Source organism: Amblyraja radiata, chromosome 3 (genome assembly GCF_010909765.2).
Source record: "Amblyraja radiata isolate CabotCenter1 chromosome 3, sAmbRad1.1.pri, whole genome shotgun sequence".
In the NCBI taxonomy this organism is placed as follows: Eukaryota; Metazoa; Chordata; class Chondrichthyes; order Rajiformes; family Rajidae; genus Amblyraja; species Amblyraja radiata.
In genome coordinates, this window is record NC_045958.1 from 120783073 (window position 1) to 120842492 (window position 59420).

The 59420-nt window shown below is 50.7% G+C and overlaps 2 protein-coding genes across 2 annotated transcripts; both read left to right on the forward strand.

The window, feature by feature from the left end:
* The first annotated feature begins 11150 nt into the window (after window positions 1-11150).
* Window positions 11151-24793, forward strand: LOC116971604 (ciliogenesis and planar polarity effector 1-like). Its single transcript, XM_033018839.1, has 9 exons — window positions 11151-11174; window positions 12385-12520; window positions 15093-15212; window positions 17057-17289; window positions 17451-17557; window positions 20995-21151; window positions 21507-21610; window positions 23840-23974; window positions 24751-24793. The coding sequence occupies exons 1-9, from the start codon at window positions 11151-11153 to the stop codon at window positions 24791-24793; spliced, it is 1059 nt and encodes a 352-aa protein (XP_032874730.1).
* Window positions 24794-24931: 138 nt separating this feature from the next.
* Window positions 24932-50804, forward strand: LOC116971605 (ciliogenesis and planar polarity effector 1-like). The gene is made up of 8 exons (XM_033018840.1): window positions 24932-25118; window positions 25662-25902; window positions 27591-27728; window positions 32660-33387; window positions 36277-36488; window positions 43014-43094; window positions 48888-49069; window positions 50625-50804. Exons 1-8 carry the CDS (start codon window positions 24991-24993, stop codon window positions 50802-50804), a joined length of 1890 nt encoding a protein of 629 aa, XP_032874731.1. The 5' UTR covers window positions 24932-24990.
* The last annotated feature ends 8616 nt before the right edge of the window (window positions 50805-59420 follow it).

Below are 59420 nucleotides of genomic sequence, written 5' to 3' on the forward strand. Positions count from 1 at the left end.
GAGGGGGAGGTAGAGGTGGTGGTGGGGGGGGGGGGGGTAACCGGTGGATCGGGGGGGGGGTTGTAGAGGTGGTGGATGGGGGGTGGTTAGAGGTGGTGGGGGGGGGGGTAAGATGTTGGGGGGGTGTAGAGGTGGGGGGGTAGAGGGTGGTGGGGGGGGTTAAGGTGGTGGGGGGGATAGAGGTGGATGGGGGGGGGGTTAGATTTGGGGGGGTGTAACGGTGGGGTGGGTAAGTTGGTGTATGGGGGGGGGTTGGGTTAGATTTGGGGGTGTGTAGAGGTGGGGGGGGGGGTAGAGGGTGTATGGGGGAGGGTAGAGGTGGTGGGGGGGGGGGGTTAGATTTGGGGGGGTAGAGGTGGGGGAAGTAGAGGTGCATGGGGAGGGGGAGAGGAGAGGATGGAGTGAGGGGGTTTGTGTGCCACGGCCCACCCCAGCCTCGCTTTACCTCCCCCTGTGTCTCCCTCTCTCCACTCTTCTGCCCCTCCTTTACTTCTTCACCCCATCCCCACTGTCCGGCTACTCATTCCTTGCCTATTCCTTCCCTCGACCTGTGTCCATGTCCTTTCTCCCTGTCACACTCCCTACCTCCACCTCTATCCCACCAGCAGGGGCGCAGCTCCGCTCCATGATCTTGCCCCACCACCGGTCCTCCCAGCTCCGGTCCTCCCAGCCCCGGTCCTCCCAGCCCCGGTCCTCCCAGCCCCCGGTCCTCCCAGAGACCGGTCCTCCCCCTTCCGCCGCCGCCGCTCTTGCCGAGACGCTGCGGCTGCTCGTTGGCGGTTGCCAGGCCGCGCGGCGGCGACAGAGGCGGGAGAGGAGGTGAGAGTGGGGGGGGTGACACAGACACACACACACACACACACACAGGGACACACACACACACGCAGGGGCACACACACAGACACACACACACACAGGGACACACACACACGCAGGGGCACACACGGACAGAGTGACCCACACACCTGGACAGAGGGAGCCAAGGGACACACACACACTTGGACAGAGACACGCACGACACAGGGACACACAATGACAGACACACGGACGGTCAGTGCCGCTGCGCGCTAACCTGTGAGCTCCAGGACCCTGGGGTGAGGAAGCCAGGGCCCCGTCATCTCAGGACACACACAGCAAAGCAGCTCATTCAGCTCACACCATGCACACGGGAAGACGGCTGTGGTTAGTGGATTCAATCATCCCAACACACCGAACAACACAGGGACAGGCCTTTCGGCCCGCACTGTCTGTGCCCAACACGATGCCAAGATAAACTAATCTATGTGTAGGAAAGAACTGCAAATGCTGGTTTAAATCGAAGGTAGACACAAAATGCTGGAGTAACTCAGTGGGACAGGCAGCATCTCTGGAGAGAAGGAACAGGTGACGTTTCAGGTCGAGACCCGTATTCAGATTGAGAGTCAGAAGAGAGGGAGACACAGATATAAAACAAATATAAAGGGCATTGTTGGCTGTGGGCTAGGTGATAATGAGTTAACAAATACCAATCTAAAAGCCTCTTGAACAGCACTATTGTATCTGGCTCCACCACCACCCTAGCACTGCTTTGCAGGCACCCACTACCCTCTGTGTAAAATCTTGTCCTGCACGCCTCCTTTAAACGTTGCCCCTCTCATTTTAAAGCTATGCCCTTTGATATTTCCTGAGAAAAAGGCTCTGACTGTCCACCCTATGCCTCATAATTGTATCTACTGTCAGGTCTTCCCACATCCTCCGATGCTGCAGACTATCCAACCTCTCCCTGTAGCTCCTACCCCCAAACCAGACATCTCCTCTGCACCTTGTCCAAAGCCTCCACACCCTCCCTGTAATAGGGCGACCAGATCTGCGCACAATACTCCAAGTACGGCCTAACCCAATGCTTTATAAAGCTGCATCGTGAGGTTCCCAGGCAGTATCCTGGGCCCAGCCGTCTTCAGCTGCTCCACCACTGAGCCTCCCTCCATCGCAAGGTGGGATCTGGTTGCACAACGTTCCATTGGAGCTCATTGACAAATGCCTACACACAGCAGACCCTGGGCACACGCCTGCCTTCATCGGATGGGGCACTGATTACAAGGATTGGGCTGCCCTGCTGTAAATCACACAGCATTTGGAGTACTGTATGCAGTTGTCTTGAAAGATGGGTCCTTCAGCCCACCCAGTCTGCACTGATCATCAATCACCCTTTAGTATATTTTAGCAAGACAACGAGGAAACTCCACACAGACAGCAGTCGAGGTCAGGATTGAACCTGGGTCTCTGGCGCTGTGAGGCAGCAACTGTACCAGCAATGAGCATCAGAATTGGTGGTAGAGTGGATCTGCCACTGTGCCGCCCAGTTGTGGTTGGCACGCATAATTAAACTAGATTGGGTGCAGAAAACATGAACAAGGATGTTGCCGGGACTAGACTTGAGAATTACAAGGAGCATAAGGCTGCACCCTCTTTAGTTTGGATATTCGGTCTATTCAGAATAGGCTGGGGCTGTTTTCCCTGGAGCCTAGGAGGCTAAGGGGAGACCTAACGTAGGTTTATAAAAGCAGAAGGCCATGGATAAGGTGCAGACACAGAGACTGCAAAAGCTTGAATCTGGAGCAACATACCATCCTCTGGAGAAACTCAGTGGGCCGAGCAGAGGTTTGTGAAGGGGAAGGAATGGCTGGCGTTCTGGGTCGAGACCCCACATCAAGGAGTGAGAGCAGAGGGCGATGATAGTTGGTAATGTCCAGAGAGGTAGGAGTGCTTGGTGGACCAGGGACAAATATGTGGGTAGCACAGGGGAGCCGGGTGACCACAGTTTGTTCCCCAGGGTCCAGAATCAGAGGGCAGGGGTGTAAGGTGAGGGGAGCAAGATTTAATAGGTGCAACTTTTTTTTCACACAGAGGGTAGTGGGTATATGGAACGAGCTGCCAGGGGATGTAGTTGAATCAGGTACAATACAACAGATTTAATGGAAACTTGGACAGTTACATGGACAAGACATGTTTAGAGGGATATGAGCCATACAGGCAGGTGGGACTACTTCTGGAAGATGTCTTGGTCAGCTGTTGTTTCTGTGCTGTCCAATATTCGGAGTGTACGATTGCCTGGACAGGCAGCTCCGACCATGGTCAAGGAGTTGTCACCATGCCAGGAATCAGGAGCAGTGTGACTGGCAGCCCACCCCCACCACCACCTACTCCCTCAGCACCGGCTCACGGTGCCCACCACACCCCTTACACAGGGTGCCCAATACACCCCTGCACATAGTGCCAACCACACTCCCTAAACAGAGTGCCCACCACATCCCCTACACACAGTGCCCACCCTACACAAAGTGCCCACCACACCCCCTACACACAGTGCCCACCACACCCCTACACACAGTGCCCACCACACCCCCTACACACAGTGCCCACCACACCTCTACACATAGTGCCCACCACACCCCTACACACAGTGCCCACCACACCCCCTACACATAGTGCCCACCACACCCCCTACACACTGCCCGCCACACCCCTACACACATTGCCCACCATACCCCTACACACAATGCCCACCACACCCTTACAAAGTGCCCACCACACCCTTACACACAGTGCCCACCACACCCCCTACACACAATGCCCACCACACCCCTACACACAGTGCCCACCACACCCCCTACACACAGTGCCCACCACACCCCTACACACAGTGCCCACCACACCCTTACACAGTGCCCACCACACCCCCTACACACAGTGCCCACCACACCCCTACACACAGTGCCCACCACACCCCCTACACACAGTGCCCACCACACCCCCTACACACAGTGCCCACCACACCCCTACACACAGTGCCCACCACACCCCTACACACAGTGCCCACCACACCCCCTACACACAATGCCCACCACACCCTTACACAGTGCCCACCACACCTCCTACACACAATGCCCACCACACCCCTACACACAGTGCCCACCACACCCCCTACACACAGTGCCCACCACACCCCTACACACAGTGCCCACCACACCCCTACACACAGCACATTATCCCACTTTCTCATCCACTCCCTACGGACCAGGGGGCAATTTACAGAGGGCCAATTAACCTACAAACCCGCACATCCTTGGTATGTGGAAGGACACTTGGGAACATAGAAACATAGAAAATAGGTGCAGGTGTAGGCCATTCGGCCCTTCGAGCCTGCACCGCCATTCAATATGATCATGGCTGATCATCCAACTCAGAATCCTGTACCTGCCTTCTCTCCATACCCCCTGGTCCCTATAGCCACATGGGCCACATCTAACTCCTCTTAAATATAGCCAATTAACTGGCCTCAACTACATTCTGTGGCAGAGAATTCCAGAGATTCACCACTCTCTGTGTGAAGAATGTTTTTCTCGTCTTGGTCCTAAAAAATTTCCCCCTTATCCTTAAACTGTGCCCCTTGTTCTGGACTTCCCCAGCATCCAAATGCCCAATTCCAACTCCCCAAATTCTACGCAGACAGCCCCTGAGGTCGGTATGGAACCCGGGTCGCTGGCGCTGTGAGGCAGCAGCACTACCCGCTGCTGCTTCGTGCCGCCACTGGTCCCATCCAGGTTTCGAACCAGCCTGACTGGGAAATATACCACAGTCCATCATCATTGCTGGGTCTAAAGCCCCTTCCCTCACGATGACTGTGTCGGAGGTGCTGCTGATAACTACAGGAAAGTGATGACACAAGTAGATAGAGTGGTAAAGAAGGCAGATGGTATGCTTGATAGATCATTCATAGATCAGGGCGTTGAGTTCAAGTCCAGGAGTCATGATGCAGCTCCATAGGACTTGGGTTCAACCGCATTTGTACTGCGTGCAGTTCTGATCGCCCCGTTACAGGAAGGATGCTGAGGCTTTGGAGAGGGAGCAGAGTAGGTTTACCTTTGATCTGTCGTTTTTAACACATTACACATCTCATATCATTTCACACCTTACACCTACATATCTCTAGCCTCCCTCTCCCCTGACTCTCAGTCTGAAGAAGGGGCTCGACCCAAAACGTCACCCATTCCTTCTCTCCCGAGATGCCGCCGGTCCCGCTGAGTTACTCCAACATTTTGTCTCTACCTTCGGAGTAAACCAGTATCTGCAGTTCTCTACTGCACCTTTACCAGAATGCTACCTGATTATTGGCTACAGGGAGAGGCTGGACAAGTCTTGCATTGTTATCTCTGGAGCTTCGGGGGCTGAGGGAAGACCTGATAGAAGTATATAAAATAATGAGAGTTTACTTTAGGCTTTAGAAATACAGCATGGAAACAGGCCCATCGGCCCACCGAGCCCGCGCCTACCAGTGACCAGCCGACCAGTACACAAGCACTATCCTACACGTTAGCCAATTAGCGTGCAAACCTGTACATCTTGGGATTGTGGGAGGGAACTGGAGCATCCGGAGAAAAACCAGGTGGTGACGAGGAGAATATACAAACTCTGTACAGACAGCAGCCGAGGTCAGGATTGAACCCGGGCCTTTGTTGCTGTAAGGCAGCAACTCTACCGCTGTGTCACTGTGCTGCCTCCATGCCACTGCCGCCCAGATAGGCTAGACAGTCAAAACCTTTTTCCTCAGGATGGAAATATTAAATAGCCGAGGGCACAGCTTGAGGGTGAGAGGGGCAAGTTATTTTACACAGAGGGTGGTGGGGATCTGGAACGTGCTGCCAGGGGTGGTGGTGGAGGCAGATACAAAATTGATGTTGAAGACTTTTGGATAGGCACATGATATGCAGGGAATGGAGGAATCTGGATCATGTGAGTTGGTCTTGGCATCGTGTTCGGCACAGGTATTGTGGGCTGAAGGACCTGTTGCTGTGCTGGGTTGTTCTATGTGTAAGAAAGAACTGCAGATGCTGGTATACACCAAAGATAGACACAAAATGCTAGAGTAACTCAGCGGGTCAGAAAAGCCATGGGTGACATTTGGGGTTGAAACCGTTCTTCAGACTGAGAGCACCAGGCCACTATCTCTAGCACCATCACCGACTTCATCAATTCCGGCTCCCTGCCGCCCCAAGCCTCCAACCTCATTGTTCCCCAGCCCCGCACGCCCCAATTTTACCTTCTCCCCAAAATCTACAAACCTGACTGTCCTGGTAGACCCATTGTCTCTGCCTGTTGGTGCCCTACCGAACTTATTTCCACATACCTTGACTCCATCCTATCCCCCCTGGTTAAATCCCTCCCGACATAGGTTCAAGATACCTCAGACACTCTCTGTCGTCTATGGGCATTCCATTCTCTAGGCCCCCATCCCCTCATCTTCACCATGGACGTCCAGTCACTCTACAGCTCCATCCCCCACCAGGAGGGTCTCAAAGCCCTCCGGTTCTTCCTCGACCGGAGAACCATCCAATCCCCGTCTACAGATGCTCTCCTCCGCCTAGCGGAGTTGGTCCTTACCCTTAATAACTATCCGTTTGACTCCTCACATTTCCTCAAAATCGTTTCGCCGAACACCTCGGCTCGGTCCGCATTGACCAACCTGATCTCCCTGTGGTTCAGCACTTCAACTCCGCCTTCCATTCTGAATCCGACCTTTCGTTCCTGGGCCTCCTCCATGACCAGAGTGAGCATCACCGGAAACTGGAGGAGCAGCACCTCATATTTCCCTTGGGCATAAACATTGTATTCTCCAACTTCCGGTAGCCCTTGCTGTGTCATCCCCTTCTCAGCTTCTCAGCTTCTCAGCTCTCCCTCAGCCCTCTGGCTCTTCCTCTTCCTTTCTTTTTTCCCCGCCCCCCCCCCCCCCCCCCCCTTGCATCAGTCTGAAGAAGGGTTTCGGCTCGAAACGTTGCCTATTTCCTTTGCTACATAGATGCTGCCGCACCCGCTGAGTTTCTCCAGCACTTTTGTCTACCTTCAGACTGAGAGACTGTGTTGTTCTACATTCTCTGCTCAAGAAGGCAATTCTCTGCCACATTCTCAAAGTCAGTTAGGGCTGGGCAGTCAATGCTGATCTAGACACCGACTTCCAAAAAAAGAATGAATAGCGTGAATCAAGGACTCCTGCCCTGTGGTCAGCATTTAAAGCCAGCCGTCAGTCTGTGAGAGGACAGGATACCTCACAGCGCCAGAGACCTAGGGATCCATCCTGACTCGGCTGCTGTCCGTGTGGAGTTTGCACGTTCTCCCTGTGACGACATGGGTTTCCTCCGGGTGCTCCGGTTTCCTCCCACATCCTAAAGACGTGCAGGTTTGCAGTTTAACTGGCCCCTGTAAATGGTCCTTAGTGCATAGGGAGTAAATGAGAAAGTGGGATAACATCAGTGTCCAGATCATAGGGAGGCATTTAAAACTGAGGTGAGAAAAAACTTTTTCACCCAGAGAGTTGTGAATTTGTGGAATTCCCTGCCACAGAGGGCAGTGGAGGCCAAATCACTGGATGGATTTAAGAGAGAGTTAGATAGAGCTCTAGGGGCTAGTGGAATCAAGGGATATGGGGAGAAGGCAGGCACGGGTTATTGATCGGGGACGATCAGCCATGATCACAATGAATGGCGGTGCTGGCATGAAGGGCTGAATGGCCTCCTCCTGCACCTATTTTCTATGTGCAGAAGGAGGTACATTCCTTCATGGACACAGTGGGCCGAAAGGTCTGTTTCCATGCTGTATCTTTCATTCAGCAAACTTGTCAACCATGTGTAACATGTTACTGAACCTCACTGGCAGTTCCTTGGCCTTCATTGTCCATCACTTGTACTGACCTTCCCACCATCGAAGAGATCTACAGAGAGTGCTGGACACTGCTCAGTCCATCACGGGTGCTGACCTCCCCACCATTGAGGGGGTCTACAGGAGGTGCTGCTTCAAAAATATACTTACAACACCCTGACCACATACTCATCTCGCTGCTACCATCGGGAAGAAGGTACAGGAGTCTAAGAACCGTGACCACCAGGTTTAGGAGCAGCTTCTTCCCAACAACCATCGGGCTCCTGAACACTACACAACTCTAACTAAAACTGAAGAAGGGTCCTGAACTGAAACGTCACCTATCCATGTTATCCAGAGATGCTGCGTGACCCACTGAGTTACTCCAGCACTCTATCTGTTTTGGAAAACCAGCACCTGCAGTTCCTTGTGTCTACTAACCAGACTGTGGATGATGCTTGGTCTTTGCTTTCACTGGGGACATTGGGCTTTTTTGCACTAGGATTGGGGTTATTAATGGAATGTTTTTGTTAATTATATATTATGTATGAGTATTATGTTTCCAGGCCTCATACATGTGCTACAGCAGGTAAGAATGTCATTGTTCCGTTGTTGGTACATGCGACAGTGAAACACTCCTGAGAGGTGTGCAGACCATGGCAGTCAGCGGGGCAGTGTGATGTGTGCACTGAGCAGCCTCTCAATGTGGAGAGGTGTTGTGTGACTGGTCTGTGTTGTGTTGCAGAGCTTCTGACGGAGGGACCATCTCCTCCCTCACCATGAACCTGAGACTAGAGGTGCTTCTGTCCAGTAGCACCAAGCACAAACAGCCTTGGCCCCGACTGTACTGGATTGGCCAGGTAAGCAGTCCCAGCACCCTATTGCCACACACCACCCTAGTCCACACCCACCTCCCACTCTCCCAACACCTCCCATTCTCCCAATCCCCATTCCCATCCACCAAAAATCCCTCCCCCAACTTCACATTTCACTCCTCTCCTCATCTCATCCTTTTAGCTCCATTTATTTTATCTCCTTCCTCCACCCATTTCCCAATCACCCCCTCTCCTGTATCCTCTTGGCCAGCTTTTTGCCCCCTACTCCTAAAATGTCACCCAACCACCCCCTCCACAGAGGCTGTCCTGACCTGCTGAGTTCCTTCCAGCACTTTGTGTTTTGCCCTCAAGATCAGATCTGTCAGTTCCAAGTTTCTTTGTACCTTCTCCCCTCCAACACCATTCATTCACTCACCCTCCTGCCTCACTCCCCCCCCCACACCCCCCCGCCATCACCCCCCCCCATCCACCCGTCTCCCTCCATCACCGTCTCTCCTCTCACCCTCCTCCTCCTCACCCTCCCCTCTCACCCCCTCCATCACCCTCCATCATCCCCTCCATCACCCACCTCCTACCCCCATCCAACCCTCCTCCTCCCCAGCCATCACCTCCTCCTCCATACCGCCCCTCCATCACCGCCCCCCGTCCTCACCATCATCCCCTCCACCTCCATCACCCCCTCCATCACCCCTCCCTCCATCAATCCCTCTATCAACATCATCTCTCCTCCATCACCCTCCCCCCATCACCCTCATCTCTCCTCCATCATTCCCCCCCCCCCCCCACCATCACCCTCATCTCGATCAGACTAATGATGGGTCTCGACCTGTCTACCTGCGATGTTACCTGCAGGGGACTGTGTGTTTTACACTGAACCTGTATTTGTGTACCTGTGTGTGTTGTACACTGTACCTGTATTTGTGTACCTGTGTGTGTTGTACACTGCTGCCTGCATTTGTGTACCTGTGTGTGTTGTACACTGAACCTGTATTTGTGTACCCGTGTGTGTTGTACATTGCTGCCTGTATTTGTGTACCTGTGTGTGATGTACACTGAAGATGGACACAGAATGCTGGAGTACCTCAGCGGAAGAGAAGGAATGGGTGACGTTTCGGGTCGAGGGCCTTCTTGAGACTGAAAGTCACGAGAAATGGAAACGAGATATAGACGATGATGTGGAGAGATATAGAATAAATGAATAAAAGATAAGAAGAGTGGGTTGAAAGATGGCAGATGGAGTTTAATGCTGATAAGTGTGAGGTGCTACATCTTGGCAGGACAAATCAAAAAAGGACGTACATGGTAAATGGTAGCGAATTGAGGAATGCAGTTGAACAGAGGGATATAGGAATAACTGTGCATAGTTCCCTGAATGTGGCATCTCATGTAGATAGGGTGGTAAAGAAAGCTTTTGGTGTGCTGGCCTTTATAAATCAGAGCATTGAGTATAGAAGTTGGGATGTAATGTTAAAATTGTACAAGGCATTGGTGAGGCCAATTCTGGAGTATGGTGTACAATTCTGGTCACCAAATTATAGGAAAGATGTCAACAAAATAGAGAGAATATAGAGGAGATTTACTATAATGTTGCCTGGGTTTCAGCACCTAAGTTACAGAGAAAGGTTGAACAAGTTAGGTATTTATTCTTTGGAGCGCAGAAGGTTAAGGGGGGACTTGATAGAGGTCTTTAAAATTATGAGAGGGATAGACAGAGTTGACATGGATAAGCTTTTTCCATTGAGAGTAGGGAAGTTTCAAACAAGAGGACATGATTTGAGAATTAAGGGACAAAAGTTTAGGGGCAACATGAGGGGGAACTTCTTTACTCAGAGAATGGTAGCAGTGTGGAATGAGCTCCCAGTGGAAGTGGTGATGGCAGGTTTGTTTTTATAATTTAAAAATAAATTGGATAGGTATATGGATGGGAAAGGAATGGAGGGTTATGGTCTGAGTGCAGGTAGATGGGACTAGATGGGACTAGATGAGAGTAAGTGTTCGGCACGGACTAGAAGGGCCGAGATGGCCTGTTTCCGTGCTGTAATTGTTATATGGTTATATGCAAAAAAGTTACAATGATAAGGGAAACAAGCCACTGATAGCTGTTTGCTAGGTGAGAATGAAATGCTCTTGGAGAACGAAGTGACTTGAGTGGGGGAGGGATGGAGAGAGAGGGAATGCAGGGGTTACTTGAATTTAGAGAAATCAATATTCATACCACTGGGCTGTAAGCTGCCCAAGCGAAATATGAGATGCTGTTCCTCCAATTTATGTTTAACCTCACTCTGACAATGGAGATCTAGGAGAGAAAGGTCAGGTTGGGAATGGAAAAGGGAATTAAAGTGTTTAGCCACCGGGAGATCAGATAGGTCTAGGCGAAGGTGTTCAGCGAAACGATCGCCCAGTCTGCGTTTGGTCTCGCCGATGTATAGGAGTCCACATCTTGAACAACAGATACAGTAGATGGGGTTGAAGGAGGTGTAAGTGAACCTCTGCCTAACCTGAAAGGACTGTTGGGGTTCCTGGACAGTCGAGGGAGGAGGTATAGGGACAGGTGTTGCATCTTCTGCGGTTGCTGGGGAAGGTACTTGGGGCGGGGGTGGTTTGGGTGGGAAGGGTTGAGTTAACCAGGGAGTTGTGGAGGGGATGGTCTGTGGGTGGCAGAAAGGGGTGAGATGGGACGATGTGACTAGAGGTGGGATCCCGTTGGAGGTGGCAAAAATGTTGGAAGATTATGTGTTGTATGGGACGGCTGATGGGGTGGAAGATAAGAGCTAAGGGGGACTCTGTCTCTGTTGTGATTAGGGGGAGGGAGAGCAAGGCGGAACTGCGGGGTACCGAGGAGACACGAGTGAGAGCCTCATTTATGTTGGAAGAGGTTCCCATTCCCTAAAGAATGAGGACATCTCGGATGTCCTGGTCTCACAGTGTTGTACAGTGCTGCCTGTATATGTGGACTGTGGACCTTTGTGTGTTGTCCACCACTGCATGTACGTGTGTGTGTGTTGTGCACTACTGTCTGTATTTGTGTACCTGTGTGCCTTGTACACTGATGCCTGTATTTGTGCACCTGTGTGTGTTGTACACCACTGCACGTACCTGTGTGTGTGTGTGTGTGTTGTACACTGCTGCCTGTATTTATGTACCTGTTTGTGTGTGTGTTGTGACCTGCTGCCTGTATTTATGTACCTGTGTGTGTGTGTGTGTGTGTGTGTTGTACACTGCTGCCTGTATTTGTGTACCTGTTTGTGTACTGCTGCCTGTATTTGTGTACCTGTTTGTGTACTGCTGCCTGTATTTGTGTACCTGTGTGTGTTGTACACCACTGTATGTACTTGTGTGTGTGTGTGTGTGTGTGTGTGTTGTACACCACTGCATGAATTTGTGTACCTGTGTGTGTTGTCTACCACTGCATGCACTTATGTGTGTGTGTGTTGTACACTGCTGCCTGTATTTGTGTGCCTGTGTGTGTTGTACACCACTGCATGTACCTGTGTGTGTTGTAGACTGCTGCCTGTATTTGTGTACCAGTGTGTGTTGTACACCACTGCATGTACCTGTGTGTACTGTACACTGCTGCCTGTATTTGTGTATCTGTGTGTGTGTGTGTGTGTGTTGTACACTGCTGCCTGTATTTGTGTACCAGTGTGTGTGTGTGTTGTACACTGCTGCCTGTATTTTGGTACCTGTGTGTGTTGTACACCACTGCATGTACCTGTGTGTGCTGTACACTGCTGCCTGTATTTGTGTACCTGTGTGTGTGTGTGTGTGTGTGTTGTACACTGCTGCCTGTATTTGATACCTGTGTGTTGTACACTGCTGCCTGTATTTGTGTACCTGTGTGTGTTGTACACCACTGCATGTACCTGTCCCGCTACAGGAGAAGGAGGCAATTCTGCTATCGGACGTGCAGCGGCTGTGTGTGCTCAGCCTGTCGACGGGCCGGACCCAGCGGAAGATCGGCAAGCTGCAGCCCCTGCTGAAGAACGTGCTCAGTGTGACCACCTCTGCCAACGGTACTCCCTTCACTCACCCCCCCCCCCCCCCCCTCCCCCACCCCTCCCTCCATCTACTGACCTGCCCTGCACCTCACTGTGTCTGTAGGGAGCATCTGGTCTGTATGGACAGCACCATGCAGACCCTAACTTTCCACTGTACCTCACCACACGTGACAAGAATTAACCCTTAATGGTGGCGCAGCGGTGGACATGGTGCCTTACAGCGCCGGAGACCCAGGTTCCATCCTGACTACGGGTGCTGTCTGTATGGAGTTTGTAAGTTCTCCCCACGACCACATGGGTTTTCTCCAGGATCCCCCGTTTCCTCCCACACTCCAAAGACGTACAGGTTTGTAGGTTAATTGGCTTGGTAAATGTAAATTGTCACTAGTGCGTGTAGGATAAGTGTTAATGTGCTTGGATCGCTGGTGGACGCGGGCTCGGTGGGCTGAAGGGCCTGTTTCCGCAGTTTCTCTAAACTAAACCTACACCAGATTGGTCCCAAGAATGATGGAGTTACGATCGTCTTGTCTCCATGTTGACCATCCAGGAGTGGAAGCTGCTCAGTGATAGTCGTTCACTACTCCTGCGGCCCTGCACTGCTGCTGTCACCTGCACTGCTCCTTTCACCTCCTGCACTACTCCTGTCACATCCTGCGCTGGTCCTGCTCTGCTCCCACACTGCTCATGTGCTTTTCCAGCCACCTCCTGTAGCAGCAGGACAGGGTAGTTGGAACCTGCACTCCCACACTTTTCTCCAGTGCTTTTCAGGGCAATGACTGCAATAGTGACGGCGTGGGTGTTTCCTCCGGGTGCTCCGTTTTCCTCCCACATCCCAAACACGTGCAGGTTAATTGCCCCTCTGTAAAATGCCCCTAATGTGTAGGGAGTGGATGAGAAAGTGGGATAACATAGAACAAGTATGAATGGGTGATCGACGGTTGGTGTGGACTCAGTGGGGAGCAGGGCCTGTTTTTGTGCTGTATCTTTCAAAGTCTCTTGTGTTAATGCTAGAAGAAACTGCAGATGCTGGTTTAAAAAAAAGATAGACACAAAAAGCTGGAGTAACTCAGCGGGACAGGCAGCATCTCTGGAGAGAAGGAATGGGTGACGTTTCGGGTCGAGACTCTGATCTCAGGGCTGAAGAAGGGTCTCAACCCGAATCGTCACCCAATCCTTCTCTCCACAGATGCTGCCTGGCCCGCTGAGTTCCACCAGGACTTTGTGCTGAGCTCCAGATTGTAGCATCTGCAGTTCCTTGGGTCTCCTTCACTGCCCACTGTAGCACCAATGCTGGTGGCGTCTGTGTGGAACGTGTTGGTGATCCCGTGCACAGCCTGGCTGTACAGATACAGGAGTGAGCACAGAACTGTGTGTGTGCACACATGGATCTGCCCAGTGACCCTGCTCTCTCACAGTCGCTCCCTCTCTTGAGTGGCGCAGCGGTAAACCTGCTGCCTTACGGTGCCAGAGACCCGGGTTTGATCATGACTAAGGGTGCTGTCTGTTCGGAGTTTGTACGTTCCCCATGACCTGTGTGGGTTTTCTTCGGGAAGCTCTGGTTTTCTCCCACACTCCAAAGACATACAGATTTCTGGAGGCTGGAGAGTGGCAGCGCCTTACGGCAGCGGCTCGACTGCAGTCCGTCTGTCTTTTTTTAATTTTTGTCCCGTTAGATGTATGTTTTTGTTTTAATTTTTATTATTTTTTTAGCTGTGTATATGTTGGGGGGTGGGGGAATCCGTTTAATCTCTTCCCTGTACGGGGACCCGACTTTTTCCCTGCCGGGTCTCCGTTGTCGTTAGGCCTAACATCGTGGAGCCGGCAGCGGCCTCCAACCGGAACCAACCTGAGGGGTCCAGTCGCGGAGCCTGCGGACTCGCCATCGCGGAGCTGGCCGGCTTCGGAGCGGGGAGAGCTGTGGTGGCGCGCAGCTGTAACCCAACTTCAGAGCTTCGGAGGCTCCGGCCGCAGGCCCGGTGGACATGAACATCAGGAGCTCGCAGGTCCCTGGTGGGAGACCGCTTTTCGGAGCTCCCGCAACAGGAACTTCTCCCAGCCGGAATCACAGGGTTTAAATGACTCAGAGCTGGGTCTAACATTGCCGGGCGCGGCTTAAATGGCCACGGGACTTACCATCGCCCGCCGGGGGCTTTAACATCGTGAGCCCCTGTCACCTCGACGCTACAGTTGGACTGCTGGACCGCGGGAGAAGAGATAAGACTTTTGCCTTCCATCACAGTGAGGAGGTGTTGGGGAGATTCACTGTGATGGATGCTTGTGTAAATTGTGTTAAGTGTGTGTCTTGGTTTTCTTTTGTAATGTCAGGACTACAGGGCATTCTAATAAAAGGCATTCTATTCTATTCTCAATTTGTTGGTTAATTGGCTTGATATAAGTATAGAATTGTTCCCAGTTTGTGTAGGAGAGTGTTAGTGTGAGAGGCTCGGTGGGCTGAAGGGCCTGTTTCCGTGCTGTGTCTCTTAACTAAATCTACACCAGACTGGGCCTAAGAATGGTGGAGGTCGGGGCATGTTTGTCTCTTTGTCTCTAAACTAAACTCAACTCTCTCTGTCCCTGCACGGTGCAGGTTCGTGGCTGGCTGGAGTGCTCACCACAGGGGAACTCTTCCTATGGAGGAAGGATGCCGACTGTTTGAAGACGGTGGGGGCAGTGGAAGGAGTGAGCGCCTTGGCAGCGGCTGCCCAGAGTAAGTCCATAGCGGGGGCTTCGCCTGGGTGGGACAAAGACCCCGAAACATTGCCGGGTGATGTGTGGGGTGGAGGTGGGGGGTGACAGGATGGGGATAGGCAGAGATTGAGGGTCAGGATGGGGCAGGGGGGCAGGGGTAGGGGTGGGGGAGATGTTGGGGGGCAGGGATGGCACGTTGGTCTTCAGTCAGGGTTTTGAGTACAAAAGTTGGGATGTTATGTTACAGTTGTACAAGAAGTTGGTGAGGCCACTTTTGGAGTATTGTGTTCAGTTTTAGTCACCCTGCTAGAGGATGGATGTCATAGAGTCATTGACTGATACAGGCCCTTCGGCCCAACTTGCCCTCACCGACCAACATGTCCCAGCTACACTAGTCCCACCTGCCTACTCTTGGTCCAGATCCCTCCAATCCCTACACTAGTCCCACCTGCCTGCTCTTGGTCCATATCACTCCAAACGTGTGCTATCCATGTACCTGTCTAACTGTTTCTAAAATGTTTCTAAAAAGTCTCAGCTTCAACTACCTCCTCTGGCAGCTTGTCCCATACACCTACCACCCTTTGTGTCAAAAGGTTATCCCTCAGATTCCTATTAAATCTTTTCCCCTTCACCTTGAACATATATCCTCTGGTCCTCGATTCCCCTACTCTGGGCAAGAGGGTCTATGCATCCACCCGATCTATTCCTCTCATGATTTTGTACACCACTATACGATCACCCCTCATCCTCCTGCGCTCCAAGGAATAGAGACCCAGCCTAATCAACCTCTCCCTATAGCTCACACCCTCTAGTCCTGGCAACATCCTCGTAAATCTTCTCTGAACCCTTGCAAGCTTGACAATATCTTTCCTGTTGTTAAATTGAAGAGTGCAGAGAAGATTTGTGAGAATGTTGCCAGAACTCAAGGGCCTGAGCTACAGGGAGGACAAAGGACAAAGGACATTTATTTTCACATACACCAATTGGTGTAGTGGAATTTGACTTGCCATGCAGCACACAAATAAAGATAAGACTCAACATTAAAGAATTTAATGTTGAGTCTTATCTTTAACAACAGAATTTAACAGGGAGAGGTTGAGCAGGCTAGAACCTTATTCTTTGCAGCACAGGAGGTGATCTTATAGAGGTGTATAAAATCATGAGGGGAATAGATTGGGTGAATGCACAGAGTCTTTCACCCAGTCGGGGAATCAATAACCAGAGGACATAGGTTTAAGATGAGAGGGAAAGGTTTAATAGGAACCTGAGGGATAACGTTTTCATACAGAGGCTGGTGGGTGTATGGAACGAGCTGCTACAGGAGGTAGTTGAGGCAGAGGGAATCACTGCAACATGTTCAGCACAGATATTGTAGGCTGAGGACCTGTACCTGTTCTATGTTATATGTACAATACTAATATTTAACAGACACTTGGACACACATGGGAAAGGGTGAGTGGGATATAGGACAGGCACAGGCATATTGCTTAGATGAGTTCATGTTCATAAGTGATTGGAGCAGAATTGTGTCATTCGGCCCATCAACTCTACTCTGCCGTTCAATCGTGGCTGATCTATCTCTCCGAATCATATTCTCCATCCTTCTTCCCATAAACCCCGACACCCGTACTAAGCAAGAATCAGTCAATCTCTGCCTTATAATTATCCATTGACGGCCCCTATGGACGGCTGCGGCAATGAATTCCACAGATTCACCACCCTCCGACTGAAGAAATTCCTCCTCATCTCCTTCCTAAAGATGGGATGGGACATATTGACCAGCATGGATGAGCTGGGCTGAAGGGCTGTTTCCATGCTGTGTGACTCCACGCCTCTCTGACCCCTCCTCTCCCTCTCTGCCAGACTCCACTGTGAAGCTGTCCTTGTTTGTGTCCAACGATGGAAAGCGGGTTCTCCTGCTCGCTCAGGTGGGAGCGGCGTTCCTTTGGGAGAGCCTGGAGGAGCAGGATCTGCCGTCGGTCCCCGGAGCCCGGCTGGGTGGACGGTGGGCAGAGGTGCTGCCTGATGGCCAGGCCAGTCTTCCCCAGGGTGAAGACATGGAGAGTGCTGTCCATGCCGTCTTTGTCGCCGATGAGGTGAGTCCTGGATCACTGCTCTTATGGGTTATGGGGAGAAGGCAGGAGAATGGGGTTGAGAGGGAAAGATGAACTTGCCATAATTGAATGGCGGAGTAGACTTAATGGGCCGAGTGAACTAATTGTGCTGCTATCACATAAACTGATATATTTGTGTGCAGGTGCTGGGCGACTGCTGCCTGGCCTGTTTTGCCTTCATCTCTGGGGAAGCTCTGGTGCTGACCACTGTGAGGCTGCATTGGTTTGAACAGGTGGAACGCTGCATCAGGTACGGTGTTTGCTCGCTGTAGTGAACTTGTGTTGGTGAACACGAGTGTGTAAATGTATTACTAATATGCTGTTCACTGGCCCTTTGCCCACTGTAGTGTATGTGTGTTGGTGAACATGTGTGTGTGTGTACCAGTGACCATATACTGTGACATGTCAGGATGTCTGCTTGCTGATACATCCATGATGGTGTGGGTGAGTGAACTATATAACCCGGCCCTTCGGCCCAACCCATTCTTGCTGAGCTGGTTGCCTAACCGAACCAGTCCAGTGTGCCTAATTTTGCCCGTGTTGTTCTAAACCCTTCCTATCCATGTACCTGTCCAAATATTGTTTAACTATTATTGTACCCGCCTCCACTAGTGCCTCTAGTGGTGAACAATAGGTACAATAACATTCGGAGCCTCGGAGGCTTGGCCGCAGGCCCAGTGGACGACATCGTCAGGAGCCCGCAGGTCACAGGTTGGTGACCTGTTTTTCCGGAGCTCCCGCAACAACAGCTTCGTCCGCTGGGCTGGAGGGCGGCAGCTTCGGCAGCTTCGACCGCCCCGGGTCGCGGAGTTTGAACCGGCCCGCTCGCGGAGCTCGGATTCAGCCGCGGGACTTACTTACCATCACCCGGCGGGGTCACAACATCGGAAGCCTGGATCGCCTCAACGCAGAGGGAGAACGTGGAGGGAAGAGACAAGGACTTTTGCCTTCCATCACAGTGAGGAGGTGCCTGGTGGACGGACACACTGTGGTAGATGTTAAATTTGTGTTTATTGTGTGTTTTTGTTATTTTATTCTATGTATGACTGCAGGCACGAAATTTCATTCACACCATAAGATACTTATGCTTATACTTATAGGGTGGCACGCTGGCGCCACGGTAGAGTTGCTGCCGTAAGCGCTAGAGAACCGGGTTCCATCCTGACCACGGGTGCTGTCTACACGGAGTTTGCACATTCTCCCCGTGGGTTTTCTCCGGGTACTCCAATTTGCTCTCACATTGAAAAGACATGCAGTTGTATAGGTTAATTGGCTTCTGTAAAAGGGTGTGGGATCGAACGAGTGTACATGTGATGGATTGTCAGCATAGACAATACAACAACAATACAACAATACAATTCAATTTATTGTCATTTGGACCCCTTGAGGTCCAAACGAAATGTCGTTGCTGCAGCCATACATTACAAACAAATAGACCCAAGGCACAACATAATTTACATAAACATCCATCACATTGCTGTGATGGAAGGCCAAAAAAACTTATCTCTCCACTGCACTCTCCCCCCCGATGTCAGAGTCAAAGTCAAAGCCCCCGGCGGGCGATGGCGAATTGTCCCGTGGCCATTAAAGCCACGCCGGGTGATGCAAGGTCGCGCACCGGGTCTTGTTGTTAGAGACCCCGGCGTGCGCTCGCAGTCCCGCAGCCATTCCAAGCCGCGCGGGGCGGTGCTGTAAGGCCCCGCTCAGGAGCTCTTCAACCCCGCAACTCGGGCGGGAGAAGTCGCTGTTGCGGAAGCCCTGAAAAGCGGTCTCCCTCCAGGGACCCTAGGGCTCCCGGTGCCGCCCGCCAGACCCGCAGTTGCAGCCTCCGAATCTCCGGGGGTCGGGTCGCAGCAGCGTCCACCACAGCTCCACCCGCTCTGGACTCGGCCAGCTCCGCGACGGTGAGGTGAGTAGTCGGCACCACAGCCCCCGGTCTTCCTGTTGGAGGCCGCTCCTCGTTGCAGCCCCAACGACAACGGAGACCCGACAAGAAAAGGTCGGGTCTCCCGTGCAGGGAGAGATTTAAAAGTTACCCCCACCCCCCCCCCCCCACACCACCCCCACCCCCCACACACATACCCCAACAAAAATAACAAAAACTACATAAAAACATAAGATATAAAATAATAAAAACGCAGACGGACTGCAGAGGGGCCTGTTCCATTCTGTATCTCTAAACCTAAAATTAAAAACTAAATATCCTGGCAGCTCGTTCCGTATACCCACCACCCTCTGAGCTTGTTACATTTTGGCATGTTATTGAGGCATTTGATAAAGTCCCTCATGACAGGCTGATCCAGAAGAGTTACATGCATGGGGTTAACAGTGACTTGGTCATATGGATTCTGAACTGGCTTACTGATAGAAGACAGGATTGTGGTGGAAGGATAATATTCAGGCTTGAGGTCTGTGACCAGTGGAGTTCCGCAGGGATCTGTACTGGGTCCTCTGCTGTTTGTGATTATATATAAACGTAGATGGGTTGCTTAGTAAGTGTGCAGATGACACTAAGATTGCTGGGGTCGCAGGCTGAGGAAGGCTGTCAACTCATTTTTAATCGACGGAAAAAATCCTCCGCACTCATATGGCGGAGGTGGGCTCGGAGCGAGGTGGCCAAAAATGACGGCCGTAGGTGGCGGCTTTCTCTCGGAAATCGCAGCACAGTTGGCCAAAAGCGGTCAAGATCAGAGATTTAGTAATATAGATATGGAGATTTTGGAGAGGGTGCAGAGGAGGTTTACTAGAATGATAGATAGACACAAAAAGCTGGAGTAACTCAGCGGGACAGGCAGCATCTCTGGAGAGAAGGAATAGGTGACATTTCTGGTCGAGACCCTTCTTCAGACTGGTGTCTGGATTAGAGGGTATTAACTACAAGAAGGGGTTGGACAGACTAATGGGCCTGTCCCATTGTACGAGCTAACTCAAGAGCTCTCCCGAGTTTAAAAAAAAATCAACTCATGGAAGCACGTAGAATGTACATAGCGGGTACATCGGAGCTCGGGACGTCTCTTTGCGGCTCGTAACGCTAATGGCAGGTACTCGGGAAACACGGTAAGCTCCGGAAGACTCGTGAAGATTTTTCAAAATGGTGAAAAATGTCCACGAGAGCCCCGAGTACCTACGAGCGGCTATTACTGTAATTCTCAGAGTTCAAATCGGGAAACTCGGGAGAACTCTTGAATTAGCTCCTACAGTGGGACAGCCCCATTAGATTGCTTTCTCTGGTACGCCGGAGGCTGAGGGGAGATCTGATAGACGTATATAAAATTCTGAGGCATAGATAGGGTAGACAGTCAGACCCTTTTTCCCAGGGTGGGAAAATCAAGTTCTAGAGTGCACAAATTTAAGGTGAGAGGGGCAAAGTTTAAAGGAGATGCGTGGGGTACATTTTTTACACAGAAGGCGGTGGTAGCCTGCTACATGGTGCCAGGGATGGTGGTGGAAGCAGATACGATAGTGGTGTTTAAGAAACTTTTGGATAGGCTCATGGATATGCAGGGAATGGAGAGATATTGATATGTGCAGGCAGATAAGAGTTGGTCTTGGCATCATGTTGGCACAGACATGTGGGCCGAACAACCTGTTCCTGTGCTGTCCTGTTGCACGTTCTACGTGTGTAAGTGCGTGTTCACAATTGTGTGTGTGTGTGCCCCTGGGTCACGCCTGCCTCCTTCCTTCCAGGGCGGCCCCGTTGCGGGTGCAGTGGGCGACACAGACGCAGCTTCTGGGGGAGCTGGTCCCCGCCTGCCAACCGGTGAAGTCACGAGGGGCACTGCTGGCAGCGTTCACCACCGACGGCTCACTCCTTGCCCTGGCTATCAATCAGATCAACCCCAAGGTACCCTCTCCATGCCCACGCTCCTGCTCAACAGCACTCTGTATGTATGTGTCTGTGAGTCTGAGTGTGTGCATGGTTGTGTGTGTGTGTGTATGATTGTGTGTGAGTGAGTGCATAAGTGTGTGTGTGCGTATGAGTGGGTGTTTGTGCGTGTATGAGTGTGGCATGCGTGTCTGCATGCCTGTATGTGTGTGTGTATGAGTGTGTGTGTGTACACGAGTGTGTGTGTGTGTCCGAGTGTATGTGTGTGTGCGTGCGTGTCTGCACGCCTGTGTGAGTGAGTGTTGAGTACACAGCCCCGGAGCTGGTGTCGGGGTTACCGCTGCCCACTGCCTGTCGTCTCTCCTGTTCACAGGCCACCCAGGTGCTGTTTGTGAAGCCAATGAGTTGTGTGACTGTGTCGACCAGTCTGCAGGGATGTGGCAGCACCGCCCGCCCTGTGCTAGCCTCGTCTGCCAGGTAGGTGAGGGATGGGACCACTGGCACTGCCCACAACTCTCCAGTGGATGTAGTGTATCTAGACTTTCGGAAAGCCTTTGATAAGGTCCCGCACGGGAGACTGGTGACTAAAATTAGAGCGCATGGTATTGGGGGTAGGGTATTGACATGGATAGAAAATTGGTTGGCAGACAGAAGAGTAGGAGTGAACGGGTCCTTTTCAGAATGGCAGGCAGTGGCGAGTGGAGCGCTGCAAGGCTCGGTGTTGGAGCCGCAACTGTTTACCATATATATTAATGATTTGTAAGAAGGAATTAGGAGCAACACTAGCAAGTTTGCGGATGACACAAAGCTGGGTGTCAGTGGGAACTGTGAAGAGGATATTAGGAGGTTGCAGGGTGACCTGGACAGGTTGAGTGAGTGGGCAGATGTGTGGCAGATGCAGTATAATATAGATCAATGTGAGGTTATCCACTTTGGCGGCAAAAACAAGGGGGCAGATTATTATCTCAATGGGGTTAGGTTAGGTAAGAGGGAGGCGCAGCGAGACCTGGGTGTCCTTGTACACCGGTCACTGAAAGTTGGCTTACAGGTACAGCAGGCAGTGAAGAAAGCTAATGGAATGTTGGCCTTCATAACAAGAAGATTTCAGTATAGGAGTAAAGAGGTTCTTCTGCAATTGTAAAAGTGCTCTGGTGAGACCACATCTGGAGTATTGTGTACAGTTTTGGTCTCCTAATTTGAGGAAGGACATCCTTGTGATTGAAGCAGTGCAGCGTAGGTTCATGAGATTGATCCCTGGGATGGCGGGACTGTCATATGAGGAAAGATTGAAAAGACTAGGCTTGTATTCACTAGTTTAGAAAGATGAAGGGAATCTTATAGAAACATATAAAATTATAAATGGACTGGACTGGACATATAAAATTATAAATGGCAGGAAAAATGTTCCCAATGTTGGGCGAGTCCAGAACCAGGGGGCCACAGTCTTAGAATAAAGGGGAGGTCATTTAAGACTGAGGTGAGAAAAAACTTTTTAACCCAGAGAGTTGTGAATTTATGGAATTCCCTGCCACAGTGGGCAGTGGAGGCCAAGTCACTGGATGGATTTAAGAGAGAGTTAGATAGAGCTCTAGGGAATAGTAGAGTCAAGGTATATGGGGAGAAGGCAGGCACAGGTTATTGATAGGGGACGATCAGCCATGATCACAATGAATGGCGGTGCTGGCTCGAAGGGCCGAATGGCCTCCTCCTGCACCTAGTTTCTATGTAATCTATGTAATTCTATGTACCCTGCCCAATGTGGGTGAGCCTGGTGCATCAGGTAGGTGAGGGATGGGACCATTGGCACTGCCCACACCTCACCCTGTGCCCTGCCCAGTGCAGGAGAGTGTGGTGTACCAAGTAGGTGAGGAGTGGGACCACTGCCAGTGTGTCCTTGCCCAGTGTGGGTGAGAGTGTACCAGGTATGTGAGGGGTGGGCACACTGGCACTGCCACACCTCACCCTGTGCCCTGCCCAGTGTGGGCGCACTGAGACTGGGCTCAATGGAGGAGGTGCTGAGGTAGGGATGGAGCAGACTGCTCTCCCAGCGCTCCTGAATCAGCCTCAGCACCAACTCACCCCACACCACCAGCACCACAGCATGCCTGTGGCTGTAACACCGCCAGGGTGTCGCTGTAATGTGAGGGGAGGCCAGGAGGATGTGGACCGCTGACATGTGGAATAGGTGGGAGGGGGAATATGGTCAGAGAGTTGTACAGCACTGGAGCAGCCACTTCGGCCCGCAATGTCCGTGCCTAACACAATTGCCATTAAACTGATCTCCTCTGTCTGCATGTGATCCATATCCCTCCGTTCCTTGCATATCCATGTGCCTGTATAAAAGCCTCTTAAACACCACTATCATATCTGCCTTCACTACCACCCCTGGCAGCATGTTCCAAGCTCCCACCTCCCTCTGTGTAAAACAAACTTGCCCTGAACATCTCCTTTAAACCTTGCCTCTTTCACCTTAAACCTGCGCTCTCTAGTCTTTGACATTTCCACCCTGGGAAAAGGTTCTGGCTATCTACTCTATCTTTAGGCTTTAGAGATACAAGGTGGAAACAGACCTATGGCCCACCGAGTCCGTGCCAGCTAGCAATCACCACTATGGCTATGGCTCTATGCCTATGACTCTATAACTCTGGCTATGACTCTATGGCTCCATGAGTGATGCTGATGTCTCTGTGCTGGCTCCACCTGCAGGTCCTACTGGGTGGCTGGGGTGAGCTGGACCCCAGACGGCCTCTTCCTGGCGTGCATGCTGCAACGCGGAGCCTTGCTGATGCTGTCCCGTCTCGGCGAGCTGGTGACGCTCACCACCTCTGGCTGCTCCGTGGAGTTTGGTCTTTGGAGTGTGGGAGGAAACTGGAGTCCCTGGAGAAAACCCACGCTATTAAAGGGAGGACATACAAACTCAATACAGACATCACCCATCACCCAGGATCAAATTCAGCTCTCTAGCGCTGTAAAGCAGCAGCTCCACTGTTGTGCCACCCTGCTGCCGTAATGTTATGGGCTAAAAGGCTAATGTAGAAAATCATAGAGGAATAGACGGGAGAGACACACAGAGTCTCATGCCCAGAGTAGGGGAATTGACAACCACAGGACATGAGTTTAAGGTGGGGGGGGGGGGGGGGGGGTGCGCAGGCAGTTGGGACTAGTGTAAATGGGACATGTTGGTCGACGCGGGCAAGTTGGGCAGAAGGGCCTGTTTTCCCACTGTATAACCCTATGACTCCTAGGCTCCATGGCTCTATGACTCTGACTATGGCTATGGCTCTATGACTCTTACGAGCCTATGACTATGGCTATGACACTGAGACTCTATGACTATGGCTATGACACTATGACTCTAGGGCTATGACTCTACTAGACTAAGTGGGACCCGTTGGGTCCCATTCTCACATGGGAGGCCTGGTCCCCCAATGCAATATACCACCTCCACCAATTCCAATATTCCACCACTCATGCATAGCCCCCAACTACGCAGGCGCGGCTCACGGGTTCCCCCCTCCTCCCCTCAGACCCCCCCCACTCGCCCCTTGCCCTTCCCCTTCACGGCTTGTGGACCTCTGGACTCAAGCACGACTTCCGGACTCAAGCGCGACTTCCAGACTCAAGCGCGACTTCCAGACTCAAGCGCGACTTCCGGACTAAAGCGCGTATAGATGTCCGGAGATAGTATAGATGACTCTATGACACTATGGCTATGGCTCTATGACTATGACTCTATAACTCTGGCTATGACTCTATGACTCCATGAGTGATGCTGATGTCTCTGTGCTGGCTCCACCTGCAGGTCCTACTGGGTGGCTGGGGTGAGCTGGACCCCAGACGGCCTCTTCCTGGCGTGCATGCTGAAACGCGGAGCCTTGCTGATGCTGTCCCGTCTCGGCGAGCTGGTGACGCTCACCACCTCTGGCTGCTCCGTGGAGTTTGGTCCAGCGGAATTCATCCCTCTCCATCCACTGATCATGTACAGGTATGTATGTAGCTGGGTCCCCATCACACGCTGACCGCTCGTTCCATCTCTGAGAGGAGCCTGTCGTAGGCAGGGGAGGGGGGAGATCTGTTCATGGTGTGATCAAGACACATGTTACCAGAATGATCCCAGGAATGAGTGGGTTAACATATGAGGAGCGTTTGAAAACACTGGGCCTCTACTCACTAAAGTTTACAAGGATGAGGGGGACCTCATTGAAACTTACTGAATAGTGAAAGGCCTGGATAGAGTGGATTTGATTAGTACGGGTGTAAGGGGAGAAGCCAGGAGAATGGGGTTAGGAGAGAGAGATAGATCAGCCATGTTTGAATGGCGGAGTAGACTTGATGGGTCGAATGGCCTAACTCTGCTCCAAATCCACTCTATCCAGGCCTTTCACTATTCATTAAGTTTCAATGAGGTCCTCCCTCATCCTTCTACACTGCAGGGAGTAGAGGCCAGTGCCGTGATGGAGGAGAGTGCAGAGGGAGCTGTACCCCGGGACGGAGCTTGCATTTGTTAATATTGCTGCTGTTTTTGCAGGCAGCCTCTGGATACGGACCGTACACAGTCTGCTGGCTCGCCCACCTCGGAGAGTGACCCCCTGAGACAGCGCTTCTCTGTGGCAGCCCACCCCTACCTCCCCTGCCTCATCGTGTCTGATGGTTACATGTTTACAGTGCTGCGGTTTGCAGAGCACGTTTCCGCCTCTTCTCTTCTCAAGTCCTTGCTGCTGGAGGTGACGCAGGGCCTCGAGGATGTTTACAACCTGCTGCTGAGCCAGGTACAGACGGGGCACACCGCGGGCACACCGCGGGCACCCCGCACGAGCAATGCGCACACCCCGTACAGAGGTGGCACGCTGCGGTAATGCCACAGTGATGCGACCCGCTGGAGCAATGCATCCACCTGGGCTGACTCCACATCAGCATGTACGCATGTACTTTACTTTAGAGAAACAGGCCCTTCAGCCCACCCAGTCCGCGCCGACCAGTGATCTCCGCATTATCCTGCACACACTAGGGACAATTTTACATTCACACCAACCCAATTAACCTACAAACCTGTAAGTCTTTGGAGTGTTTGAGGAAACCAAAGATCTTGGAGAAAACCTACGCGGTCACGGGGTGAACGTACAAACTCCGTGCAGACAGCGCCTGTAGTCAGGATCGAATCTGGATCTCCAGCGCTATAAGGCAGCAACTCTACCGCTGTGCCTCCCAGTGCTAGCAAACCTATGAAACAGGATGCTGTGTCCAGCCCAGGATGGCAGAACCAGTGGAACAGCGGGTAGGGCCAATACCTCACAGCGCCGCAGACCCCGTTTCAATCCTGACCTCAGGTGCTGTCTGTGCAGAGTTTGCACGTTCTCCCTGTGAACGTGTGGGTTTGTCGGCTAATTGGCCCTCTGTTAATTGCCGCTAGTGTGTGAAGAGTGGATGAGAAAGTGGGATAAGATGGAACCAATGTGAACCGATGATGGGTGCTCGGCACGGACCCAGTGGGCCGAAGGGCCTGTTTCCACGCTGCATCTCTAAACTAAACTAAACTAAATTGAACTAAGATCGGGATCCTATCAATGCCTGGTTTGATGGTGGAGTGGACGATGGGCCGAATGACCTAAGTCTGCTCCTATAACTTATGAACGAATTCATCGAGGTAAAACGTCACCTATCCATTTTCTCCAGAGATGCTGCCTGACCCACTGAGTTACTCCAGCACTCTGTGAAACATTGAATTGAATTGAATTGAATTGAATACCTTTATTGTCATTCAGAACTTACGGTCTGAATGAAATTTCGTGCCTGCAGTCATACATACAATCATACAATAATAAACAACAATAAACACAAATTAACATCCACCACAGTGTATCCTCCAAGCAACTCCTCACTGTGGTGGAGGCAAAAATCTTAGGGTTACTGTCTCTTCCCTCCTCTTCTCCCTCTGCGCTGAGGCGATTCCCCACCGGGCGATGGCACAACAGTCCCGCGGCTCACCGAACCCCGCAAATGGGCCGGTTCAAACACCGCGGCCCGGGGGTGGTCGAAGCTGCCGCCCTCCAGTCCAGCACACGCAGCCGCTGGCCCGCGGCTGAACCCCGGACTCAGGTCACTGCCGCTAGAACGCCGTCCCAGCCACCGGAGCACCGTTCCAGCCCCGAGCCGGATCGCCCTCACGTGACCTATCCATGTTCTCCAGAGATGCTGCCTGACCCGCTGAGTTACTCCAGCACTCTGTGTTTTGCTCCAGATTCCAGCATCTGTAGTTCCATGTGCCTACTTGTGGGTGTGCTTGCCCTGCTACGCATGAGGTGTGTGACCTCCCACTGCTCGGGGTTACACTGCATCAGTCGTTTCACTGCATGACTTACCAGAGCGTCTGTAACCAGGCTTCCATCTGCACTACCCGCACGGCTGGTGTTTGAGCTGCACGTAGGGGCTGCGGTGACCTAGGCTGTTCTGTTTGCAGGGGGCCGATCTGAAGTGCCGCCTAACACCCATGGCATCCCTGAGGAGAAGCGTGCTGCAGGGCTGGGGACCGCAGCTGGAGCCAGCCGCCTGCCCACCCCCTCCCTTCCTAAAGGACCACAGGACAGAGGGCGATGAGGTACAGAGGAGGTGAAGCTGGCATCTGCTCCAGCGCCTGGTGTTATATCTACATGGTTAACATTGCTGCATGGAGTGTGAGCTGTTACTCTCCACTGGGCACAGTGGATGTGGACAGGATGGTTCCACTAGTGGGAGAGGCTAGCAAAGATCCTATAGCGGAGCAAGATAGACCACTCCTTCTAAATGCAATGGGCTGACGTGTAGTACGCAACGGAGCGGAACATGGGCCTTTTTTTCATCCATTTCAGTAACCCGACCTGACTCGCAGTGTAATCAACGTTGCAGGGGAACAGTTTGTGTTAATAAATTATAATTCTGAAAATGAGGGAAAGATTTTTACTGAAGAATTTTTACGAGGATGTTTCCGTAACCGGCTTCCGTCTCCGCACTAGTGATCTCCGCTATGGGATCTTTGGTGCGGAGACGGAAGCCGGTTACGGAAATGGGGCCGAAAATTACCCATGAATCTGCCCATGACCGTACTGCGTCTTTTTCGTCGAGTGATCTATCTTGTTTGCTATAGGATCTTTGGTGTCTAGGACCAGAGGCCACAGTCTCAGAATAAAAGGACGTTCCTTTAGAAAGGAGATGAGGAGGAATTTTGTTAGTCAGCTGGTGGTGAATCTGTTGGATTCATTGCCAGAGACGGCTTTGGAGGCCGAGTCAATGGATATTTTTAAGATGGAGATAGACAGATTCATGATAAATATGGGTGTCAACGGTTATGATCCATTGGGGGAGTTAGATGTGGCCCTTGTGGCTAAAGGGATCAGGGGGTATGGAGAGAAGGCAGGTACAGGATACTGAGTTGGATGATCAGCCATGATCATATTGAATGGCGGCGCAGTCTCGAAGGGCCGAACGGCCTACTCCTGCACCGATTTTCTATGTTTCTATGATCCCAGTAGAACTCCACTGGTCACAGACCTCCATCCTGAATATTGTCTATCAGTAAGCCATGTTTATGAATACAATGACCAAGTCACTTTTAATGTTGAAGTCACCATGTATCTGAATCTTCTTCAATAAAATCTCTGCTCAGTCCAACTAAACGATCTCCCAGTTGCTAATCACTTCAACTCCCCCTCCCATTCCCATACTGACATTTCTGTCCTACTATATGTCTCCTCCACTGTCAAAGAGTAAGGCCCAATGCAAATTTGAGGAACAGCACCTCAAATTACAAGTACTTGTGCTATAATACCAGGATAAGTGCTCAACCAAGAAAATAAAGCCCAAAGCCAATCTAAATTGATGATACCAACTTATGCTAAGGACAGTAACTAACTCCAAATGCAAGTTAACAAGCACATTAAAAAAAACCTGATGGTGTAGATGTAAATATATCAGTGAGGTTATCAAGTGGGCACCTCCCTTCACTGGTGTTTCGTTGAGTTATGCCCACAACACCTCGGGAAGACTCAACAGTTGGTTCTGGCTTCCTTAAACTACCCCCAATAGCTGCTCTCACCACCTATGCTACCAGTATCCATGGGCGGAAATCCCGGGGTAGGGGGTACCCGTCCCCCCATGCTTTGAGATGTGAGGGACAACCCCCCCCCTGTGTTTTGTAATCCGGACTTTATCAGCCGCTTTCTAAGGGCTGAATCGGCCCGTTCACGGGGCCTTTCAGCTCCGTGCACGGCTTAAAATCAAACTGTTGCATCGAGGCGATCGAGGCTCCCGATGTTGAAGCCCCCGCCGGCCGATGAAAGGCCCCGCCAACGGGCTGATTCAAGCCCCATGATTCGGGGCGGACGAAGCTGTTGTTGCTGGAGTTCGGAGTCCGTCACCAGCCAGGTCAGCTCCCGATGTTACCGTCCACAGGGCCCACGGCCGAAGCCTCGCGCATGTGCGTGCGTGTGCGCGGCCCGCCAAGAAATTGTGTCCCCCCCCCCCCCCGTGTTTTGATAGCGATTTCCGTGCCTGCCAGTATGTACAAAATAAAGGAAAGTGCTGATTAATTTACTCTAACAAATGCTAAACACTCATATCCTATCTTCAACATCGAACCCATCATTAAACTCATAACGTCACAAATATCAACCGTGCATAAAACCGGGATACACTTACACTATTTCTTCTCCACCAAATCCACCAACTGGTGGGGAAGCATGGGCTACTGACTTCATTAACTTCATGACTAATTTCCATCCTGCATTCAAATTCACTTGGACCATCTCCGACATCTCCCTACCGTTTCTAGATCCCACCGTCTCCATCACAGGAGACAGACTATCGACTGACATCTATTATAAACTCTCTGAGTCCCATAGCATCTGGACTACACTTTTTCCCACCCTGCTTCCTGTAAAGATTCTATCTCCTACTCCCAATTCCTCCGTCTACGCCACATCTGGGCCCAAGATGAGGTGTTCCATACCAGGTCGTTGGAGATGTCCTCATTCTTTGGGGAACGGGGGTTCCCCTCGTCCATTATAGATGAGGCGCTCACTTGGGTCTCCTCAATATCCAGCAGTTCTGCTCTTGCTCCCCCTCCGCCCATTCGAAACAAGGACAGAGTCCCCCTTGTCCTCGCCTTCCACCTCATCAGCCGTCACTGACAGCATATAATCCTCCGACGTTTTTGCCACCTCCAACGATTTCCCACTACTAACCACATCTTCCCATCTCCACCCCTTTCCACTTTCAGCATAGACCGTTCCCTCCGCAACTCCCTGGTCAAATCCTCCATTCCCACACAAACCACCCCCTCCCCAGGCAACCGCATGGGATGCATCACCTGTTCCTATACCTCCCGGGTGAGGCAGAGGTTCACTTGCACCTCCTCCAACCTCATCTACTGCATCCGCTGTTCCAGGTGTCAACTCCTGTATATCAGCGCGACAAAGCGCAGGCTCGGCGATCGTTTCGCTGATCACCTCCGCTCAGTCCGCCTAGATCTAACTGATCTCCCGGTTGCTCAACACTTTAACTCCCCCTCCCATTCCCACACTGACCTTTCTGTCCAGGGCCTCCTCCATTGTCAGGGTGAGGCCCAGCGCAAATTGGAGGAACAGCACCTCATATTTCGCTTGGGCAGCTTACACCAGTGGTATGAATATTGACTTCTCTAACTTCAAGTAGCCCTTGCTTTGTCACTTTCTCCAACCCCCCCCCCCCCCTTCCCAGTTCTCCCACCAGTCTTTCTGCCTACATCTGACATCAGTGTGAAGAAGGGTCTTGACTTGAAACATCATCCATTCCTTCTCTCCAGAGATGCTATCTGTCCCACTGTTACTGCAGCATTTTGTGTCTACCTTCGATTGAAACTAGCATCTGCAGTTCTTTCCACCCACACTGACCTGGGCCTCCTCCACTGTCTGAGTGAGGCCCAACACAAATTGGAGGAGTAACATCTCATGTTTTGCTTGGACAGCTTGTAACCCAGCGGCATGAACATTGATTTCTCTCTCTCCATTCCTCCCCCCCCCCCCTAGTTCCCCGACCAGTCTGACTGTCTGCCAAATTAAATTGTATCTTTGTATGCTTCGTTGTCTGCTTCTAGCTAACAATCTGTTCTACATTTTCCTTGAGCTGCGTCCCATTTGATGTATTGTTTTCACACCTTACCCTTCCATATCTCTGTGTCTCCCTCTCCCCCGACTCTCAGTCTGAAGAAGGGTCTCAACCCGAAACCATTTGCTCACCCATTCCTTCTATCCAGAAATGCTGCCTGTCCTGCTGAGTTACTCCAGCATTTTGTGTCTATCTTAATGTTATTAAATGCCTTACTAAAATCCATGTAGACAACATCACTTTCGTCATCTCCTCAAATATTCGATCAAGTTTGGAAGACACGACCTGCCATGTACAAAGCCATGTTGACTCGGAGGTAGACACAATATGCTGGAGAAACTCAGCGGGTGAGGCGGCATCTATGGAGAGAAGGAATAGGCGACGTTTCGGGTCGAGATTAACTACGTTCTCTTCCAAATGGGAGTAAATCCTTGCCCAAAGAATGTGTTCCAATAGCTTTCTTTACACCGATCGATGTGAGGCTCACTGGCCTGTAACTCCATAGATTATCCCTAATTCCGATCTTACACAAAGGAACAACTTTGGCTATTCTTCTGTCCTCCACAATCTTGCCTGTGGCTGGAGAGGATACAAAGATCTGGTCAAGGCCCCACAATCTCCTCTTGTGCCTTTCAATAACCTGCGATAGATCCCATCAGAAAGCTCCTTATACTTTCTGAGTTTGCGTCTGGCCTCACTCTGGCAATGCAGAAGGCCCAGGATGGGAAGGTCAGTGTGGGATTGGGAAGGGGAGATAAAATGGTGCATTGCTTACACTTCACGCTGGCCCTCTGTGCCTGCACACTTGTCTCTGCTTCTAAAGATGTTAAAGAATCACAGAGTTCAAGAGCTCCGAATGTCAATGTCAGAATTCAAGAGCCTCGTGAGATGAATGTTTTGTGTTGTCTGGAGATGAACGAGCAGTTGAGCTACAGGGAGAGGTTGGGCAGGCTAGGACTTTATTCTGTTCTGCGCAGGAGGATGAGGGAGGGGTGATCTTATAGAGGTGTTTAAAATCATGAGGGGAATAGATAAGGTGAATACAGAGAGTCTTTAACTCAGGAATCAAGAACCAGAGGACATGGGTTTAAGATGAGGGGGGAAAGATTAAATGGGAACCTGAGTGGCAACTTATCACACAGAGGGTGGTGGGTGTATGGAGCGAGCTGCCAGAGGAGGTGGTTGAGGCAGGTACTATAACAACATTTAAAAGATGCTTGGACAGGCACATGGACAGGAGAGGTTTGGTGGGGTATGTAGCAGGCGTGGGCAAATGGGGCTATCTTGATGGGGCATGTTGGTGGGCATGGAGAAGTTGGGCCGAAGGGCCTATTTCCATGCTGCATGACTCTCAGGTTAGGTCAGGCCTGGCCTCGGTCCCCTGATGCCGCTGTGTAATTGGCTTTGCAGGCGGATGAAGGTGGCGACTCTGAGGAAGATGCGTGGTGCCGTGCCGACTGCCCGGGGGATGGCGGTGCCGTGGACCAGTGCCGGCTGGAATTCGCCAGCATGTTCGACACCTTGCATGGCCGGCAGGGAGGACAGGCAGAGCAGCTGGAGGCCAGGTTTGGGCAGCTGCAGAGGGGCGTGCTGCTGGCTTGGAGCGTGGCAGTGTCGGCAAGGGAGGTAGAGGGCAGGGATCTGCTGCTGCACTACACTGTTCGTGCCCTGCTGCAGTTTGCCCGCCTGCTGCCCTTTGCCCCGGCCAGTTTGCCCGGCTCGCTAGCCAGCACGCAGGCCAAGCTGGTGGACAAGGCGCTGAGGACAAGCCCCGGCATCTACCGCACGGTGCAGCTGCTGCGCTACTGCCTGACGGTGCTGCACTGGGACTCGGGCCGCAGGCATGCACTGGCGCATGCGCTGTGCCTGTGCGCCGGCGTGGTGAAGTTGCTGTTGGCCAGGAGGCTGGGGGCAGCACCAGTCTCGCAGTCGCTCTTCAGCTCTCTCCAGGTGCTCCAGCTCTCCTCTGCACATCTGAACACGGTGTACACTCTGCCAGCCGCCCTCCACCCTCACCTCCCTGGGAACGCCAGCCTCACCTCGCTCCCAGAGCCTGCATCACAAGCAGCCGGGGACAAGCGCTCACTCCATGAGCTGCCCTCTCACACCCTGCGCCCTCCACACGCACCATCACACAGGTAAGAACAGGGCCGGTGATCAGCACACGCAGGACCAGCACTCACTGGCACACACCCTTCACGCACTGTGCAAGGGTGTTGTGACAAACACTGAGCTTTGGGTTCAGGTTTATTATTGAGTACCGAGCAGTTTGTGTTCAGTTGTGTCACCCTGCTGTAGGAAGGATGCCATCATGTTGAAAAGAGTGCAGAGAAGATTTACGCGGATGTTGGCAGGACTCGAGGGCCCGAGCTATAGGGAGAGGTTGGGCAGGCTAGGGCTTTATTCCTTGGAGTGCAGGAGGATGAAGGGTGATCTTGTTGAGGTGTATAAGTTCATGAGGGTGAATGCACGGTACCCGGACGCGGCGCTGACAGACAAGAGGCCGAAGCAAAGAAGCCAAAGCCAAAGAACCGAATAGAAACGAGGCCGAAACGCCAATGAACCGAAAGAGTCCGAAGACGAAACGCCTACTAACCGAAATGATGGGACGCCTAAATGAAAACTAACTGAAAGGGCGGGACGCCTAAACGCCTACGAACCGAAAGGCTGCGTTACCTAAAAGCAAACTTACCGATGGCCTCTCAGTCGAAACGCCACCTACCCGAAAGGCGGCGTCGCCTACAGGCCAAAGGACCGACTGCCACTCAACAGAAAAGTCCAATAACAGACTTGACGTTGCCGTGGGGCGGGACATGTCAGCGATTGGTCCAGACCCCCGCGTCCCTCACATCACTGTGAAGGCATGAACATTGTCCCAAACCTCCGCTCCACCCGAACCGCAGCCTGCGGAGGGTGGCCGTGGGAGAGTGGGGGCTGTCCCGAGGGATGCACACCTTCGGCAGCTCTCAACTTGGTGCTTCGGTTCAGATTGCCCAGTCACCTATGGCTTGTGTGGGAAAATGAACCCCACGCTCCCGTCTCCCCCTTCTCTCTCCCCTCTTCTCTCTCTCCCTCTCTCTCTCTCTCTCTCTCCCTTCTCTCACCTCCTCTCCCTCCCCTCCCCTCTCTCTCCCCTCTTCTCTCTCACCTCCTCTCTCCCCTCTTTTCTCTCGCCCTTCTCTCTCTCCCCCTTCTCTCTCTCCTCCGTCTCCACCCGCGGGAGCGTCCCATAGTCACTGACCGCGATTCATCGCCATCGGACCCCAACCTGCACACCAGGGTGATCCCCCCCCCCTCCGACCCCTGGTCTTTGACACCCACACCAGGGTGATTCACCCCGGTCGCTGTTTATTTATTACCGTCTCGGTGTTTGCGGAACGTACCCAAGCTCCCACGCGCAAAACAGGCAGCATCTCTGGAGAGAAGGAATGGGTGACGTTTCGTGCCGAGACCATTCTTCAGAGTGCTTCTGAAGGGTCTCGACCCGAAACGCCACCCATTCCTTCTCTCCAGAGATGCTGCCTCTTCAGCTGAGTTACTCCAGCTTTTTGTGTCTATCTTTGGTGTGACAGTTGTGTCATTTCATCGGCTTCGTGTATTGCGCGCCCAGGAGAGAAGCGTGGCATGCCGCTCGCATCTATTCAAACAAGTGCGCTCAAATTGAAATCCCACATCTTTGCGAGGGAGGGATGAAAGAGATGTAATCACCGGCTAAAACAAAGGCCGCTAGGACAGGGGAATAATGCCACCAGTTAATTAACCATGTTCCCGAATGTAAGAACGATTTATACATGTAATACATGATATACACCAGTTAATTAACCATGTATAGGCCTGTAGTGGACGCCGCCTTTTGGGTAAGTTGCGTTTCGACAGAGCGGCCATTCGGTAAGTTTGCTTTTAGGCGACGCAGCTTTTCGGTTCGTTGGCGTTTAGGCGTCCCGCCCTTTCGGTTAGTTCGCATTTTGGCGTCCCATTATTTCGGTTAGTAGGCGTTTCGTCTTCGGACTCTTTCGGTTCATTGGCGTTTCGGCCTCGTTTCTATTCGGTTCTTTGGTTTCGGCTTCTTTGCTTCGGCTTCTTGTCTGTCGGCGCGACGTCCGCACACGGAATGCACAGGGTCTTTTACCCAGGGTAGAGGAATGAAGATCTAGAGGGGAAAGATTTAATCGAAACTTGAGGGGCAACTTTTTCACAAGAGGGTGGTGGGTGTATGAAACGACCTGTCAGTTGAGGTAGGTGTTACAACAGAATTTAAAAGGCATTTGGACAGGTACGTGGGTAGGAACGGTTTAGAAGGATATGGACCAAATGCAGGCAGGTGGGACTAGTATAGATGGGGCATCTGGGTCTATGTGGGTAGGTTACGCTGCAGTACTGTATGATTCTATGACTATACACAACTACAATGGGTAGAGCAAAGGGGAAGATACAGAGTGCAGATTATAATTCTCAGCATTGCAGTTACTGCGTTCCATAGACAAAGACCTTCATTTGTCAACTTGGTCAATCAAAGGTCCTGTTTGTCTGCTTACTCTAAGATGGTGGTGTGACTGATGATTTCGAATCACTGCTGTCCTGATGATTTAGGGAAAGGTTTGGTGGTGGAGTTTGGACTGGAAATTGAGGGGGAGGGGTTTGGAGATGGACGGGACACAGGCCTGGGGGACAGGTTTAGTGATTGACTGGGACGGGGCAAGAGTTTGGTGAGGGATTGGGAGACAGGGCTAGTGGCAGCGTTTGGTGATGGACTGGGGGAAGGATTTGGTGACGACTGGGGGAATGGGTTGGCGAGGGACTGGGAAAGGGGTTGGCGAGGGACTGGGGGAAGGGGTTGGTGAGGGAATGGGGGAAAGGTTTGGCGAGAGCCTGGGGGAAGGGGTTTATGACGGACTGGGAAAGGGATTGGTGAGGGAATGGGGGAAGGGGTTGGTGAGTGACTGGGGCAAGGGGTTGGTGAGGGGGGTTTGGGGGCAACGTTGGATAGGGATTGTTGTGTGATGTTGTGTTGTCTCTGGTTGGTGCAGGCTGGTGTCGATGTGGCGACTGTTGTACCAACATGTGGTGCGGCACCATTCCCATCTGCGGACACTGCCGACACAATGGAGCAGAGGCAGCTCCAGGAGGAAGCTGGCACGGGAGGTGGCTCTGCTGACGTCAGTCCTTGCCCAGACTCAGGCAGCTCTGCAGCAGATGGGGGAGAGACTGGGCCCTCAGCAGCAGCTCACATCCCTCAAGGGTAAGGCAGTTATAGAGCAGCAGAGCCAGGAGACAACCTGAAAATACACGCTGGAAGCAGGCAGCAGGTCCGGCAACACTGCAGAGAGGAAGGGAAGGAATGCTTGGGCTAAACGCCTGTCCCCTGGCTAGTCTATCGCCAGTTACAGCATCTGCCCAAACATAGAAGATGGACCAGTCCAGTAGCAATGTGTGATGTTTCAGGTCAAGACCCTTCAGACATCTTGAAACATCTTGACCCGAAATGTTACCCATTCCTTCGATCCAAAGATGCTGCCTGTCTCACTGAGTTATTCCGGCATTTTGTACCTTCTGCATCCAGCATCTGCAGTTCCTTCCTACACATGGGACAGAACAGTACAGGAACACGCCTTTCGGCCCACAATGTCCGTGCCGAACATGATACCAAGTCAAACCTATCTGCTTTGTCTGCACATGATCCATATCCCTCCATTCCCTGCATATCCATGTGCCTATCTAAAGCTTCTTAAACACCACGATCATATCTGCCCACCCAGGTAGCGCGTCCCAGGCACTCGCCATCCTCTATGTAAAAATAGTCATACTGATACAGTGTGGAAACGGGCCCTTCGGCCCGACTCACACCGGCCAACAATGTCACAGCTACACTTGTCTAACTGTTTCTTAAATGATGGGATAGTCCCAGCCTCAACTACCTCCTCTGGCAGCTCGTTCCATACACCCACCACCCATTGTGTGAAAAAATTACCCCTCAGATTCCTATTAAATCTTTTTCCCTTCACCTTGAACCTATGTCCTCTGCTCCTCGATTTTCCTACTCTGGGCAAAAGACTATGCATCTACCCGATCTATTCCTCTCATGATTTTGTATACCTCTATAAGATCTCCCCTCATCCTCTTGCGTTCCATGGAATAGAGACCCAGCCTACTCAACCTCTCCCTATAGCTCACACCCTCTAGTCCTGGCAACATCCTCGTAAATCTTTCCTGAACCCTTTCAAGCTTGACAATATCTTTTTTATAACATGGTGCCCAGAGCAGAGCACAATATTCTAAATGTGGTTTCACCAACATCTTATACAACTGCAACATGACCTCCCAACTTCTATACTCAATACTCTGACTGATGAAGACCAAAGTGCCAAAAGCCTTTTTGACCACCTTATCTACCTGCGACTCCACCTTCAAGGAACCATGCACCTGTACTCCTAGATCCCTCTGCTCTACAACACTACCCAGAGGCCGACCATTCACTGTGTAGGTCCTGTCCTTGTTCGACGTCCCAAAATGCAACACCTCACATTTCTCTGTGTTAAATTTCATCTACCATTCCTCTGCCCATCTAGCCAATCGATCAAGATCCTGCTGCAATCGTTCACAACCATCTTCACTATCTGCAAAACCACTAACTTCTGTATCATCAGCAAACTTGCTTATCTTGCCCTGTATGTTCTCATCCAAATCATTGATGTGGATGACAAACAGTAACAAGTCTATCACCAAACCCTGAGGCACAGGCATCCAGTCTGAGAAGCAACCTTCCACCATTACCCTTTGCTTCCTTCCATGGAGCCAATTTTCCATCCATTCAGCTATCTCTCCTTGGATCCCATGCGATCTAACCTTCCAGAGCAGCCTACCATGTAAAACACCTTACTAAAGTCCATGTATGCAACATCTACTGCTCTGCCCTCATCAACCTTTTTGGTCGCATCTTCAAAAAAATCAATTAGATTTGTGAGACACAACCTCCCACATACAAAACCATGCTGACTATTCCTAATCAGACCTTGCCCATCCAAATGCCTGAATAACCTATCCCTCAGAATACTCTCCAGTAACTTACCAACTACAGATGTTAACCTCACCAGCCTATAGTTCCCAGCATTTTCCCTGCAGCTCTTCTTGAAAAGAGGCACAACATTTGCCACCCTCCAGTTTTCTGGCATCTCTCCTGTATTTAAGGACGACTCGTAAATTTCTACCAGGGCTCCCGCAATTTCCTTTCTAGTTTCCCACAATGTCCTCGGTTATAAAAATTATAAAAGGACCGGACAAGCTAGATGCAGGAAAAATGTTCCCAATGTTGGGCGAGTCCAGAACCAGGGGCCACAGTCTTAGAATAAAGGGGAGGCCATTTAAGATTGAGGTGAGAAAAAACTTTTTCACCCAGAGAGTTGTGAATTTGTGGAATTCCCTACCACAGAGGGCAGTGGAGGCCAAGTCACTGGATGGATTTAAGAGAGAGTTAGATAGAGCTCTAGGGGCTAGTGGTATCAAGGGATATGGGGAGAAGGCAGGAACGGGTTATTGATTGGGGACGATCAGCCATGATCACAATGAATGCCGGTGCTGGCTCGAATGGCCTCCTCCTGCACCTATTTTCTATGTTTCTATGTTTATATCAGATCAGGCCCTGGAGATTTGTCTACCTTCAAACACGACAGTACCTTCAGTACTTCTTCAACATTAACCCTGACTGCTCTTATGACACTTTCAGTGACTGCTCCAATTTCCTCCGTCCTACTGTCTTTCTCCTCGGTAAATACAGAGGAGAAATACTCATTTAGGACATTGCCCATCTCCTGTAGCTCCACACAGAGGTGACCAATTTGATTCCTGAGAGGTCCCACTCTTTCTCGAGTTACCCTTTTCCCCTTATGTATTTATAAAATATTTTAGGATTGTCCCTAATGCTACCCGCCAGAGCTATCTCCTGATCCCTTTTTGCCCTTCTGATTTCCTTTTTTAGTTTACCCCTTAGTTCCCCAAACTCCTCCAAAGATGCACTTGATCCCAGCTGCCTACTCCTGTCCCATGCATCCTTCTTGTTTTTGGATAACATCTCAATTTTTCTCGTCAGCCAAGCTTCCTTACGTTTTGCCTGGTTTGCCCTTCACTCTAACGGTGATGTACACATCCTGAGCTTTCTTCAGTATACCTTTAAAAACATCCCACATCCCCCTTTCCCCTCTAATAACTTGCTCCAGTCAACTTGAGCGAGACCTTCTCTCATACCCTCAAAGTTGGCCTTACCCCAGTTGAGCATTTTAACACGTGGACCCTCTTAGTCCCAATCCATAACTATCTTAAACCTAATCGAACTGTGGTCACTGGGCCCAAAAGACTCCTCCACACACACTTCATTAACTTGCCCTTCCCAATTTCCCAATACTAGATCCAGCGTTGCCCTCTCACGTGTGAGGGCCTCCACTTGATGCTTAAGAAAACTCTCCTGAACACTTTTGAGGAATTGCACCCCATCTAAACCCTTCATGCTTTGATTTTCCCAGTCGATATTGGGAAAGTTAAAATCCCCTACTACAACAACCTTATTTGACCTGCAGCTGTCTGCAATCTCCCGGCACATTTGTTCTTCTAATTCCCGTTGACTATTTTGGGGTCTGCAGTACACCCCCAACAATCCCTTTCTTGTTCCTCAGCTCCACCCATAGAACCTGACAAACTGTCCGTAGTCACCTCTGACCACAGCCGTGACATCCTCCTTAACCAACAATGCAACCCTCTCCTCTTTTTCCCTCACCCGTGTCTCTCCTGAAGCTCCTGTACCCCGGGAACATTGAGCTGCCAGTCCTGCCCCTCCCTTAACTAGGTTTCAGTCATGGCTACAATGTCCCAGTCGCTCGTACCTATCCACGCCCTAAGATCATCTGCCTTACCCGTCAGACCCCTTGCATTAAAATACTTGCAGTTTAAACCAACCCTCCTTCCTCGCTCTCCGCCTTTCACCTGCCTATTCTGTCCACTAACCTTTCCCACACCACCCTCCATAGCAACTTCTAGCCTCTCACGTGCCTCTGTCCTGTACGAGATCCCACCCCGCAACCAATCTAGTTTAAACCCTCTTGTGTAGCATTAGCAAACCTTCCCGCTAGGATGTTGGTCCCCCTCCAGTTTAGGTGCAACCCGTCCCTTTTATACAGGTCACCCCTGCCCCGGAAGAGATCCCAATGATCCAGAAACCTGAATCCCTGCTCCCTGCACCAACTCCTCAGCCACACATTCATTTCCCCTACATTCCAATTCTTACCTTCCCTAGCACGAGGTACTGGAAGCAATCCTGAGATCACTACCCTGCAGGTCCTGCTTTTCAGTCTTCTACCCAATTCCATAAGTTCTTGTTGCAGAACCTCCTTCCTCTCCTAACCTATATCATTTGTGCCAACATGCACAATGACCTCCAGCTGTTGCCACTGACTCTTGAGGGTGCCATGCAGCCGCTCAGCGACATCCTGGATCCTGGCACCAGGGAGGTAACACACCATCCTGGAGTCTCACCAGCTGCTGCAGAATCTCCTGTCCGCACCTCTGACGATGGAGTCTCCCACCACTACGGCTCTGCCTGACGTCACTCTTCCCCGTTGAGCCTCAGCACCAATCTTGTCGTGTTGTCTGCTCCCAAGCGGGTGTACCTGTTTTCAGTAGGTACAGCCACCGGGGTCTCCTGCACTCCATGTTTACTCCTCTTTCTCACAATCTCCCACCTTCGCTCTTCCTGTAACCTTGGCGTGACAACCTCACTGTAGGTCTTGTCCAGGAAAGTCCCGTTTTCCCGGATGGCCCTGAGGTCATCCAGCTGCTTCTCCAGTTCCCGAACACGTTTATTTAGGAGCTGCACCTGGACACAATTTCTACAGGTGTGGTTTGCAGAAGCTCCTGCCTTGTCCCTGACTTCCCACATCCTGCAGGAAACACACTGTACCAACTTGTCTGCCATTTCTTCAGTGGACAAAAATCACATATTTCGATCAAGTGTAGCCTCCTTGCCCCAGCGTCCTTGCCAAAGACTCTCGAGCCAAAGACTCACACTTTACTCACCACTTTACTCAGCATCATATAGTATAGGCATAGCTGTACACCACTTTACTCACCTCAACAAGGCCGCCCCACTACGCCTGTACTTATTTATCTGTTACCTAATCAACTACTTTAGGGCTAATTTGTAAATGACTCGAACCTGGGCCTTTGGCATTCTTTGTAAATCTTCTTTCCCTCTGACTCACATACTTCAGCCAATACTCGCTCTCACTGCTTCTGGTTGCTGCTTATTTCCGACCTTGACGGTAAACATCTCCTTTCAACTTTGCCCCTCATCTTAAAATTATGCTTTTAGTATTTGACATTTCCACCCCGAGAAAAAGGTTCTGACTGTCGACCTTATCTATGGCCTCTCATCATTTATATACTTCTATTTGCTCTCCCCTCAACCTCTGATGCGCCAGAGAAAATAATCTAAGTCTGTCCAATAATCTTAGCCTGTAGCTAATGCCCTCTAATAGAGGTATAGTTCTGGTAAACCCCCTTCTGCACCCTCTCCAAACGCTCCATATCCTTGTATTGGGGTGACCAGAACGTCACACAGTGCACCCAATGTGGCCTATAGAGCTGCATCATGACTTCCTGACTCTTGTACTCCAGTGCTGGAGTAACTCAGCGGGTCAGGCAGCATCTGTGGAGAACATGGATAGGTGACGTTTCACAGAGTGCTGGAGTAACTCAGCGGGCCAGGCAGCATCTCTGGGGAACATGGATAGGTGACGTTTCACAGAGTGCTGGAGTATCTCAGCGGGTCAGGCAGCATCTCTGGGGAACATGGATAGGTGACATTTCGTGTCGGCACCCTTTTTCAAACAGATTTTTGGTGGGGGGGAGAAATCTAGAAGAGAGGAGGGGGTGGGACAAATCCTGACAAGTGATAGGTGGCGACAGATGAGGGGGGGGGGGTTGTAAGTTAGAGGATTCAATGTTCCTACGGTAAGATTGTAAGCTGCCTAAGTGAAACGGGTGGCACAGCATCATATAGTATAGGCATAGCTGTACAGCACTAAAAAGGGCCCTTCAGCCCACCATGATCTTGCCAACCACATTGACGGACTTGGGTGATCTCCTTTGCCTGCATTTGTCCCATTTGCCTTTATTATTGTTTTGCATGTTATCCAACAGATCCGATCATTTTATACATAAACACACTCAAGTGTAGTCATACTCAAGTGGCATTTCCCTCTCAACTCTACCTGTCGATATACCAGCAGTTATATAGACAGGAAAGTGGTGCAGTGGATGGAGCTGCTGCCTTACAGCACTAGCGACCCAGGTTTGATCCTGACTACGGGTGCTGTTTGTATGGAGTTTGTGTCTTCTCCCATGACTTGCGTGGGTTTTCTCCAGGAGCTCCCCCACTACAAAGATGTAGGTTTGTAGGCTAATTGGCTTGCTATCATTGTAAATTGTCCCTAGTGTGTGTGGGATAGTATTGGTCTGCAGGGATTGTTGGTTGGCGGTTGATGTGGATTCAGTGGGCTGAAGGGCCTGTTTACGCACTTTATCTCTAAACTAAACTAAATGCCAGCAGTTTCTGGTATCCACATATAGCTGCCCAATGGGCTGGCCTGTCTGTGACTCACTCCCTGCAGTAGTCGGTCAGGTGTTGAACGGACCTGCCCGCCTTCGATAGGCCTTGCGACTGGCCCACCTTATACCAAGCAACAGGGCAGGTGTTTCACAGCAGTGTCTCCCCCTGCAGGTGAGGAGAGCTTCATGGTGGGCGCATACCTGGAATCGGTGCAGAGCTGGAGGGCAGCCCTGTTAGAGGAGCGGGGCCGAGGTAAGTGGACAGCCTGCTCCCCGCCCTGGGGCTCAGGAAGAATGGTTGTTTCCAGCATGGGACACTCCCACTGAAACCCTCCTCTGCCCCAACCCCCTCCCCATCTGAGCTGGGACATTCCCACTAGAACCCTCTTCTCACCCCCAACCCACTCCCCATCTGCCTTGCTTCCCGTCTTGTTCCGTCTGTCTCTCCGCAAACATTTCCTGTATGTCAGCTGCAGCATTGGGCAGTCACAGAGTCATCCGCACGTAAATAGGCCCTTCGGCCCAATTCATCCATGCTGACCAAGATGCCCCATCTAAGCTAGTCCCATTTAACCACATTTTCCCCATATTCCGGTAAACCTTTCCAATCCATGTACCTGTCCAAATATCTTTTTAGTGTTGTTATAGTACCTGCCTCCTCCGGCAGCTTGATCCATAAACCCACTGACTTCTGTGTGAAAAAGTTGCCCCCCAGGTTCTTTTTAGTTTTTTCCCCCTTTCACCTTAAACCTGTGTCCTCTGGTTCTTGATTCCCCTATCCTGGATAAAAGACTGTGTATTCACTCCAAATGTTCCCCTCATGGTACACCTCTATAAGATGATCCTTCAGCCTCCTGCGCCAAGTCCTAGCCTGCTCAACCTCTCCCAATAGCTCAGGCCCTCGAGTCCTGGAAACATTCTCGTAAATCTTCCTTGCACTCTTTCCATTTTAACAGCATCCCTCCTACAGCAGGATGACCAAAACTGAATGAGTGTGACCTCTGCAATGCCTTGCACAACTGTAACATAACGTCCCAATTTCTACACTCAATACCCTGACTGATGAAGGCCGCCTTGACCTGTGACTACATTGCACCTGTATTCCTAGATCCCATTGCTCTACCACACTCCCTATCTACCTGTGACGCCACTTTCAGGGAAAGATGTACCTGTACTCCTAAATCTCCCAGTCTGAAGATGGACCTCGACACGAAACGTCACCCATTCCTTCTCTCCAGAGATGCTGCTTGTCCCGCTGAGTTACTCCAGCTCTTTGTGTCTATCTCCTAGATCCCTCTGCTCTACTACACCCCTGATCAACCCATGACTCCATTTTCAGGGAACTAGATACCTACTAGATCCCTCTATTCTACAGCAGTAATTGATGCGTTTAGAAACATAGAAACATAGAAATTAGGTGCAGGAGTAGGCCATTCGGCCCTTCGAGCCTGCACCGCCATTCAATATGATCATGGCTGATCATCCAACTCAGTATCCCGTACCTGCCTTCTCTCCATACCCTCTGATCCCCTTAGCCACAAGGGCCACATCTAACTCCCTCTTAAATATAGCCAATGAACTGGCCTCGACTACCCTCTGTGGCAGGGAGTTCCAGAGATTCACCACTCTCTGTGTGAAAAAAGTTCTTCTCATCTCGGTTTTAAAGGATTTCCCCCTTATCCTTAAGCTGTGACCCCTTGTCCTGGACTTACCCAACATCGGGAGCAATCTTCCTGCATCTAGCTTGTCCAACCCCTTAAGAATTTTGTAAGTTTCTATAAGATCCCCTCTCAATCTCCTAAATTCTAGAGAGTATAAACCAAGTCTATCCAGTCTTTCTTCATAAGACAGTCCTGACATCCCAGGAATCAGTCTGGTGAACCTTCTCTGCACTCCCTCTATGGCAATAATGTCCTTCCTCAGATTTGGAGACCAAAACTGTACGCAATACTCCAGGTGTGGTCTCACCAAGACCCTGTACAACTGCAGTAGAACCTCCCTGCTCCTATACTCAAATCCTTTTGCTATGAAAGCTAACATACCATTCGCTTTCTTCACTGCCTGCTGCACCTGCATGCCCACTTTCAATGACTGGTGTACCATGACACCCAGGTCTCGCTGCATCTCCCCTTTTCCTAGTCGGCCACCATTTAGATAATAGTCTGCTTTCCTGTTTTTGCCACCAAAATGGATAACCTCACATTTATCCACATTATACTGCATCTGCCAAACATTTGCCCACTCACCCAGCCTATCCAAGTCACCTTGCAGTCTCCTAGCATCCTCCTCACAGCTAACACTGCCCCCCAGCTTAGTGTCATCCGCAAACTTGGAGATATTCCCTTCAATTCCCTCATCCAGATCATTAATATATATTGTAAATAGCTGGGGTCCCAGCACTGAGCCTTGCGGTACCCCACTAGTCACTGCCTGCCATTGTGAAAAGGACCCGTTTACTCCTACTCTTTGCTTCCTGTTTGCCAGCCAGTTCTCTATCCACATCAATACTGAACCCCCAATGCCGTGTGCTTTAAGTTTGTAAACTAATCTCTTATGTGGGACCTTGTCGAAAGCCTTCTGGAAGTCCAGATACACCACATCCACTGGTTCTCCCCTATCCACGCTACTAGTTACATCCTCGAAAAAATTCTATAAGATTCGTCAGACATGATTTACCTTTTGTAAATCCATGCTGACTTTGTCCAATGATTTCACCACTTTCCAAATGTGCTGCTATCCCATCTTTAATAACTGACTCTAGCAGTTTCCCCACTACCGATGTTAGACTAACTGGTCTGTAATTCCCCGTTTTCTCTCTCCCTCCCTTCTTAAAAAGTGGGGTTACGTTTGCTACCCGCCAATCCTCAGGAACTACTCCAGAATCTAAAGAGTTTTGAAAGATTATTACTAATGCATCCACTATTTCTGGAGCTACTTCCTTAAGTACTCTGGGATGCAGCCTATCTGGCCCTGGGGATTTATCGGCCTTTAATCCATTAATTTACCCAACACCACTTCCCGGCTAACCTGGATTTCACTCAATTCCTCCAACTCCTTTGACCCGCGGTCCCCTGCTATTTCCGGCAGATTATTTATGTCTTCCTTAGTGAAGACGGAACCAAAGTAGTTATTCAATTGGTCCGCCATATCCTTGTTCCCCATAATCAACTCACCCGTTTCTGACTGCAAGGGACCTACATTTGTTTTAACTAATCTCTTTCTTTTCACATATCTATAAAAACTTTTGCAGTCAGTTTTTATGTTCCCTGCCAGTTTTCTTTCATAATCTATTTTTCCTTTCCTAATTAAGCCCTTTGTCCTCCTCTGCTGGTCTCTGAATTTCTCCCAGTCCTCCGGTATGCTGCTTTTTCTGGCTAATTTGTACGCATCATCCTTCGCTTTGATACTATCCCTGATTTCCCTTGTTATCCACGGATGCACTACCTTCCCTGATTTATTCTTTTGCCAAACTGGGATGAACAATTTTTGTAGTTCATCCATGCAGTCTTTAAATGTCTTCCATTGTATATCCACCGTCAACCCTTTTAGAATTAATTGCCAGTCAATCTTGGCCAATTCACGTCTCATACCCTCAAAGTTACCTTTCTTTAAGTTCAGAACCATTGTTTCTGAATTAAAAATGTCACTCTCCATCCTAATGAAGAACTCAACCATATTATGGTCACTCTTGCCCAAGGGGGCACGTACAACAAGACTGCTAACTAACCCTTCCTCATTACTCAATACCCAGTCTAAAATAGCCTGCTCTCTCGTTGGTTCCTCTACATGTTGATTTAGATAACTATCCCGCATACATTCCAAAAAATCCTCTTCCTCAGCACCCATGCCAATTTGATTCACCCAATCTATATGTAGATTGAAGTCACCCATTATAACGGTTTTGCCTTTGTCGCACGCATTTCTAATTTCCTGTTTGATACCATCTCCAACTTCACTACTACTGTTAGGTGGCCTGTACACAACACCCACCAGCGTTTTCTGCCCCTTAGTGTTTCGCAGCTCTACCCATACCGATTCCACATCCTGCAAACTAATGTCCTTCCTTTCCATTGCGTTAATCTCCTCTCTAATCAGCAACGCTACCCCACCTCCTTTTCCTTTCTCTCTATCCCTCCTGAATATTGAATATCCCTGGATGTTCAGCTCCCAGCCTTGGTCACCCTGGAGCCATGTCTCCGTGATCCCAACTATATAATAATAATAATAATACATTTTATTTATGGGCGCCTTTCAAGAGTCTCAAGGACACCTTACAAAAATTGAGCATGTATAGGAAAAACATGTAAGGGGAATGAAATAAATAGTAGAGACATGACTAGTACACAAAGTAAAGACAGAATTCAATACAAAACACAGCATGAGGCAATTAATGCACAGATGAAAAGGGACGGGGACGTGGGGCTAAGGATAGGCAGAGGTGAAGAGATGGGTCTTGAGGCGGGACTGGAAGATGGGGAGGGACACGGAATTGCGGATCAGTATATCATAGTCATTAATAGCTATCTGCACATTCAACTCATCCACCTTATTACGAATGCTCCTTGCATTGAGACACAAAGCCTTCAGGCTTGTTTTTACAACACTCTTACCCCTTATACAATTTTGTTGAAAAGTGGCCCTTTTTGATTTTTGCCCTGGATTTTCCGGCCTGCCACTTTTACTTTTCACCTTGCTACCTATTGCTTCTACCCTCATTTTACACCCCTCTGTCTCTACGCTCACACATTTAAGAAACCCTTTCCCTTTAACTCCATCCTCCACTAGCCCATTCGACACCCCACCCCCCTTATTCAGTTTAAAACCACCCGTGTAGCAGTGGCAAACCTGCCTGCCAGAATGCTGGTCCCACACCTGTTAAGATGTAATCCGTCCCTTTTGTACAGTTCCCCCTTACCCCAAAACAGATCCCAGTGATCTAAGAATCTAAATCCCTGCCCCGTGCACCAGTTCCTCAGCCACACGTTCAGGTCCCGTATCTCCCTGTTCCTGCTCTCGCCAGCACGAGGAACTGGAAGCAAAAGCGGAGATAACAACCCTGGAGGTCCTGCTTTTCAGCATTTTTCCGAGCTCTCTAAAGTCACGCTGCAGAATATTCATCCCCTTCTTTCCGACATCGTTTGTGCCGACATGCACTACCACTTCCGGATGTTCACCTTCGCCCTTGAGGATTTTCTGCACTCTGTCCGTGACATCCTGGATCCTGGCACCAGGAAGGCAGCACACCATCCTCGCATCCCGTCTGTTGCCGCAGAAACCCCTGTCCGTACCTCTCACAATGGAGTCTCCTACTACAATGGCGTTGCCTGCCTTAGGCCTTTTTGGTTTTGGCTCAACAGCCCTATTCGCATCACAAGCCAGTCCGCCGCCCAGTGTAAACACCTCTTCTGTCCCGACAGCTTCTAAGTGGGTGAACCTGTTCACAAGAGGTACAACCCCCGGGGACGTTGGCATTCCATGCTTCCCTCCCGTTCTCACTGTCTCCCACCTTCTCTCTTCCAGTACCTTAGGTGTAACAATCGTACTGTAGGACTTGTCAAAGAACAACTCCGTTTCTCGGACGAACCGGAGGTCATCCACTTGCTTCTCCAGTTCCCCAACACGGCCCTTCAGGAGCTCTACCTGGATGCACTTTTCGCATTTGTAGCAGCCAGAGGCACCAGCGGTGTCCTTGACCTCCCACATACTGCAAGCATCACACTGAATCAGCTTGCCTGACATCTCCTTCTTTCGTCTCTCCCTCTGCAGTGTTTTGCGTAGTCTCCTCTCCTCTCCTCAGCCTCCTCTCCGAAGACTCTCGAGCCAAAGACTCACACTTTTCTCACAGGGCACTTCACTCACAAGGCCGCTCCCTAAGAGCAGTCTTACTTAAATTGACTGATAAATTGCCTGATTTACCAATTTACAAACTTCTCTCCTCCCACTTGGGCTAGAGCCAATCAGTCGTATCTCTTGCTAATCTCCTACTACTACTGCTGCTGCTGTTGTTGCTCCCAAAGCTACAGCAGTTCTGACGTTTCTATTGCAGAGGGCAGGAGACTGGTTTATCTGCAGACCAGGTACAGCCTGGCCATTCTCTACACACACCTCTACCTGTACAACCTGCGTGCTGCGCTGGACTTTGGGGAGCAGCTCGTAAAGCAGCTGCTAAGAGCGGAGCCGACAGACGACAGCGGAGCCCCAGGTGAGGCAGAGCGCTGGAGGCTGGCAGTGAGCTGCGCATTGCAGCATGCAGCATTGGTGGGGATATTCTGGACAATGCGTGCACGGGTAGTTAATGTGTTGACACGGGCATGTAGTGTAGGCACTAGAGGCAGTTAATGCATTCATTAGGGCATGTAGTGCATGCACTGGGGCTGGTAGTGCATGCACTGTGGCAGGCAGTGCATGCACTGGGACAGGTAGTGTGTGCACTGGGGCAGTTATCAGGATGCAGCACCTTGGTTTGGGAACAGCTCCATCTAAGACCTACCTCGCTTCCATTGACTCAATTTACACCTTATGCTGCCTCGGCAAGGCCAGCAGCATAATCAAGGACCAGTCGCACCCTGGCCACTCCCTCTTCTCCCCTCTCCCATCGGGCAAAAGGTACAGAAGTGTGAAAACGCACACCTCCAGATTCAGGGATAGTTTCTTCCCAGCTGCTATCAGGCAACTGAATCATCCTACCACAACTAGAGAGCAGTGCTGAACTACTATCTACCTCATTGGTGACCCTCGGACTATCTTTGACCGGAATTTACTGGCTTTACCTTGCACGAAACGTCATTCCCTTATCCTGTGTCTGTACACTGAATGGGTCGATTCTAAACATGTTTTGTCTTTCTGCTGACTGGTTAACACGCAACAAAAGCTTGTCACATGGCAATAAACTAAACTGAACTGAGTTAGTGTGTACATTTTAGGACAATTTGTACATTCAACTTGGGGACAAGTTTTCTGGTATGTTCTTGTGAACTGTTTGTTGCCTTCATTGTGCATGGTGTGGGGTGCTGGAGTCATAGAGTCTTTCAGTGTGGAAACAGGCCCTTCAGCCCAACTTGCCCACACCGGCCAACATGTCCCACCTACACTACTCCCACCTGCTTACATTTAATCCATATCCCTCCAAACCCATCCTATCCATATCCTGTCTAACTGTTTCTTGAATGTTGGGATAGTTCCTGCATCCACTACCTCCTCTGGCAGCTTGTTCCAGACACCCACCACCCTTTGTGTGAAAAGGTTACTCCTCAGATTCCTATTAAATCTTTTCCCCTTCACCTTGAACCTATGTCCTCTGGTTCTCGATTCACCTACTCTGGGCAAGAGACTCTGTACATCTACCTGATCTATTCCTCTCATGATCTTATACACCTCTATAAGATCACACCGCACCCTCCTGCGCTTCAAGGAGTAGACTCCCAGCCTGCTCAACCACTCCCTATAGCTCAGACCAACCGCCTACTCAACCAATCCCTATTTAGTGTACACGTGGGGACGTTAATTCCCATGGTGCAGTATGCACACGTTCACATGGTGTGTGTGTGTGTGTGTGTGTGTGTGTGTGTGTGTGGTGCTCGCGTGTGTGTGTCGCTCGCGTGTGTGTGTCTGTGTGTACTGTGCTGTTGTTCACTTTGTGCTGACCCCCTGTGCCCACTGCCCACAGCTGGCGTGCCGCGAGTGGTGCCGGTGGATCGCGGCGGTGTGTTGCGCGCGTGTGTGTGTCTGTGTGCACTGTGCTGTTGTTCACTTTGTGCTGACCCCCTGTGCCCACTGCCCACAGCTGGCGTGCCGCGAGTGGTGCCGGTGGATCGCGGCGGTGTGTTGCGGGCGGTTCGGGAGCAGGGTGTCTCTGAGTGCTGGAGCGTGGAGCGGACAGTGGAGCTGTTGCTGCTCGGCAGACTGCTCCCTGAGGCCACGTGGCTGGCTCGCAGCCTCGGCGACTGGAAGACGGCCGTGGTGATGGGCCTGGCCTTCCATCTGCACAGACGCCACCTTCCACAGCCTGCATGGTTCGGCACACTCAACCCCCGCACACTCAACCCCCGCACACTCACCCCCGGCACACTCACCCCCGGCACACTCACCCCCGGCACACTCACCCCGGCACACTCACCCCGGCACACTCACCCCCGGCACACTCACCCCGGCACACTCACCCCGGCACACTCACCCCCGGCACACTCACCCCCGGCACACTCACCCCCGGCACACTCACCCCCGGCACACTCACCCCCGGCACACTCACCCCCGGCACACTCACCCCCGGCACACTCACCCCGGCACACTCACCCCCGGCACACTCACCCCGTCACACTCACCCCCGGCACACTCACCCCCGGCACACTTACCCCCCGCACACTCACCCCCGGCACACTCACCCCGGCACACTCACCCCCGGCACACTCACCCCCGGCACACTCACCCCCGGCACACTCACCCCCGACACACTCACCCCCGGCACACTCACCCCCCGCACACTCACCCCCGGCACACTCACCCCGGCACACTCACCCCGGCACACTCACCCCCGGCACACTCACCCCCGGCACACTCACCCCCGGCACACTCACCCCGACACACTCACCCCCGGCACACTCACCCCCGGCACACTCACCCCCGGCACACTCACCCCCGGCACACTCACCCCCCGACACACTCACCCCCGGCACACTCACCCCCGGCACACTCACCCCCGGCACACTCACCCCCGGCACACTCACCCCCGGCACACTCACCCCCGGCACACTCACCCCCGGCACACTCACCCCCGGCACACTCACCCCCGGCACACTCACCCCCGGCACACTCACCCCCGGCACACTCACCCCCGGCACACTCACCCCCGGCACACTCACCCCCGGCACACTCACCCCCGGCACACTCACCCCCGGCACACTCACCCCGGCACACACACCCCCGGCACACACACCCCCGGCACACACACCCCCGGCACACACACCCCCCGGCACACTCACCCCCGGCACACTCACCCCCGGCACACTCACCCCCGGCACACTCAGCCCCGGCACACTCAGCCCCGGCACACTCACCCCCGGCACACTCAGCCCCGGCACACTCAGCCCCGGCACACTCAGCCCCGGCACACTCAGCCCCGGCACACTCACCCCCGGCACACTCACCCCCGGCACACTCACCCCGGCACACTCACCCCGGCACACTCACCCCCGGCACCCTCACCCCCCGCACACTCACCCCCCGCACACTCACCCCCGGCACACTCACCCCCGGCACACTCACCCCCGGCACACTCACCCCCGGCACACTCACCCCCGGCACACTCACCCCCGGCACACTCACCCCCGGCACACTCACCCCCGGCACACTCACCCCCGGCACACTCACCCCCGGCACACTCGCCCCCCTTACACTCGCCCCCCCTTACACTCGCCCCCCTTACACTCACCGCGACACACTCACTCACTCCCGGCACACTCACCCCGGCACACTCACCCTGGCACACTCACCCCGACACACTCACCCTGACACACTCACCCCCGGCACAATAAATAATATGCAACAGGTGCAGGAGTAGGCCATTCGGCCCCTCGAGCCAACACCGCCATTCAATGTGATCATGGCTGATCATCCACATTCAGTACCCCTTTCCAGCCTTCATATCCCCTGACTCAGCTATCTTTAAGAGCTCTATCTAACTCTCTCTTGATAGCATCCAGAGAACCAGCCTCCACTGCCCTCTGAGGCAGAGAATTCCACACTGACAACTCTCTGTGTGAAAAAGGTTATCCTCGTCTCTGTTCTAAATGGCTTACCCCTTATTTTTAAACTGTGGCCCCTGGTTCTGAACTACCCGAACATCGGGAACATGTTTCCTGCTTCTAGCATGCCCAAACCCTTAATAATCTTACATGTTTCAATAGGATATCCTCTCATCCTTCTAAATTCCAGAGTACACAAACCCAGCCGCTCCATTCTATGACAGTCCCGCCATCCCGGGAATTAACCTGGTGAACCTACGCTGCACTCCATCAATAGCAAGAATGTCCTTCCTCAAATTGGGAGACCAAAAGTGCACACAATACTCCAGGTGTGGTCTCACTAGGGCCCTTCTTCTTCTTGCGTCTGGCGTGCACAGCCTAAAGTTGTGGGACAACTTGTTCTATTTGATCTTATTTGATTGTGCACGCCAGGTTGATTGCTTTCGTCGAAACAGGGCGGACCACGTGAAGGTTGCAATCTTCCACCCCACTAGGGCCCTGTAAAACTGCAGAAGGTCCTCTTTGCTCCTATACTCAACTCCTCTTGTTATGAAGGCCAACGTACCTTTTGCTTTCTTCACTAGCTGCTGTACCTGCATGCTTACGTTCAGTGACTGATGAACAAGGACCCCCAGATCCCGTTGTACTACCCCTTTTCCCAATTTAACTCCATTTAGATAATAATCTGCCTTCCTGTTTTTGCTACCAAAGTGGATAACCTCACATTTATCAACATTAAACTGCATCTGCCATGCATCTACCCACTCCCCCAACCTGTCCGTCACCCTGCATCCTCATGGCATCCTCTTCACAGTTCACACTGCCACCCAGCTTTGTGTCATCTGTAAATTTGCTAATGTTACTCTTAATTCCTTCATCTAAATCATTAATGTATATTGTAAATAGCTGCGGTTCCAGCACCAAGCCTTGCGGTACCCCACTAGTCACTGCCTGCCATTCTGAAAGGGACCCGTTAATCCCTACTCTTTGTTTCTTGTCTGCCAATCAATTTTCTATCCATAGAATATTAGAATAGAATAGAATAGAATAGAATAGAATATGTTTATTGTCATTGCACAAAACTGAGCAACGAAATTCCATTTGCTTCTCCTCCGTTAAAAGAAAGACAACACAACAACCAATACACATATGTACAGTTAATAGTAAAATAATAGATACATTTTTTAAAAAGTTTAAAAGAATTTAGCGGTATTCCTCGAAGTTACTTCTTGCTTCCCAGTGTTCACTATTGGAGTTAAGCTCTTTTATCGCACATGGGTAGAAACTATTTTTTAGTCTACCGGTGCGAGCCTGCAGAGACCTGAGTCGCCTCCCCGAGGGTAGCAGAGTAAAAGGGTGGTTGGCAGGGTGGGATGTGTCCTTCTTGATATTTATGGCCCTGCGCAAGCATCGGGCCCTATATATGTCATCCAAGGAGGGCAGGTTAGCGTTTGTAATGCGCTGCGCAGTTTTTATAATTCCCTGCAGCGCCCTCCTCTCAGCCACAGTACAGCTGGCAAACCACACCAGGATTCCGTAGGTGAGGATACTTTCCACGGCACATCGATAGAAGGACAACAGCAGCGGCTGTGAGACGTTAGCTCTCCGTAGAGACCTCAGGAAATACAGCCGCTGATGAGACTTCTTCAAGAGAGTGACGGTGTTCATTTGCCATTTGAGGTTCTGGGAGATGTTTATTCCCAGGAACCTAAAGTCGTTGACTCTCCACCATGTCTCCTTTGATGTACACTACACTGGCTCTCCCTTGTCCATTTTCCTAGTTACATCCTCAAAAAATTCCAGAAGATTAGTCAAGCATGATTTCCCCTTCGTAAATCCATGCTGACTCGGACCGATCCTGCTACTGCTATCCAAGTGTGTCGCTATTTCATCTTTTATAATTGACTCCAGCATCTTCCCCACCACCGGTCAGGCTAACTGGTCTATAATATAAGTGAGGAAGCAGCTGATTGGTGGAAGCGGACTAGAGGCAGCAGCTGATTGGGAGTCAGATCCCTGCTGACTTCTTCCAGCACTTTGTTTTGTATTGTATTGTACTTTGTATTGTATCCAGGATAAGGGGGGAGAATGAGGGCCAGGGCAGTTTACTGCTCTGGATGTCAGATGTGGGAGGTCATGGCGTCTGATAGCTTTCCAGACGTCCACATCTGCGTCAGGTGCGTCGAGATGGGGCTCCTAAGGGACCGTGTTAGGAACCTGGAGCAGCAGCTCGATGACGTCTGTCTGGTCAGGGAGAGTGAGGAGGTCATAGAGAGGAGAGATAGGGAGGTGGTCACTCCAAGACCATGGGAGACAGACAAGTGGGCCACTGTTAGGAAGGGCAAGGGGCACAGGCAGGGACAAGTGAGTACCCCGGTGGCTGTACACCTTGAAAATAAGTACTCATTTTGAGTACGGTTGGGGGGGACAGCCTACCTGGGGGTAGCGACAGCGGCCGGGCCTCCGGCACAGAGACCGGCCCTGTTGCTCAGAAAGGTAGGGAAGAGAAGAAGTGGGCAATAGTAATAGGGGACTCTATAGTTAGGGGGTCGGATAGGCGATTTTGTGGACGCAGTCAGGAGACCCGGATGGTAGTTTGCCTCCATAGTGCCAGGGTCAGGGATGTGTCTGAACGCGTCCAAGATATACTGAAATCGGAGGGCGAGGAGCCTGAGGTCGTGGTACATATAGGTACCAATGACATAGGTAGAAAAAGAGAAAGGAGAATTTAGGGAGTTGGGAGGAGAGTTAAGGAGAAGGACCAAAAAAGTAACAATCTCAGGATTACTGCCTGTGCCACGTGACAGTGAGAGTAGGAATGGAATGAGGTGGAGGATAAATGCATGGCTGAGGGACTGGTGCAGTGGGCAGGGATTCAAGTTTCTGAATCATTGGGACCTCTTTTGGGGAAGGTGTGACCTGTACAGAAAGGACGGGTTGCCCTTGAACCCGAGGGGGACCAATATCCTGGCGGGAAGATTTGCAAAGGCTACTGGGGAGACTAAACTAGAACGGTTGGGGGGAGGGGCTCAAATAGAGAAAGCTAGTAGACAGTGTGTGAGGCAGGAAGCAGAGAAGGGAAGCACTCGGACCCAAAATGTAAGGGAGAAAGAAGAAAAAGATAATAAACAGAGAATAAGAGGTGGTGGGTTTCTTAAATGTGTATATTTTAATACTAGGAGCATTGTAAGAAAGGTGGATGAGCTTAGAGCCTGGATTGACACCTGGAAGTATGATGTTGTGGCGATCAGTGAAACATGGTTGCAGGAGGGCTGTGATTGGAAACTAAATATTCCAGGATTTCGTTGCTTCAGGTGTGATAGAATTGGAGGGGCAAGAGGTGGAGGTGTTGCATTGCTTGTCAGAAAAGATATCCAGCAGTGCTTTGGCAGGATAGATTAGAGGGCTCGTCTAGGGAGGCTATTTGGGTGGAACTGAGAAATGGGAAAGGTGTAGCAATACATAGGGGTGTATTATAGGCCGCCTAATGGTGAGTGAGAATTGAAAGAGCAAATATGTGAGGAGATAGCAGATATTAGTAGTAAGCACAAGGTAGTGATTGTGGGAGATTTCAATTTTCCACACATAGACTGGGAAACACATTCTGTAAATGGGCTGGATGGTTTGGAGTTTGTAAAATGTGTGCAGGATAGTTTTTTGCAGCAATACATAGAGGTACCTACTAGAGAAGGGGCAGTGCTGGACCTCCTGTTAGGAAATGAGACGGGTCAGGTGGCGGAGGTATGTGTTGGGGAGCACTTTGGGTCCAGTGATCACAATACCATTAGTTTCAATATAATTATGGGGAGGGTCAGAACTGGACCTAGGGTTGAGATTTTTGATTGGAGAAAGGCTAACTTTGAGGAATGCGAAAGGATTTAAAAGGAGTGAATTGGGACATTTTGTTTTATGGGAAGGATGTAGAAGAGAAATGGACATTAAAAGGGGAAATTCTAAGAGTACAGAATCTTTATGTCCTTGTTCGGTTGAAAGGAAATAGTAAAAATTGGAAAGAGCCATGGTTTTCAAGGGAAATTGGACACGGTTCGGAAAAAGAGAGAGATCTACAATAATTATAGGCATCATGGAGTAAATTAGGTGCTTGAGGAGTATAAAGAATGTAAAAATAATCTTAAGAAAGAAATTAGAAAAGCTAAAAGAAGATTTGCTTTGGCAAGTAAGGTGAAAGTAAATCCAAAGGGTTCCTACAGCTATATTAATAGCAAAAGGATAACGAGGGATAAAACATAGAAACATAGAAACATAGAAAGTAGGTGCGAGAGTAGACCACCAGGTCCGTCGAGCCCGCACCGCCATTCGCTCATGGCTGAACACTAAACAGACACACTTACCCACAAACAGTAGACACAAGACACAGAACACAAGACACTACCCTCCCCTTTATACCGCTATCACCCCTCTCCACCCCAAGAACCTCATGATCTCCTGGGGGAGGCAAAAAAACGGATAAAAACCCAGGTCCAATTCGGGAAAAAAATCCGGGAAATTCCTCTCCGACCCCAATCCAGGCGATCGACACTTGTCCAGGAGATCACTCAGGTCTTACTATACTAACCATACCTAGGTCCATATCCCTACCCTCTCCCCGTAGCCCCTTATCCCCTTGGCAGCTAAATAACCATCTATTTTAGTCTTAAATATATTTAAAGTTTCTGCTTCCACTGCTCCCTGGGGCAGTGAATTCCATAAATTAACCACCCTCTGGGTGAAGAAGTTCTTCCTCATCTCAGTTTTAAAAGAGCCCCCCCTTATTCTGCAACTATGTCCCCTAGTTCTAGTTTCCCCGATCATTGGGAACATCCTCGGTGCATCCACCCGATCAAGGCCCCTCACGATCTTATATGTTTCAATGAGATCGCCTCTCATTCTTCTAAACTCCAAAGAGTAGAGTTCCAGCCTACTTAACCTTTCCTCATATGTCAATCCCCTCATTGCAGGAATTAATCTTGTAAACCTTCGCTGCACTGCCTCCAGGGCTAGTACATCCTTTCTTAAGTATGGACCCCAGAACTGTACACAGTATTCCAAATGTGGTCTCACTAATACTGTGTACAGCTGCAGCAAGAACCTCCGTGTTTTTATACTCAATCCCCCTAGCAATAAAGGCCAAAACTCCATTGGCCTTCCTGATTGCTTGCTGCACCTGCATACTAACTTTTAGTGATTCATGTACTAATACCCCTAGATCCCTTTGCGTTGCATTACAACGCAGCTCCTCCTCATTTAGAAAATAACTTGCCCTATCATTTTTTTTCCCAAAGTGAATGACTTCACATTTATTAGTATTACATTTCATCTGCCAAGTTGTTGCCCACTCACCTAGCTTATCTATATCCTTTTGCAGACTCTTCCTATCCTCCTCATCCCCTACTTTTCCTCCCATTTTTGTATCGTCCACAAATTTTGATATATTACACTTGGTTCCCTCCTCCAAATCATTTATATAAATTGTGAACAACTGGGGTCCCAGCACCGACCCTTGCGGAACCCCGCTAGTTACCGGTTGCCATCCCGAGTATGAACCATTTATCCCCACTCTCTGCTTCCTATTTGTTAGCCAATCCTCTACCCATGCTAATATATTACCCCCAATCCCATAATTTTTTATTTTTAGCAATAGTCTCTTATGTGGCACCTTGTCAAAAGCCTTTTGGAAGTCCAAGTATACCACATCCACCGGTTCCCCTTTATCCACCCGGGTTGTTACTTCCTCAAAGAATTCGAGCAGATTCGTTAAACAGGACTTCCCCCTTCACAAAACCATGCTGGTTCTGTCCGATGAAGTCATGTTTATCCAAGTGCCCCGTTAGTGTTTCTTTAATAATTGTCTCTAACATTTTACCCACCACGATGTTAGACTAACCGGTCTATAGTTACCCGCCTTCTGTTTACTTCCTTTTTTAAATATAGGTGTTACATTGGCCATTTTCCAATCCACTGGGACCGTTCCTGCCTCCAGGGAGTTTTGGAAAATTATCACCAATGCATCCACAATCCCCACCGCTATCTCCCTCAAGACCCTTGGATGTAATCCATCAGGCCCAGGGGATTTATCCTCCTTCAGTCTCATTAATTTCCCTAATACCACCTCCTTGGTGATCTTAATAGTATTTAGCTCCTCCATTCCTACCGCCCCCTGTTTATCCAGCGTTGGAATATTTTTTGTGTCTTCTATGGTGAAGACTGATACAAAATACTCGTTTAATGCCTTTGCCATTTCCATGTTCCCCACCAACAACTCTCCAGTCTCACCCTCCAATGGACCAACGTTCACCTTAGCCACCCTTTTTCTTTTTATATAGCTATAAAAACTCTTACTATTAGTTTTTATGTTGTTCGCTAAATTCCTTTCATAGTCTATTTTCCCCGTCTTAATTAATCTCTTAGTTATTTTTTGCTGACCTTTAAATGCTTCCCAATCCTCTACCCTCCCACTATCTCTGGCTACCTTATATGCCCTTGCCTTCAGCCGAATACTATCCTTTATAGTTTTACTGAGCCATGGCTGACTGTTCTTACCCTTACCCCTTTTTTTCTTCATAGGAATAAATTTTTCTTGAAGGTTATACAGTATACCCTTAAACGTACACCACTGCTCATGTACCGTCTTATTCTTGAGTCTGCTATCCCAGTCAACTTGATCAGCTCAGTCCTCATACCTTCATAATCCCCCTTATTTAGACTAAGCACCCTAGCCTGAGTTTCAACCTGCTCCCCTTCTATTTGAATATGGAATTCGACCATATTGTGGTCACTTGTTCCCAACGAGTCCCTAACTATGACATTTTTAATTAATCCTGCTTCATTACACAGACCCA

What these genes read in the sequence shown, in the direction of transcription:
- LOC116971604 (XM_033018839.1), top strand. Translation starts at nt 11,151, where the DNA reads ATGGTCTGTGGGTGGCAGAAAGGG. An exon ending in CCGTCTTTGTCGCCGATGAG is followed by an intron (nt 17,290 to 17,450) that starts GTGAGTCCTGGA and finishes ATTTGTGTGCAG; the next exon opens with GTGCTGGGCGACTGCTGCCT. An exon ending in CAGGTGGAACGCTGCATCAG is followed by an intron (nt 17,558 to 20,994) that starts GTACGGTGTTTG and finishes CCTTCCTTCCAG; the next exon opens with GGCGGCCCCGTTGCGGGTGC.
- LOC116971605 (XM_033018840.1), top strand. Translation starts at nt 24,991, where the DNA reads ATGCTGAAACGCGGAGCCTTGCTGATGCTGTCCCGTCTCGGCGAGCTG. An exon ending in ACAGGACAGAGGGCGATGAG is followed by an intron (nt 27,729 to 32,659) that starts GTACAGAGGAGG and finishes TTGGCTTTGCAG; the next exon opens with GCGGATGAAGGTGGCGACTC. An exon ending in GTTAGAGGAGCGGGGCCGAG is followed by an intron (nt 43,095 to 48,887) that starts GTAAGTGGACAG and finishes TTTCTATTGCAG; the next exon opens with AGGGCAGGAGACTGGTTTAT.